At 38.1% G+C, this 72,089-nt stretch overlaps 1 protein-coding gene across 1 annotated transcript; it reads right to left on the bottom strand.

Moving 5' to 3' along the window:
* Nucleotides 1-20,535: 20,535 nt before the first annotated feature.
* Nucleotides 20,536-68,766, bottom strand: LRCH2 (leucine rich repeats and calponin homology domain containing 2). Its single transcript, XM_050902076.1, has 22 exons — nt 68,499-68,766; nt 49,970-50,114; nt 47,324-47,450; nt 45,110-45,215; nt 44,875-45,011; nt 44,524-44,657; nt 43,012-43,099; nt 41,824-41,935; nt 41,409-41,506; nt 41,256-41,323; nt 40,924-41,028; nt 38,872-38,949; nt 35,319-35,387; nt 32,797-32,845; nt 31,570-31,686; nt 28,238-28,282; nt 27,731-27,781; nt 26,678-26,735; nt 24,507-24,619; nt 23,210-23,347; nt 22,847-22,924; nt 20,536-21,690 (listed from the first exon to the last, which is right to left on the bottom strand). The coding sequence occupies exons 1-22, from the start codon at nt 68,764-68,766 to the stop codon at nt 21,571-21,573; spliced, it is 2,304 nt and encodes a 767-aa protein (XP_050758033.1). The 3' UTR covers nt 20,536-21,570.
* Nucleotides 68,767-72,089: the final 3,323 nt, after the last annotated feature.

The raw sequence follows: 72,089 nt of genomic DNA, 5'->3' as shown, positions 1-72,089 counted from the left end.
ATTCACTGAGAGATCAGACCTCATGTCCTGAGAGAAGATGCTGGCAGTTCAGCTATAAATTACAGTGCTGAAGGAGGAATTCCTGGCAGGACTGCTCTCCAGGGAGGTGTAGGTACAGCTGATTGGTCTTCCCCAGCACCGACTAGGATCTCTTGGTTATTGGCCAGTGAAATCAGGAAGAGGTTAGATTTCACTAGTATAATTTGGCTTGTGGATGCTCTTACATAGGTTTGTTCTGCAACAGGAAATTTGATTAGGGAAAAAGGGTAGACCAGCAGTCGTGGTCTAACCCCGGTCAGCAACTCAGCACCACGCAGCTGCTTCCGCCTCCCCCCTCCCAGTGGGGTGAGGAGGAGGAAAGGAAAAAAAGAAAGTAAAACTCATGGGTTGAGAGAAGAACAGTTTAATAACTAAAGTAAAATATAATACAAACAATAGTAATAATGAAATATAATAATAATAATAATGAAAAGGAATATAACAAAAAAAGGAAGGGCAGGGGGGCAGAAAAAAACCAGTGATGCACAATGCAATTGTTCACCACCCACTGACCAATGCCCAGTTAGTTCCCGAGCCGCGATCCGTGCCTCCTGGCCAACTCCCCCCGTTTACATACTGAGCATGACGTTCCATGGTATGGAATAGCCCTTTGGCTAGTTCGGGTCAGCTGCCCCGGCTCTGCTCCCTCCCAGCTTCTTGCACACCTGCTTGCTGGCAGAGCATGGGAAACTGAAAAGTCCTTAACTTAGGATAAGCGCTACTTAGCAACAACTAAACCATCGGAGTGTTATCAACATCATTCTCACACTAAATCCAAAACACAGCACTGTACCAGCTACTAAGAAGAGAGTTAACTCTGTCCCAGCCGAAACCAGGACACCAGCCTCTTTTGGCAGTGTTGAGATCCCTGTACATGCCCATGAGCATGCACATATTAGGTAACAGTGAAAAGAAAAGCAGAGGAACAGTAATCCAGGGGAGACTGATGAGCTGCTTTGCAGCTCTGCTCTCTGTGAAGCATTACTGTGCAAGATGCCTTCCTCCAGCAGCTGCTGCAGGACTGTTGTCTGTCGAGGAGGGTGACGACAGGATACACAGAGCCCCTTGAGAGGGTGGTCTGGCTAATCCAGCTCAGCTGTGCTTGGAAAGGCAGAGCACTGCTTTGAAAACTGTCCCTGTCACCCTGGTAGTGGGAGAGACTGATTCTGGCCTGAGGTGTCCCTGCGATATTGGAGACAGAAGTTTTTGCCAGATAATTTATCAACAATTTATAACACTGATGAAGAAGTGTGTCCACACGACCAGACCTGAAGGTAACACTGCTCAAAGATCTACAAAAGCACAGCACATTGCCAAAGCCAAAGCCCTGGGCGGGCCATTCCCAGGCAAGTCTCCTCATGATCCTTTTCAATAGGAGCTGTGTTGGGTTTGCCCTTTGGAGAAGCTCACAGAGCAGCATTTGCACCAACCACAGCCTTTTACCTTGGGGTAAAAAAAATCTACGGAAATACATCATCTTTGACATAAATCAACAATGTTTGATTCACCATGGATAAAGGAGTGCTAAATTGCCAGAGCCAAAAATCTGATGTCATGGAGAATGTGCAGTTAGCAGTCCAGTGAAAAGATGAATCGAGGCACTACTGAAGAGTTATAAAACAATGATTTATTGGTTCAGTCCTTGCAGAGACACTACTGCAAAGCCCTAGAAGCAAATGCCTGAGTTCCCACTCAGCAACTGCTGAACATGCAGACCTTGTAACACCCAACAAGCTACCTCTTCCAAGGACTCCTGCAACTGAAAGTCAAGTGTGTCCCAATGTCCATGGTTTGCCTGAATAAAGGCCCTACCCCTGTAATGGCTGGATGCAGATTTGGGTCCTCAAGCACACAGTTGTCAGGTATCAGTGCCTGAACTCCCTGGTGTGTAATTTCAGGTTACAGAGATGCTGCAAGCCAGGGCTTGGGAAAGCCCCCCACTTCCAGCTCTCAGCAGGAGACCAGAGCATGGCATCTCACTGTCACAAGTTGTTCTCACCCTGCCAGGCTGTGCAACAAATTCACAGTTTACTCTTGGTGAGGTAGATTATCACATTTGCTGTGATAAAGGTTATGCCCACATGCAAAGTGAGAAAAAAATAGGAGAGAGCATGGTTCTTAATCAAAACAATACAGTTCTACTGCATTTCTCACACTTGGGCACTGTTAGAGGCATTGCCACCTCCCAAAATAAACCCAGGCTGGGATAGCTTAATAGCAGATCAGTTACTGGTAGGAAGGAACTAGCATTTGCCCCAGTTTCACTTTGCACGTGGGGCTCAACTTGTTTAAAGACTGCTTGGGCATGTTGCACACAAAAATATTGGCTAACACCTAACATCTTAAGTCTAATGCTTGAGAAATACAGAACCCCTAAGGGTACAGGCGCTTTTCGGAGTATAGGATCAAGCCCAAAGATCATCATGCTATTTCCTACTTGTTCCCTTTTCTGACTTTCACTGGTGCTATGCTCTGTAGCTGGGGCTCGCCCTACATTACTAAGAGTTGACTTTGTTCATTTAAATAATACTATACAGGAAAAAATATTTCAACAGGCTTTAAGAAATATACTAATAAATCCTTCATCAACATGTTAATCAATTGCCACTTACAAGATGGATTTCAGCTGGCGGAGGAGAATTTCTCTTAATGGAAAAAAGAAAAATATTTATTTTAATGAAAGATCTCAGTAGTTGGCCTGCTTTTGTAAAAGACATTCCTTAAACCTGTTGGTGCAGCAATCTGCACTCTTCTAAAAATGAGTTACGCTCTCCTAAATTCCTCACAAGTTGACTGAGCAGTGACTTTACATTTTTAATCCAACTATAACCCTGAATCTTGAAGAGTTGCCTTCTTCTGAAACATCTCCCAGTCTTGCACCAACTGCCTCTGCAGAAAGCCCCTGGGAACACACTGCGGGAACAGAGGCACTCTGATGCTTTCTTAGTGAAGTCATACTTCCCACTAAGTCCCTCACGATATGAAGACCCTTGATCCATGCATTGGCTCAGCCCAAACCATTATATGACATGGCTTATTATAAACCAAAACTATATTTAAATAAACAGGGTTTGAAGAAAACCCATGTATTTTCAGGAAGAGGATAAGTAGGAAAGGTCTTCGCAGACATTCAACCATTGAAATGGTCATGCCTTCACTACTCCAGGACATTACCTTTAATTACACGGGCTGGGATTGCAGGTAGCAATGTGCAGAGGTTATCATCGCAGTCTCTGCTGGGCCAAGAGCTGCCTGGTGCCCACCCTGCCTGCCCTGCCTTGGGTGGAGGGGCAGTCGTGGGAAAGGGGAGAGCACTGGGGATACTGGAATGGTTGTGCGTGTGCTGGAGGAGAGGAGAAGGGGCTGGAGGGAGAAGAGAGGGGGCTGCCCAGCATAACAGGGAGGTTGCTCCAGAGGAAGCAAATGAGCCACAGCTCACAAGGGAAACTGCCTTGGCTTATCTTCCAGCTCACAGCATCTGTCCCTCATTGGCTCCCTATTTTAGAGTCTGAGAATATCAAGCATAAAACAATTTTTCCCATACTTTTACATTTTCTGTCTGTGAATGTCGGGCACAGAAAACATTCATCAGAGGTCAGAAATTGCTCCCCACAGGGAAGGACTGCTCAACAGAATACAAGTTAGCCACTGTCTTCTTCCCGCTGTGTGTGTGTGGGGGGGGGGGGGGGGGGGGGGGGGGGGGGGGGGGGGGGGGGGGGGGGGGGGGGGGGGGGGGGGGAGGCAGCAAGTAAATATGCTCCCCACCCTTAACCACTTTTGACAGCCCGATTTCAAATGCCTTATTTTGGTTTCAAATTTGTCTCCTACACTGTTTAAAAAATTTCTGCCCTGCAGCAGCACTTTTTGTGGGTGCTTTTCATGACACCACAACACATGAACTGTCCACTCAAAACTGTGAGCTTAACTAAACAGTGTGGTGTGGGCCAGGGCAAAAATGCCTTGGGATTCCTTTGGTCCATCAAAATCACAGCATGCCTGACAAATTAACCAGCAAGAGAGATACATTTTCATATCAATCCAGCTGTTGATTTTGAAAATGTCAGAGCATACTCGCTTATGAAGAAACATCCCACCCTCTGTTCTGCCAGCTGACAGGAGCGTCTGTGTGCTCCCCGTCCATTTCCCTAAAAAAACAACTGCATTTGGCACAAACCACCCTCCACAGCTGTCTAAAGTCTGCTGGCTGGCCAGCTCTTCCTGATGCACCGTCCTTGGGAGCCCATGAGCCAGCAAGCAGGGCAGCACGCTGCAAATCTTGCAGAGCAGAAGGATGCTCACAGCTGCAGCACAAGCAGATGCCTGCCAGCCTGAGCAGAGCAGAGCCGAGCCAAGGCTGGAAGGGACCTCAGGAGATCATCTAGTCCAACCTCCTGGGCAGAGATAGGTCAAACACACTAACAGTCAGGCAACTGGTTTAAAATTTAAGCAAGACACGTTTTAGCCCTAGACCAAGCCCTAGACTTTGTTGAGGCAAGGGTTATAGAGGAGGCAGGTATGGAGCTCACCTAGTTTGGAGAGGGGGTGAAGGGATGCCAAGATTGTAGTGACACTCGGCAACACTGCTGGAAGCTGATGGAGAACTGAAACCCCTTTAGGTGGCCCTGACCCCTACCCAGATGTGTATTTTTAACTGCACGTCAGTTCCACTTCCTTTGCTTGTTTTTCACATTTGTAAGCTTGCTTCGGTGACATCAAGTAAAGGCGTTTTGTATAAACAAGCTGAAAAAGTGACAAATGGCAGAATGCTCTGTACTGGAGATCAGAGTGCAGAAGCAGTCCTCTACTACTGAAATAAAGGGGGTTCAATGTCTGTAGGCAGAGCACGACCTGTCCTCAGAAGTAATCACAGGAAAATTCAAGTTGCAGTATCGTCAAATAGATGTGGTCCATCAGAAAGTTAAAAATACCTGCATGTTTTTACCAATTTTGATGTTGAGTAACCTGTCAATTTAGACATGAATGTGTTGTGGTTTTTAAAAAGACAACAATAAATTTAGGTTTAAAAAATTCTATTTAGAGAAGCTAAATTTAACCTTCTATGCATAAGGCTTAAGGTTTACATAAAAGTCCAAGTGAGAAAAAACAGATGGGGGAGAGTTTTCTTTCTCCATCTGTACCTGCGAGAACAGAAGCGATAAGATCTGCTGTGTTTTATAGATGCCTTCTAAGCACACTATGGCAACTCTGAGTTTGCTTTCAGTTAAAACAGAATTTCATGTTGTTTGTTGATATCTGAAAGGCCAAATAATCTAACCAAATGAAATGAAATCCCAATTTTGGGGCACATAAATCCTGAAAGAATCAAGTATTTTTTCCTAAATACAACAAGGCTTGTCATTTCAATTTATGCATCAAACAGAACTCTTAAATTTGCAATGAAAGAACTTCGAACAAAACATTAATGCAAGTTATCAGAGAGCACGTGTCAAACGGAGCCTGCATGATAAGGCTGTTTCTAAGCCACTAGCAAAAGTTAAAATTGGCAGAGGGAGTTCTGAAGTTCTCAAACACACAAACAAGGCTCAATGATGCCATATACAGGCAATACTGCAACAACGGATAAACAGGCAAGCATGGGACTGCTCACAGGAGAGCAAGAACATTGAGTAACAAATGATGCTTGATTCATTGGGATGGTCCAAGAGTAATAATTCTATCTACTACCTCTCTTCTTTCGCAATCCTTAATTTGCAAAGACAGGAGGAAGGAAACTGTTTGACAATTCCCCCACCATTTCACTAGAAACAATATAATCATCATTTAACTGATATTCCTGGGAAATTGAAGTTTATGTTGCTTGAGCCAAAAATCACAAAATTATCACTGTTGGCAGAAGTATCTCAATTTCATCATTGTATAACTGTCTTACTGGAGAAAGAACAGAGTGAACTTACCATTTCAGTACAGTGGAATGTGCAAGCTACTGATCAGTGGAGGAGAGCAGCTTTAACATAACTTGTGACCAAATTCAATACTACTTACCCATTTCTAAATGATATCGCTGAAAGTTTTCAGAGAAAATCCTTTCTTTTGCTCGAGTTTCTTAGGGGCTGGAGAATACATGGAGTGTGGGATCATTTGTCTTATCAAATATTTTTCGGAAGTTCATGCATGTGGAATCTTATGCTAGGAAGCACAGTGTTCACCGTTTACTTTTTTTTCCTTCTTTTTCTGATTATAGGAGAACAGGAGATTCTGGAGATCAACAGCAAGTGGCTGAAATCAACAAGGTCTCATCAGCTCCTGAATTCATACCTGTCTCTCTGGAAGGTCATATTCTTATTAACATAAATTAACATTTACGCTTAAGATGTCAGTATTTCTCACTCAAGCTGCAAAAGGATTTCAAAAGAACACTAACCTTAGAGCAGAAAAATATCTGTAAATGTGTTGGAGATATGCGAGAAACAAAAACAAAGGATGCTATTTAGTTAACGAGGCGTGACCTTGAGAAGAGAAACAAGATGACACCATAAGTCAGTGGGTAAAGACATACCAAGATAAGCACAGGGGCAATCAAAGAGCTACTTGAACTGTGAGTGAACTATCCTAATTAACATACTAGAAAACCCACCCTTGGGTAGGGAGAGCCCCCTACCAACAGAAGCCCCTTCCTCACAGAATATGCGCAGTAAAAAAGGAGGACACTGCGACTTTAAGTGGAGATGAGACTTGCGAGAACCAATAGGAACGAGAGTAACTAAGCGAAACTGTAAAAATACTGATAACTGTTGCTCGAAAGGTATAAAATGCTTTACCGTGTGTTAACCAGGCGTGCTAGCTTTGTGGAGTTACCACCTAGCACCCATCTCTGCGCAGACATGAAATAAACAAATATCTCGGCTCTGTGTGTTAATTGGCTTTTTTGCACACCGGGTGAAAGAATCCTGATTTTTTGGGACAACATTTTGGCGACCCAGATGGGACGGCCATAAGGCCTTGCCCGGATCGTCTTGCCGTCCCCGACAGCGGACCGGACCGGACTGAGCTCCAGCGCGCACCGACCTATTGATCGGGGACTCCTCCGGATTCCCTCCGAAGCCGGGGCGACAAGCGACTCAAAGGTGCAACGCCGACCAGAGATATTTGTATCAGGGTGAAAGGGGAATGAATCCTTGGATTGGTGAGTATAAAATTTAATTACAAATTCAATGACTCCCATGGAAGGTTAATGGGTAAAGTCGCACGTAGACGCTCGGCAACGGGTGCTGTAATTGACCAGGGGGGTCAGAGCCGAGTGCGCATCAAGTCGCCGGTGGGGCGCATAAAGTCGCACGTAGACATTCGGCAAGGGTTGCCTTAATTGACCAGGGGGGTCAGAACTGAGTGCGCATACTGACCAAGGGGGGTCAGAGCGGTACTGACCAAGGGGGGTCAGAGAGGAAATTACTGACCAAAGCGGTCAGAGTGGTAATTACTGACCAAAGGGGTCAGAAGGGTAATTACCGACCAAGGGAGTCAAAGCCAGCAAATAGGTAAATTCGGCTAAAATGGGAGCAAGCCAATCCGCGATTCCTCCCTCTAGCCCTTTGGGGTGTATTTTGAAAAACTGGAATAAGTTTGGGGGAGATCCGATGACTAAAGATAAAATGAAAAGATATTGTAATCAATGGTGGCCAAATTATAAATTGGGTGATGATGAAGTCTGGCCAGAAAATGGATCGGTAAACTATAATACTATATGACAATTGATGTCGTTTTGCCGTTGGATGGGGAAATGTGACGACGTACCTTATGTTGATGCCTTTATGACTTTGTATAGAAAATCTGATATGCGGGAAAAATGTAAGCTAAAGACTGACCTAGTGATGTATACAGCTTCTGAGAAAAAGGAGAGCGGTTGTTGCATAGGCCGTGATGATAGAAAGATTGCAGGGGGAGAAGAGCAGGAGGATGTGCAAATGTTAGTCCTGACAGCCCCACCTTCATACAAAAATAGTGCCGGACAATCGATAATTGATCCTAATTTACAGTCGGGCAATGAGAATTTTAGCCCCATTTCCAGCCGGACTAGGGGGCACACTCAACCAGTTGTACAGGCTCCCCTGAGACAGGCGGTGGGACCAGAAGGACTGCCGGTTTTTGTACATGTTCCATTCACTACCTCCGATCTGTTAAATTGGAAACAATCTGTTGGATCCTATAGGGGAAACCCTGAGGGAGTACATCAACTATTAGAAACCATAATGTTAACACATAATCCCAACTGGGGAGATATACAGGCTCTGCTAAATACGTTCTTTACGGCAGAGGAAAAGAGAATGGTGATTGAGAGGGCCAGGGAAGAAGGGGGAAGGAGAAACAGGCAAGAAGATTCTGAGGAGTTTCTGCCTACTAAAAGGGACCCAGAATGGGATCCTAACAGGGGGGGGATGAGGGCTCAACTGAAGCAGTATCAGCAGCTGATACTATATGGGGTTCAGCATGGAGTGCCTAAACCGAAGAATGTGTCTAAGCTTTACGAGGTAAGGCAGGGTCTGGAGGAAAATCCATCTGCCTTTTACGAAAGGCTATGTGAGGTAGCTAGAAAATCGACAGACTTGAATCCGGATGATGAGGCAAATCAGAGGATGTTCAATATGTTGTTTATTGGGCAGTCGACTCGGGATATAAGGAGAAAGTTGCAGAAAGTTGATGGAGCTGGGGGAATGTCGATCTCACAATTGATAGAGATAGCGTATAAGGTTTATAACAATCGAGATGAGAGGGAAAGAAAAGAAAAACAGAACAAAATAAAGTTGCAAGCATCTTTGCTGGCAGCGGCAATAAATGGAAATGATGTTGAAGGGAAGGGTAGAGGAAAAAGTAAAGGAAGAGGAGGATGTGGTGGCATAATGCAGGGAAGAGGATCGCAAAAACGAACCCCTTTAGGGCTAAATCAGTGTGCAGTCTGTAAACAGGAAGGACACTGGAAAAATGAGTGCCCGAAACGAAAGAGGCCAAAGGAACGGGATCATATAGAAAATTCTAATCTTATTATGTTAGAAGATTCAGACAATGAATGAAGGGGACCGGGGGAGAACATTAAAATCTTCCCAGCTGATCCCCTGGTTCCAGTTAAGCTGGGGAATGAGACCATAGATTTTTTAATTGACAGTGGGGCTACTCATTCAGTGGTCACCAGTTGTAAAGGACCTCTGAGTAAAGTAACTATACCTATTGTTGGGGCAACGGGAAAAAGAACATTAAGGCCATTTTTACAACCAATGGAATGCACAATTGGGGGAGCTAAATTAATTCATGAGTTTCTACACATGCCAGAATGCCCCCTACCTTTACTGGGACAAGATATATTATGCAAACTAAATGCACAAGTAACCTTTTCTAAGAATGCTGTACAGCTCCATATCCCACCTGAAACTGCCTGGAGAGCTCAGATCTGCTTGCTGACAGATGAAACATCAGAAGAAATTGAAGAGAATATTCCAGATGCTGTATTAAATGCAGTAATTCCCCTGGTATGGGCTTCAAAAAACCCAGGTAAAGCAAAAAATGTGAGTCCGATTAAAGTAGAACTAAAAGAGGGGGCAAAACCAGTAAGGGTGCATCAATATCCTATTAGGCTGGAAGCTCGCAAGGGCCTTGAAGCCCTGATAAATACCTTTGTTCAATATGGATTACTCAGAGAATGTCAATCTGAATACAATACACCGATTTTACCAGTGAGAAAGCCTCACTCCCAGGATTACCGATTAGTGCAGGACTTGAGGGCTATAAATCAGATAACGAAAGATATACATCCTACGGTGTCCAACCCTTATACTTTGTTAGCTTCTGTACCTGAAAACAATGCCTATTTTACAGTGTTGGACCTAAAAGATGCCTTCTTCTGCATTCCAGTGGATGAACAGAGTCAAACACTCTTCGCTTTTGAATGGGAGAATCCGACTACTGGAAGGAAAGGACAACTGTGTTGGACCGTTCTTCCCCAGGGATTTAAAAATAGTCCCACTTTGTTTGTTAAGGATCTATTGCTTACTCCCATTGGGATGGATCTCACACTGGTGAAAAAATTTTTACAACATAATGATCTACGCCAATTGCTGGAACGTGCCCGAGAAGAGGGACAAAGGACTTTAATCACCGTTCACCATGACACAGAAGAGATACATCGTGTTTTGGACCGGGTGAAGAAAGATGGAGAACATAGGTGGTGGGAAGCCTTCCTTGGATGGTCACCCAAGACAACAGGCATTCTTAATCTCATGCTACACCCTGTTGTGATCTTGTTATTGCTAACATGTTTATGTTTACTGCTTATAATCATACTGTATTTTAAGGTTTGGCACATAATGAAGCAAATTGCTCTAATGCAATCACCCAGGGTATGCACGCTCATGACTGAGGGAGATAAATCCCTCAAACTTGAAAACTTCCCTATAAAGGACAGGAAAAAATTCCAGCAAGACATATGTCAATGGGAAGGAACCTATGAGCAGTTTTGGAAAATTTTGAAATCTCCCAGAGACTGAAGTTTTAGAATGAAAATATCTAAGTGAGACTTATTTTAAATAAGAACTATTTATCTAAGTCTCAAAGGGGGGAATTGTTGGAGATATGCGAGAAACAAAAACAAAGGATGCTATTTAGTTAACGAGGCGTGACCTTGAGAAGAGAAACAAGATGACACCATAAGTCAGTGGGTAAAGACATACCAAGATAAGCACAGGGGCAATCAAAGAGCTACTTGAACTGTGAGTGAACTATCCTAATTAACATACTAGAAAACCCACCCTTGGGTAGGGAGAGCCCCCTACCAACAGAAGCCCCTTCCTCACAGAATATGCGCAGTAAAAAAGGAGGACACTGCGACTTTAAGTGGAGATGAGACTTGCGAGAACCAATAGGAACGAGAGTAACTAAGCGAAACTGTAAAAATACTGATAACTGTTGCTTGAAAGGTATAAAATGCTTTACCGTGTGTTAACCAGGCGTGCTAGCTTTGTGGAGTTACCACCTAGCACCCATCTCTGCGCAGACATGAAATAAACAAATATCTCGGCTCTGTGTGTTAATTGGCTTTTTTGCACACCGGGTGAAAGAATCCTGATTTTTTGGGACAACAAATGCACTGGGAGAAAAAGCAACAAACCTCTTTGAAATGCTGAAGAGCAGGAAATGTAATGTAGCTCTAACAGTTTTATGGAAGATAAAAATAGTAGTATGCCATTTAATGAGACAACTTACCACTGGCACTGGGGCCAGCTCCTGTGAAAAGATGAGAGTAAGGGAGATGGTCCTCTGGAAAATTCACACCTTAAACTCATCAGAGCAGTGAGCCCCAAACCTCCAACAACCACCTTCAATAGACTTTCTTATATACAGAGGAATGCAATGCCACGTGCAAGTGAGATGGAAAGCTATCAAGATGAAGATGCAAACAGTGGTGGCTTCCTGCAGTCCCCACGCTGATATGAGCTTTCATAGTTGTGTGCTAGGGTGGTGGCAACAACATATAGTCCCACAGACGCATTCTTAGATATGAACTTAGTTTTTCTTCCTCCTATGGGTATAGTAGAAGTAGTGATTCTTTATCATGGACACTGCAACAGAACCAGGTATGTAAGCAGAGGCACTACAGGATCAACTAACACAGAACACATGGTTTTCTCTGCGTAAATAGTTTATCGTTTTTCCAACTGGTGGTTATTGATCTAGAGATCTCACACACACTGTATCTATATGTATGTATGTATGAAAAGTTGTATGAATTCTGGTAATGAAATAATTATAATAAAGCCACAATTATAATACTCCAAAGATAGATGTTTATTGAGTTGCTGAAAAATACAAGTATGCCAGTAAGTTTGTCACATTTAAATGTTAGCTAAAAAAACCCCTACAGAAGTTCCACATACAGTCTAGTTGTTCCACTTCCCCACTATAATGAGAACTATGTCAAGATGATGCAAAGTCAAACCTTTAACAATCACCTGTGAATTTCAGAAAAGTTAACATGTTCTAATTCTTCTTATATTGCCCTCACTGGTAGCTATGAGCTATTGTGCTGAGTTATGCATCGTTCAGTTCCAAAGGCAATGCGTTATAGCTGTGAAAACTAGATATTCGTATTCTGATCTACTCTTTGGCTATGTAATCAGAATATTATTAGCATGAGATTTCCATTATGAGGCCTAACTAATTAAAACCACAAATAATTACATACACATTTTGCAAATAAGTTTAATCTTCTAAAGTCACTGCAACACTAAACTTCAAACTTTTAAAAAAATATTCTTGGAAGCGTTCTAACAGCCATTTGAGTGACATCTGCAGCCACTCAGAGTAACTGATTGATGTGTTTGAACACAGAACCCGAAACAGGAGAATTCTGTGAAACCATGGATGAGGAGTTGAATTTATTTATTTATTTAAAAACCCACACACAGTTTCCACAAACTAAGAGTATCAGAAGAGCGATGCTAGCCTTGGGCACTGTAGTTATATCCATCACTGGTGTAGACATATCTTAATCAGAGAGGAATGTTAAAAGGCTACAGTCATAACAATGAATCTTAACCAACGCAAACCAGCAGCTGAAGACAGCATGGTGTATGACTGGTCTGTAAGCAGGACACTGAAGACAGACTGTAAAAGCAGACACAGCATGAGAACATACATCACAGGTATCTGACAGACTATGGAGGGAGATGCAGATTTCAAGCTTGAACAGAAAACAAGAAAAGTTCTATTCAGGAGTAGTTCACCATCTTTGATTTAGGAAATAGAAGCTGAATAAGCTCAGTGTGACATGTTAAAAGTTTGCTGCAGTCAGCAAGACCTTTATGAACCTAAGAACTATTCCTGAAGAATTCTTGAGTGGAGGAAGCACTGAAATAAAGATCTACAAAATGTATTCAGTGCCATTAGTTCTCAAATCCTGCTGGAATCAATGCAGCCTGCCAGCAGCAGACACCTTACCAAGGCAGGTGTTGTAAACTATCTACATTTTGTTGATAGCTGGAGCCTGCCATTTAAAAAACTTTTATTACCTCATGGCTCAGTGAAAAAAATTCCATGTCTGAGCCATATTATCCACAGCTGATAATCTAAATATAAAGGAACATACTTGTTTGTGGCACCCTGATCAAATGTACCAAGCTCAAATAAAAAAAATTACGCTGCAAAGCTTCGCGAATTTTACATTTCTCTGAACACATCTCGTGGAAATCGCAGATTTTTTTTTTTTTTTGCTTACAACACTTTCCTTATTCAACAGTGACCTTCCCCATGAAGACGACCAAGGACAGACAGGAATCTCATGGTTCATGGAGTCCAGCCTGGAACAGAGGCCTCTGCACATGGTACCATTTCCCTTGTAGGCCCAAAAGGCCTTTTCATAAGAGGAAAGTTTTCTTTATAGCTGGAAACTGAACAACAGACTCACAGAACATTTCAACCACAAACACTTCATCGGTAACTGCAAAAAAAAAATTCCAACTGTTTAGATGCCTTTGTCAAAGGATGGCGTTCACTTTCTCTGTAATGCTGTTCCTCAACTTCTGCTTTATGGTCCCAAATTGTGCTTCATCAGGAAACAAAGAACAGCTTGGTGCGTGCAGGTGCAGAATGAAGTCTCACAGGGAAAAACATCTCTCAAAAGATAATATTTACTTTCAATATTCAGGTCTAATAATAAAATTGTCCAGATCTTTAAGTAAAACGGAAAGAAATTAAGGTAAAAATCAATTTTGTCATATAGAATTCTATTTTAACCTACATTTGAATAACCTAACTTAACTGCAGCTCCAAAAACTGGCAGTTCAGTTTCCCTAATGCTGGATCTAGCAATTAATGACTGCAAACCACACAAAAGGTGATCTGTGCTATTGCCAGATCCAACCCAGGGAACAGAAGGGAAGCAGATCACCTCTGTCAGTAGGAGTTTCCGGACTGGATTAAGCTTATTATTAGCAAGATTCAAAAAACTATGTTGTTCCAAATATATATGCTATAAGACGTTGAGTGGTTTTCATGTTGTGTAAGAAAGGAAAGTGTGTAAACGTATAAAGACCCTGCTACAAGTGAAGGCATCTTTATCTTCATATATTCTCACCGCTGATGTCCCTGTTGGTCAAAACCAAAGTCCTAACATACTTCATACGTAAAAGTGTCCTATATGTTCCTGAAATAAGAGTTAACATTTCTTTTGTTTGTCACTATAAAAGAGTATATTTCCTGATATGTAATGAGGCAGGTCACTTACCTATCAAAATGGTAACATAGACATTTGAAAGAACATACAACAAATTCTCATTATTTGCTACAAATATCTAAAAACTGAAGTGAAATCAAATTGAATAACTTGACTACATGAAAGTTATGAAACAGTTTGTATTTTGTACACAGAGTATTGTACACTGGTTTTGGAAATGTGGGTTTTATCCATGCAAATTTAATACAAAAAACTATTTACAAAAAAGTAACAGTAGGAACATTTTTCAAAAGAAACATTTATGTTGGAAGCTCCAGCAATAATGGAAGTCCTGAAAAAAGACTTAATACAGTATTGTACAAGTAGACAATCTTCAGAAGTGTGGAAGATGCACTTTACAAGAACATGAAATGCAAAATGAATTAAAATGCACTATCAAAGATGTTGCAAATATATACACAATTTAACCATCTATTTTTAAATGATGACTCTCCAACTGTGCCTCAGAACTACTTCTATCAAGTCCTGCACACATTTACATATTGATCGCCCGGTTACATTGCATTTTCTGAGTTTTATAATCAGGAATTACAAAATAAAAGAACTGAATACCAACTGAATGATAATCGTAACGCAATCACATTTTCCTTGCTCTATACATTACATAATAGTAAAAAGTATTCACATTATTCGTAACGTAATCCACCAAACAACCCTTTTGCAATGCCTGCGTATGCCCCGCATGGGAATCAAAGCCTTGCATTACCTGCTGGTGCAACAGACATGAACAGTTGCAGCTAGCAACTCCCACAGTTGCAGCAATGCTTAATGTAACACATTGATTCAGGAAACACAACTGTATCAACATTTGCATGTGAAGAGCACAATCTTGCACATGCTCCAGAAAGCATATTAATACTCAACAACTGCAGTTCCTATGCCAGAAATGGCACGACCAAATCCTAAACAAATATAGCAATTCTGGAAAGATTTCACTGGTTCACTTGTATTTAAAAATGAAACAAAACAAAAAAGTATCCTTGTGATTATTCTCTATTTCACAGTCTGCCTTCATAAAGCTATTGTGAAAACAATGTTATTTCACACAGTTTTGAAAGTGAGGAAAATCCTCGTAAGTGCCAAGAATTCATTTTAAATGACTGACTTCATGTTGTAGCTCAGTTACAAAACTGTTGAGGGAAATTCTGGTCTCACTGAAGTCATAGAATCATCGCCATCATTTAGGTTGGAAAAGACCTTTAAGATCATTGGGTCCAACTGTAAACCTAACACTGCCAAAACGGAAAGTTTCCCAAAACAATTAAATTTGTTGTCAGTTTGAGCTATTCTTCTCCTTTAATATTTGCTAAGATACTGAAGTAGTCCTGGAAAGACTTTTTGGTTTTGTTTGTTTTAAGATTAGGATTCTAAAACGTGTATGGAAAAATCACATTAAAAGTTCTTCTTTGAAAATGCAGTTGGCTATAAAACATTTGAACTAAAAATGACTGATTATGTCATTTTTGTAATAACTTGTATTCCTTCCACAGAAATTAATCAGGTAGCTTATAGCAATTTTGCCTCCCTGTGCCTCCCATGTTAAGAAAAAAAAAGGTCAAAACCAATGAGGGAACAAATACTGCACAAAACTACAGTTTTAAGATAATATGTTGTCAGAATTGTACTATGTGAAATACTTAGAGACAAATAAAGCAAAGCTGCATTTTATTAAGTAAGAAACACAGGAGCCACAACTGCTCCTGCACAGCGGCAAGCTTAAACTAAAATTCAGTTAATCACATATGTTCTCCACTTTAACAGTCAAGATCAGCAGAAGTTTTCTTCACAGGAAGAGAATAATTTTACCTTTATTTTACCAAAAAGATATGTGCCATAAAATTCCTGATTAAAAAATACAGTTCGCCTTTCCCTCCATTTGTAAATGAATTACGTATATCCCACAGTGTGTTGCGTATGGAACAAGAAACAGTATTAGTTTTGATTCATCCTCTCATGTGAGAGGACAAGTAACACACTAACCTGTTAAGAGTCATGGTGCAATTTTCAATCAGTGAACTTCTGTAGTTCCTAGAGCAAGCTTCCTCTGTCTCACTACATTCTTCTTTGCCAGTGGAAGTTAAATATTGGTAAACATCTACTTATCTATTACTCTCAAGTAAAGTTACCGCTTTCCTTAGTGTTATCAAACATCTATTTAAAAGAATTCTGCAGCCTATGCAGGAGGCAGCAGGTGAAGCATGAAGCAAGGTGGTGTCTCCTTCACAAGTTGCACCACACAGGCCAGTCTCACCATTACAAAGCCAGGGGCAGGGCAAATGGCACAGTACCCTACCCAGGGCTTGGAATGGGCAACGTTCTCTGCACAATCAACAATGCTTTCTGCAGCACTGGGATAGAGCTATCCAAAATACAGTCTTTGGGAAAACAAAGATGCCAAATTTCTTGTTAATTGTAACCCCTATGGAAAGCTCCATGTACTTAAGGATCCACCTCCCTCAGCATGAAGTAGCTACAAAACATCTACTTCTTTCTCTACTAAATCTAAAGGCTTTTCATTGTGAAGTGATTCAACAAGAAATCAACTCAGAGCACCCTCTCCTTGTAACAACTATACTTAGCCTTTCCCATTCCTGGTCTTAATGACTTTAATTCCAAAGAGTCACCTACAAACAGAAAATATTTCATCAGTTTTGTGTGTGTTTTGGAGTGGTGTTTTGTTTATTTGCTTTTGTTTTTCAAGTAGAGGTCACTGTTTAATATGATGTACCTCTTGAAAGAAACACATACACTAGCCTGACTTAGTGAGGAAAAAGAAATTTGATTTACCAACACAAAATCATCTCCTATCTGCAGAAAGTGCTAAAAACTCCCACAAGTTGCTTTCAGTTGAAATCAGTTGAATTATTAACATGCTTTATCTCTGCATTGGTATACAGACCGATTCAGAGACAAACGGGCAGACTGCAGCTGTATTAGATACAGCTACCTTTCATACAAGCATTTAAGAAATCAGCAGAAGGAAGAAGTGCCAGACCTTTGTCCTTCTCTTCAATACTGAGAAGACACATGAAAATTTGGTTTTAGTGAAAACAGATGCCTTTTCACTTTTTGTTTGAATTGGCGACAGATTTATGTCAAAATCTGAGACGACTGCCGCTAAATAATATTTGAAGTAAAGTTTAGTGCAGTAAATAACTGATTTAAATAACTAAATAACCACAATTTTATTGCGGTGACATACCTTCCCATAGTATGAAAGCTGTGCTTCAAAGTAATTTTTCCTACTGTCTTAATACTGAATATGGCATATCAGAAAATTTGTACTAAATAAATGAATCGGTGTAATATTTTACAGCTTCCTTTGACTTACCAGAGATCACTATTCTTAGTCAAGAATTTGACACTAAAGCTTTGCTAGTGTTAAACAAGTTTAAGCCATGTTTGCTATGGTCTCCAACTCAGGTGTTCCATAAATCAAAAAGGTGAAATCTTTACTGAAGTCAAGAGCAAAACTTGCATTGACTTCAGTGAAGCTAGGATTTTACCCAGAAATTCTTATGATTTGTGTCATAGTTACTTATTGTTTCAAATGTATTCCTCCATATTTTATAACAACTTTAGTTCTTGGTTATATTTTGGAAGGCCTCCAGATACACGGCTATAGATGGTTTTCTGCATCCCCAGCAGTGCCCCAGCTAGCACACTGGATTAGCAGTATTATATAATAGATGCAAAGCATTTCTGGGATACTGTGTGGGAAGTCACCACACTTTACCACAATTATTTTAATGCCACTGCTTTAAGATCTCACAATATCTGGGACATTATTGCTTAAATGAAAGATCATTCATGTGTGACACACTGCATCCAGTGACATAAAACCAGAAAAAAATATACAGGGCCAGAAGCCATGTCAGTATGTTGATTCACTCTGTAATTTACAGTTCATACCACATTATTGCAGTAACTTTGTACAGCATTCTCAATAACAAAAGCACCCTAGTTAACTCTTTAATTTATTAGGAAAACTTAATGCAGTTTCCTAAAGCTTTTAATGTTGACTTCTCTTCACATCCAAAGTAAAAACTGAGCAACTACAATAGGAACTGGGCAGGCCTCTGTTTTTAACCATCCTATCAGCTGTACCAAGTATTAAGTAATGACATTGCATCCTAAACAAAATAGGAAAAGGATATCTCAAACACACTAAATGTTGGGAGCAGGGATTCTGGAATCACAGTAGTTCACCAATGCCACTGGAGAAATTTCTTTAAAAAAAAAAGTAAAAGGAAGGAGGAAAGTGGCATGCAGTAATGAACAATGTGAAGTCACTAGATCTGTGAACAAACAAAAATAAACAAGATGATGCTGGGAATCAAATGGAAAGGGAGAAAGGGGATAGTAGGCAAATTCTTGTACAGGGAAGACAGCAACAATTTCCATGGGCTGCTTTAAAACTTAAAATTCAAAGCTTTTTTAGCATTTTTTGCAGTTGCTCCTAAAAAAATCACGATGGAAACAGCCAATTTTAGCAAGGCTTTAGATTATTATTATTTGTAAAAGCAGCTAAAGAAAGATGAGAAAAGATTCATCCAGGCACAGTGGACCTTTTCCCAGATTGCTCATAAGGATACTCGAAGGCCTTAATCTTTGCAATGCTAAAAAGGAAGCCCTGGGAGAATCATGATTATCCTTCCCCATAAGCATGAAGGTGGCCACAATAATTTCCAATGAATAGCAAAGCAAGACTGTTTCTAGCAAGTTTGTGGGGAAGAACTCCAGAGTACTAAAAAAAAAAGTTATTTTAGCAGTTTTCAACTTCAGAGATACAGTTTAAAATGGAATACATTAATTTCATATCCAGTTTTCAAGTTACTTTGAAAATAAGCGAAGCTTAAAAACACTGGTAAGCATCTGGCATGCTACATCAAGGGAATTCTTAATGTTTACACTGCGATATAACTTTATAAATTTAGTTCTAGTAGGAAAAAGTTACTTTAAGATCAGAAAACATATTTAAATATGACAATGAAACAGTAGTGTAGATCAGTTTAAGCCAGATAACTGAAAGTGACAATTTACAGTTAGCAATTCTATGGCTAACATACTGAAATAGAACTTTGTTGTTGTTGTCAATACCATAGCAAGGAATTGAAAGACAATAACTTATTTAATTTGAATGGCTGTGTTCTTCAAATGTAGCAGACAACAAGCATTTTGCTTAATGAATTATATTACTTTACCATTTTAGTCTTAGCATGACTTTTCAGATACTGCCTTTAATGAAAAATAGAGATTGAAGTTGTTAAAATGAGTATTATGTGAATGATTTAAAAACCAGTTAGAGAGATTTGAAATACCATATTTCAAAGGTCAAAGCAATCCAGTTTCCTTAAACAAGTGTTTATGTAACGTAAGACTTATATCTAGGACTTTGCAAATTAAGTTTTACACCAGCCTCTCCATGAGCTGTATTTTAAGAAAACACTATATAAACAACAGTGGTTTTTAACTATTACACATGAATCAGTTTGTTTCACTGGATTTAAAAATAATGTATCTTTTAAAAAAAAAAAATCTTGTCAGCAGAAAAAGGTTATTTTTCCTCTCAGCTATTGATTTTAAGGACTATAGTAAATAAAGTAAGGAGTAAACGATACCCCTCCCTCATTCTTTTATGAATTATATTACATGGGGTCTTGATCAATTGGAAAGAACAGAATCAAATCTTGTTACACATTTGGCAAACATATCCCTCAATCGAAATTAACGTAGTCTGAAATAGAAAATCTGTGACAGTCAGAACTTTTTTTTTAATTGAGCTACCTATTCATGAAGAACAAACTAATGCAAACAGATTTATAACTAAAATTATGAAATTATTTGCAACTTGTTTGGAGAAGAACTCATCTGTGTATGGTTTCAGAATGTTCTCAAAACACCGAGAATTTGTGCAGTAGCAAACAAATACATAAACTCAGAAGTCTGAAAAAACCACCACAGTGGAAATTTTTCTTTTTCACATTTATCCAGAAAAGTCTAATGTCCCAGCACAGTGACATTTGTACAAACTGATTTGTGTGCTATGCCACACTTGTGTAAATTACACAATAAATCCCGTAAACGCTAAAAAGATAAACACTGATATTTCCCAACTAAATTACGGATATATCTGTTGTAAAAATGTAATGTGAGATCAGGAGCAGTATTACACAAAATCCTGAAAGTCACAGCGTAAACCTGAGATTTTGGCAGTTTTATCAAAATGTCCTAAATTACTCTGTATGCATCACTAGTCCTCATGTCTTACTCACGTGTATATTTGTTTGTCCCAAACAAAGAAAAGTAGACAACTTTTTTTTGTCCAACAGTACATTAAACCAAAAGTGATTAGGTATTATCAAATTAAATATCATAAATAAAAAGTATTTACAGTATTTTCTAATTATTAGACAACAAAATAACCAATTAAATTGTGCAACAAACTTAAAACACCCAACATCAAAAATATGAAGTATTACTTAAATCTTCACGTACTGATTTTACAAAAAACTATTAAAATATTTAAAAATTTCCATTTTATCTATTTTAAACAAAGAAATTCAAAAATGTTTAAGACTATTAAGAGTTATCAATTACACAGGCACTTCACATGTAAACAATCTACAGTACAACTGAAAAAATATTTGGCACCAACCTAGAAGACTGGAAAAAACTCAATAAAATGTGTCCTTTTCCCATTGTATACTGTTTTGTGTAATCACCATACACTCAGACTAAATACTGGCAATGTTAGAAGTGTGTAAATTACAATCAGGAGTGCAAAAAATAAAGAACACAAATATTAAGCTTTGAGAGAGTGAAAGTGGATTACAAGTGATCAGTCGCTCGCATTTTTACCATCATATCATCGCTACATTTTTGTCTTACCTTTAAATCAAATGATTGACTTGAAAGATTAAAGTGTGGGGGGTGTGCTTTGTACTTCTAAAATAATTCAAACAACATTTTCAATGTAGGAAAAGAAATCCAGCATTTAACTGCAACACTGAGAGATGTTAAATGGCAGCTTTTAACTTAACTGGAAAGAGAACCTGATGCTACCACAACCTCTTTGTGCATCCAATTACAAAAGAAAAAAAGAATTATGTTCTTCTAACTGTCAGCTGACTCCATGATTTTCATGTACAACTCCAAAGTAAGGCTCTCTACAGCATCTGGACAGATATTAGTTTTTGATGGCTTGGATGCTCCCATGTAGGAAGCTGAATTGTCTCAGAGCAATCCAAATCAACAGATCGAATGGTAAGTTGTCTAGCTTCCAAGAAGTCATGTCACATGGAGGAAAGCTGAGATACTTTCAATGTAGGCAATTCAAGCAGCGCTTGAACTGTGAGGCCAACCTTCACCAGACCCCTTTCCTCCAGAATGTGATGAGGCAAGCAAAGTCTCTCCTGCAAAACAAAGTAGTACATGTATCAAGCTCCATTCATTTTTTCCCCCAAAGCTGAAAACAAATGCATTCTCTTTGAAGTGATACACACATCACTAAGACACTTGCATAGAAAATTTCTTTGGCCTTAAATTGCGCATGTGGTTCTCTACAGTAACAGAATAGTCAGAAACTAACGATATCTAAGATCTGTTTAAAGTGTTAAACTATGACAACATCACAAGATACATAAAAGACTGCTAATTTCATAAAGCCAAAGACTCTGTTTCTTTTCATAACCAGAGCAAGAAAAACAGGCTGATGGGCACTGTTGGCTCAGTGGCCTACTTTCCCCTTCCCTTGTTTTGTAGGCTTATTACCAATTTTTCCCTTGGGAAAACTTGGAAGTGCTGAAAGACTGGGTCCTCAGTAATGAGCCATTCCCCAAGAAAGTCATCTTTCAGTTTCAAAATTCAGCACAAGCTGGACAATTTTCCCAACTGCTAGCTGGTGTTACATGTAATTCAGGAGGTAAATCTTAGCATCTCTAACTTCTGAACAGCCTGTGGCTCCACACTAGATAGAAGCTGTGGCAGAGCAGTAACCCAGGCCTCTAAATCCATGAACTAATTTTCTTGTTCCACTAGAAAGGGTCGAGGGAGTTTTTTGTCTCTTGCAATATGCAGGAAATGATTTGATCTTTAGTTTTTTTTCCCCTCATACAGGGAATTAAGAGGATGAACTTGGGCAACAGAAGCATGAATAATGGGCTGCAACTACAGCCATGCTAAAAAAAGATAGTAATCAGTTAGGCTACATATTTCTGTCATTTCAGGATTTTTCCTAGGCAGACACTGAAATTCATGCCAAAGCGAGTTGCTAAACTTGAGACTTTCAAATATTACATCATCCTCTTGCATCAGTTCCTTTGTTTAGATGATAATTTCTTTTACAAGGAGATCAGTATTATTTTTACTATAAGGAATTGATTAGAAACCCATAAAGTAGCTTCCTCAAGTTCATGCCACAGGCTGGACATGGGACTTCTTTTCATACCTTCAAGTGCCCTGGTCAGTGTTATAATCACTATTGCTCCCTGAATTAAGCCCCCCAAAAAACCCAACTTGCTGACATTTTCTGTGGTTATTAATAAGAAGTCAATAAAGCAATTAGTATACCTGTGGAACGCCCAATTTTTTACAAGCATCAAGAAAGTTTTCAACATTTCTTCGGCACTTTGCCATACTGAGTTTAGGCTGTAAAGACAGGATGTTAGATCTTCATCATACATTCATGAAGGATTGTATATTTCTGATGCAAATTCAGTTACAGTTGCTAAAACACAAAACAAATTCTATGAAGACTCAGTATATGAAAATAGCTCTTTAAACTTCTGAGCCTTGTTTAATGCTTCTTGCAGAAAAATTGAAGTGAGGAATGCAGCCAATTAATACGGTAAACATGATTCATGATGTTTTAGTATTGAACTTCAAAAGTTTTTTTTCATGTAAGATGCAACAAAAGTGAGATAAATGACTTACCACTGCTGGCGATGGTACGTGAATGCTGGCAACGGAACGTGGCCTTATGTGATTGGCTAAATGGCAAAGAACTACTCCATCCATCAATGCTGCTCCAATGTCGTCTGGCAAAATTACTTTTAACCTTGATTCAAGATTCTATTAAAAAGTCCATAAGTAAGTTACTTTCAACAGTAGCTAATTTTTAATTTTAAATCCAGGCTATCCAAAAGCATTCAGTTTAAAAGGGACATTTTAATACTAAAGTGAAATAAATCGAGTCAACTCACACTTTACTGAGTACAAATATCCCTTTCTCTTTATCATTAACCTTACATTCCCTTTGCTTGTTTGATTTTTTTTTTTTTTAATGACACAACTACATACACCAAGAAAGACATTCAGCCAACAACTACCATGATACATAGCTCTCAAAGCCATATGATGAACTCGCTTCTCACAATAGGAAAGCACAGAATTTAAGGACAGAAATGTTAGGCTGAATACCTCATTAGCTGTTAGCGTGCAGAATTTGTGGGTTGAAATCATACACAATTTTACTAGGAGAAAAAAAAAAAAAGAGGGGAACACAACCACTTTGGGCATGGCTATTTCACTCATGCAGATGACAGTTAAATAGCTGAGGAAAGAGTGGCCAAGAAGTGCCCACACTTGTGTTGCAAAACAGAAAAGGGAAGTGGGGAATGTTTTTTCCCACCCCAGCAACAAGCCTGCACTGCTCAGGACGTGAACCAGACAAGACAGAAACAGCCTTCATAGAAGTCACACCCCAAATCAGTACCGCCCTGGAAAGCAGAGCTGCTACAATTTACAGTTATAGTTAACTGTTAAATATCTTGAGAACAGAAACATACAGAAAACAACTTAGTGGAAGTCTGAAATTTAGATCCCATTCAGTATTGTATAACTTGTAGCAACTTTCTACACTCAAAAAGCATTTGGCTATTCAGAAGACTATGACCATCTTTCTTCAAATCTCAGATTAAATAGCAGCAAACACAAGCAGACTTATTGTCTCCCTAGAAAAACCTAAAACCTCAGAAACCTAAGAAAATTTCATTTTTCATTTCACTTCATTTTTCAGCTAAAAAAACCATTCAGTTCCTGGTTGGTATTTTGATTGGACCAAAAATAGTACCAGTGTAGCCTGTTACATGAAATTCCTTAGGAAGAAATATCACTACAGAGATGCCCTTGTACAACTGTAATGATTTGAAGGCCTTTATTACAAAGGTTTAAATTGTGGTACAGAGCAAACTAAATGCACTGCACCCATATAATAAATAATAGTACATACATTGCGAAGCTGTCTTATTTGTTCCCTTTCTTCCCTTAAATGCTCCATTTTCCTCCTCATTGTAAATCCAGGATCCACTGCACCATAGTCCTGGCGTGATGCACGGCTGAAAGCTATTAAACATCAGTGAAGTTAGTTTTCAGAATTCAGATTTAAAAAATGCAATGACGAAAAATCTACCCACCAAGGATAAAAATGGAAAAAAGCTGCAAATTTTTCAGAACAAATATATTTAAGTATCCTGATGTAAAAGATGCTGTCTATGAAACTTATCTTTCAAATAAAATACACAGATCATCTTACTTAAGTGCAAATGGATAACTAGAATATGGAGATGGAATCAACTTCAATATTCAAATATCCGTTTGAGATATACATCTCCATTTGCACTTTTCCAAGCATACCTTGCAATCTAGCTCTGAAAGTGTTTTCATTGTGGTTACTTTTAATCAAGTATAAAGTCTTTATGGAAACTAAAAAGAGGGACCGAACTCCCCAATATAACTTACAATGAAAGAGCTAAAATATATATATACACACACACACGCACATGCGTTAGGTGTGCATACGCACACATGCAGTGATTGCTTATTAAAGAACTAATTGAAAAATATGAAATGTCTTATCTAAAAGTTCAGAGTTCCTTAAAAAGGAGGTCTGTTAAATAATTACATTCACTTTACTATTCTTCAGGGTCAGAAAGCCTTCAAATGACAATTCTATTATTTTATAGAACACTGGCAAATAAAAACTCTTCTGTAGCAATATCACTGTATCCTTAAGTATTTTACCCCATGCTTTTGAGCAAAAAATCAATACTTACACCTTTAGAACCTTCTATATTGTTTCTAACAGTTTGTATTTTAGCAAGAGATCTAACAATCAAAAATAACAGAAATTTTATAGATACTCTTGAAATCACTGCTCTGATTTTATACATTATGAGTGTATGTAGTTTGTATACAGAAAAATACAACTGCATGTTACCGACAGTATCTATGGAAGCATCTAAAACCACAAATATTTTGGCTTGCAACTAAACCAAAATGCCATTCACTCTTCTAGAACTGAGTGGAAGGGGTGCTGCTGTTTTACAGACATTAGCCGGCAGTGGCTCCCAGGAAGCCTATTACTGCACTGAGAAAAGATGTGCTGAAAAGTCCTAACAAGCCTGCTTCCTCCTATCAAATCTGCACCTTCCTGCAGCCAAGGATGTAGATAACTCAGAAGCCTCTAAATGATCACAGCCAGGCACGTCCTGGTACATGCAACTAACCTAACTATCTCTGGCACAGAAGTTTCACACAACTGCTTACAAATCTCAAGCGACTTAAGGGCCCTGAAGAAGCCACTTGCATGACCTCAGCCAGACAGACATACCCTACTACTGAGGGCTCACAGGCTACTATTAAGGACGTCAAGCTTTGCTACCATAAACACTGAATGAAGTTAAACTGAAGAGTTGAGATGAATTCGCATGAAGACTGCTCCCTTAAAAACAGAGGGGAGTGGTATTAACTGGAAAAAGGATTGCATAGTGGCTTTTCCAAACTATATTTTACACTGTTGACATCCAATATTCGCATAGACACTTGCAAACAAAAGAATACTGTAACTGCAAAAAACCCTGTATTATTTCTACCTAGATTTCAGAGGACTGAAAGTCTGCTTTAGACAATACAACTTTCTTATGAGGGTATGGTAGAGTCTTGGAAGAGTCAGGGTGCAACAAAGCACTAAGCCATAAAACTCCTGGCAAAGCTCTGCTCAAAGCATCCTTTCATAGGACAAATTACAAAAATCTACTTCTCTTGAAACCCTCCTGCCTCAGCCATCAGGTCTCAAGAACAATTGCATGCTGTTCCCTGTTCTTTGACAGTGACTAAATATGCACAAAATAAATCAGTGGGGGAAAAAATTAAAAAATTAATTAAAAAAATCACCGTGCAACTTGGGGAACTTTCAATTATACAGTTACCAAAGCAGCTGTCTATGTCTTTCCCAGTACTATGCTTGTGATAAGTACATTGAGTGGATTGCTGTACTGTGGCATCTCTTCATATTCATTCCAATTCATACATCTGCTATCCTTACCATATACCATACTTGCTATTCCAGCCCGGGAAATAAATATCTGTTCTATCACGCTATGTTAGAGAACAGCAGCTTACCTGACCTTGGTTTGAGACCAAATGGACCATGAATGTTACTATCCGTCCTTTCATAATCCTGTTAAAAGAGATAAAGTCAATTTTCTTCCATTCATTAAAAGAATTAACTTTTGTTCCCATCAGGATAGTGTTTAAAATTATTCTTGCCTAAGAAAAGTGAGTCCTTCTGCTTAACTGTAAAGCACTCTTTTGAGTGGGACAGTATAAAAACAAATGGAATGAAAGTAACCTCACTGCATACAGATAAAATTACCTTACTGAGGAAGAAAAGCAGCACCAGATGCTTAGCATCAAAATATTTCTTAAGAAATGTTTAATTTCAATTATGAAAATCAGTTTTTTCTCATTTCACCATCTAAAAAGAGATATGCACTCAGTAATTTGGTATGTACATGAGATATCCTTATTTCAACTCATTTCACTGTATTTGGGAGATGTTCTAATTCTGCTCCCTCACGTTCCTTATTGACATGAGGTGGAAATATTAATAATCTTTGATATGCTTTATTCTAGAGCTCAGCAGTGTAGTGCAGCCACAGTGAAACTACATGGACATTCCTTAAAAAGAGAAGCAACCAGTGAATGAAGCTGCAAGGCTGCACCACAAAGGCGACAGCCAGAATCATAAAGGATGAAAGTCTCTAAGAAGTGTCAGTACCTTTGGGTTCCCTGTGATATATAAAATAATAAACCACAAGTTTTAATTAAAATCCTCTGGATGGCTAGTGCATAGGGGATACCTACAAAATATGGCAAATCTGATTTTCGTTTTGTTAGCTATTTTCATTAGGAAAGATAATAGCGACAAAGCAATGCACCTTTCTACACACCAGTCAAAAAGAAGAAATCTAGAAGAGATCAGGTAGTTGCAAAGGTAAAACAAGTTGTAACATCTGTCTCTAGTTTCCATCTATTTTTGAATTATGATGATGAAATATTTCTAATTGCAGTTTCAAAGGCAACTAACAGCGTCATCTGCATGGAAAACCTGGTGACAAGTAATGCGCACAAAGAAATGTTTGTTGAATGAAAAACAAAACCACAAACTTGTACCTCAGACGATACAGGAGACTGTGGAGACACATTAGTATTATCACTGTCTTGCTAAAAAGAAATCAAAGAGATGAAATTATAAAAATGAAAATTATGATTTAACAAGAAATATGAAATTATGAAATACACAGTATATGACACATGCAACATTTGTCAAGTATGTGACAAACTGGCAGCAACTATACTTAAAACCACATAAGTCAAGGAAAGACTGTTCACTGTTTATGTCAAGTATTACTTTTACATTACCTCTGCTTGACAGGTGAAATAACTTTCCTAGTACCGAAGCAAGTAAATGTCCTACCTTTCCCCACTACAATATCTTGATGACTTTTTTCAAATAAAGGAGTATAATACTTATTTTTGCTATGGCTTTGGAATGCTAAGTTTGTTTGCGTGGACTCTAGCCAATATTCTCCTGTTGTGTGACTGTGGCTTGTAGGTGTTCATAAAAGACACATGAATAAAGTGTTTTCTTAAATATTTTACACAATTACTATTTCTCACCTCATCATTTTCATTTCCACTTGAACTCTTTCTGGAAGACTTATACTGCAAAACACATACAATTATTACTTTAAAATGGAAGTATGGTTTTTATTTGAACTAAATGACTTCATATCACTCAGATATTACTTATTACTGGTGAAGCTGCTGAGAAACAAAACATGTTACAGAATCAAAGGAGCAAAAAAGAAACAAAACAGGAAAGGAACATCTAGTTCCTAGGCTAATCAAGATCCTCAGTATGTTGATGAGATAAGAGCATTTTAAAACTAAATACTTTTATAATGTGAACTCTGACTGCATATGACAGTTGATCCAAGTGAAAAGATCTTAACAACTGCTACTCTGAAGCATTGTTAGAAAAAATTATGCAACTTGTGAAAGTTACTTTTACAATGTTTTGTTATGTAACTTTAAGATTGCTTACACTTTGAGAGATGGACTTGACATTGTAAAAAATTAAATTAAAAAAAATATCAAGATTTCCTTTACAACTTCAAAGCCTGATCACGTTCTTTTATCTATTTAAGACCAGCACTTTTTCCACAGGTTGGTCTGATTTGCTGCGCAGTGCCTTCATCGCTATCCCACTTCCTGATTATCCTAAAAGTGTAGGAAGTGAAGGAGGGATTGAAGGAAGAAATTTACAAAAGCAGTGTTTAAGAAAATAAGCGTATTTCATTGTCTGCAGAGCAAGTGTACAAAAAATAGAAAAAAACATACAGCTAGAATTAAAAAGATCCATCACTAGAAAACTCTGGTAAGTGCATTGTGTGTATATGACCGGCCTACCCATCTTTATGATATAACAGGTAACACAGCCTAAATTAAGGGACTAACTTTGGAACTGGAAGGATGGTTCTCCTTCAAAGATCTGACTTCTAGGGGTACATATAGGTTTTAGTTAGAAGAATTTCTTAAAAAGGAAGAAAAACCTGACTTGCAACTATGTTCTTTAATATTAATAAACACGCAAACTTACATAGCTCTGTTACAGAATGTTGTATTAGTTATGCATAGATGATGCTTGTCTTCTTCAAAGCTGTAACTAAGCACCGTTGGACTGTAAAATTGAACAGCTTTATAGAGTTGAATTTTCAACAGCTTTTGAACTACATGCTGAACGATGCTCACAATGGTCAACAGCATCTCTCTTGAAAATCAAAGTCTGGGACAAACAGCCTTTGTTAGCTATCCTACTGCTGTTCATCTTCTGTGCAAATTAAAGACGTCTTTTGAAGAGTGATTGAATAAGTGTCAGTTGTTGGTTTGTGGGATTCTTTCGTTGTTTTGGGTTTTTTTGGTGGTTTTGGTTGTTTTGTTTGTTTTGAGAGGTTTTGGTTGGGGTTCTGTGGATTTTTTGTTTTGTTTTGATTTGGTTGTTTTGTTTTTTTTAAACTATGCACAGAGTACAGGTAGTTCTGGGGTCAGATAGAAACCTATTACATACATCCATGACTGGATATTTCTCTTCTTGGGTTTATTTCCTGTATGTTTGCAGTACAAAGGAATATATTACTTTAGCAGCTGATAAGGCAAAGCCTAATTTTCTATGCCCTGTGACCTCCACTGCTGACTTTGTTTACACAGGCCTTTGGCCAGTTCTGTGTTCATGTTTTCCCACCATAATTAACCATATCAAAAGCTAGCACGTAGTAATTCTCTTCCATTGTGGATATGCTAACAAGAATTTCAGCTTGGATGTAGCTAGGATCCAAAACAACTACAAACTATTCCGGTGGTGGGGGGGAATGCATTTTAGTTGATAAAATTGTCTTCAATGGTAAGATTCTTTTTATGTATTTAATGCAACAAAGATTTCGGTTTCCAGCAAGACTTCAGTGCAATGCCACAGGAAGAGGAGTTCTGATTCTCACAGGCATTTTCCTACTCTTCTGCTGCACAGTACAATTGCAAAATAAAAATATGTAATATGTATAATAAACATGCTCTATAAATACTTCTGGATGCTGATCCAAGTAAATTTTCCCTGTTCTAATGATGCCCATTGCAGTAACTTGGCACGTACTCTCAAAATATTCATGTTTGGCAGTACAGATATGATTATTCAATGAGCTTTTTTTGCCAAGAAAACATGGACACAATATGAATCATATTTTCACTGGTTTCTCAGAACAGCAGTGGTACCTATTTTTTTTCCCCAGTTGGCCATGGAAGACAGACTTCGTTTTACTTGCTTATTGCCTTGTTTTTGCAAATTAAACTATCAGTGATACAGTATTTTTTTGTTATTGGTACAGCCTGCTTGCTTAATTTTTGAGACATGTCTATAGCTGTATACGATGTGATTTCAGGTATCTGCTTCCATCACAGAGATCAAAACTGAAATCTGTATTAGCATTTAAAGACATCCTTTAAAGTTATGAGGAATCACTAATGCAGGTCTTCTGTATTGATAGCACAGCTGTTTAATGAGTCAAATGACTGAATTCTGTTTTACTTAGAAGTTTCTCCCCTTCCCCTCAAAGGCTGCAGGGCAAAACTAATTTAGGGATGAAAACCCTGGAAAGAGGATACAACTCCATAAACTCTTCAGGAAAAAAATAAATAGCTTCTATAATCACAAGAATGTACATGAGCTGCATGGCATGCTCTGTTTTTCCTAGAATTTAATTTCTTTGAAGTTCCCTAGCATTTCATAAAGATGTTTGATGGCAAAGACCCAAGAAACTAATTTCATAAGTGACAAATTTAAGTTTAACTCAACCTAGCACTGGTCACAATTCTCCTATTTCTCTACCATACCCCAAACCAAATTTTATCTAATGCTGCTACAACTTTCTATTTGGTTTGCAATAAGCTGACACTGACATCTGGCGACCAATGGTACACACTACAGCACCAAAGTAATACAGAGAAAATTTCCTCTCTAAAATGCAAACTAATGCAGCGAGAACCAAAATGCATAAATCATTCTTATAACCATGCTGCACAAAAAGGTAATGTATATTTTTTTTTTTTGGTAGTGCAAGGAAAAGAATCCCTCAAAACGGATGGGGAAGGCCCATTGACTGAAGATTAGTTTCCGGCTTTACCGGAAAACAACTGTAAATTATTTTCTTTTATTTAAAGGATAAACAAAGTCTTCGGTCAATTTTTTCCTCCTGATTTTCCTTCACTCCCATATTACCCTAAATACATACATATGTATTATTTAACTCAAAAGAGCCAAATAAAAAATTACAGGTTACATGCAAAATTAAAAGCATGACAACCTTTGAGGTTTTCTTACCTTTACTTAGTTACATAGTTTCTTCTACTCTCATTTAAAAAAAAAAAAAGTGTCTCCCACCCACACTGCTCCCCATTACCTTGAAATACTCTTTTCTAATTTGTTTACTTCTCCGTCTTTCTTCATTCTGCCAAATCACTGGCTGTGTTTCTGGCCAATGCTGCTCATCCATTGAATCCTTCTGGTTTTCCAGTGGCTATAAGGTTCAGAATTATTTTTACATAAAAGGTAAATACACCTCATGTGCATTAACACAAATTATTATGAACTACAATTATGAATTGTTTGCCTCTTGCAATCTAGCTTTACGACGTGAAAGTGTTATCAGTCTTAATGGTGATTCTGGTAGAAATCACTTATTTCCTTTCAAATCCTAAAACATATTTCATAGAAGAAAAAGAATCTATGAAATAATTCTTAAGAAAATAACACTTTTCTGCATTGAACCTAATTTTTGCAGGCATGTTAGGAAGCCACCTAAATGGTTGCTGCCATAAATAGCTTCAAAAAACCAGTTAGCCACTAGCACACCCGATTTCTCAATCTGAATACTCATTGCACAGGAAAAGGATGACTACAGTAAGACAATTTAAGTATTTGTCTGCTGTTCCTATCTAAGAGATTATACACATCAATTAGCTGTAAAAGAAAACTCTCTTTCAAAGTACTGTATTATGCAACATATTCTGAAGAGACAGTGAAAATAGATTTATTCTTAAAATAACAATGAATATGTATAAATATCTCTATTTTATGAAAACTGAAAGCAGACAATCTGAGGGGACCGTTTCATAAGGTTAAAACTACATTTCCAACTATTTCTTCATATTAGAATATCAGGCTATTTAAAGCAATTGTAAATACTTGATGGATTAAAATCCAAAGTAATAAAAAAGTACTCTCTGCAGTTTCGCTGCAAATTTATTGTATCATGCAAGCTTCTCAGTGAGGTATGGGGAATGAAAGGCCTACATAATTCAAACCATTTAGAAGTTTTTAAAAAAAAAGAACATTATGGTGAGGCAATAAAATATGTAAAGAAATACTAAAACCAATAAAGTAAAAACTTATGTCTCAGTTTCAAGATCTTAAAGCTAGTATCATATGCTCTGAAAACAAAAGGCCTCCATTACATACAAGTCAAATTATCTTGAAGCATATTTTCCACCACAATTACATACATACAATAACTATGTGTGTAAGCAATCATATGAATGTATAAGAGTTTTCTGCCAGAAATACAAAACCAAAAACCAAAACAAATCACTCAAATATGAAGCCACCACATTTACATTTGAATATTTACCTGCCAGCTGTATGGGGACACTGGGGAATTCACTTCATCTGTTGAGACACTAAAAATTAAGATGAGAGGCATTATGAAATTTACTACTTTTTGTGTACTTTAAAACCAAGTCACTTTAAAATATCAAAAAAATGAACACTTAAAAAGCAGCTTCTCTGCAGCACTACAGTATTGTTTGGCTACCTGTATAAGGATGTCACAATGTAGCTAAAAAGTATGACCATGTGACTAAAATCTCAAATCATATTTCACTTTCCTTTACCATATGCTGACAAGAGGTCTTCCACACTACAGTACTTTATTCAGATAAAGCTTTTTCTTAAGCATGTTGATCTTTAGAGATATTAATGCACCTTCATTTTTTTGTTTCTCAAAGCAACCAATGAAACATTTTGTTCAAAGCTGACGAGAGATTTATTCTTAAACTTTTGGAAGACTCACATGCTTCATTTCACTGTTAGCTCTATACAGTAAAGTAGGAGCTTATACTAATAGGGAACGGAAAAACATTTTAAGATGGGACAGTGAAACTGCAAAATCTCAAAAAATACACTCTGGATCATGGACTGCCTGAGATTATTGAAAGTTCTCAGGAAAATAAAAATGTTTACATTTAGTGTCACTTCAAATTTTTCTTTCTAAATCTTTCTGTGACATTCACTTCTATCATCTTACCAGCAACCACTTCATTCACATTTTGACAGCTGATTTAGAAGCTGTGCAGTATACCAAAAGGCTAACAGCTTGGGATTGAATGCAAGAAGGACATAACACCATGAGCAATTACAATAAATCCTAAAGGGAAAGCAACTAGGCACTCAGCTTCTGCTACTTTGTATTCCTTTCCTTCCTTTTTCTTTCTGTTTGCCTCAAACCAATAATGCTACTTTTCAAAGCTGTTAGGCATAGGAAATCTGTCTGAATCATGTCCAGTAACTTGATAAGCAATCCAGTTGAGAATTGCTGCAATAAATAACTGAGGTTTGCTGTTGGTACATATGTATCTATTAACTATGACATCTTCTATAAGTGTTAATTCTTTAGGGATATGACAGTCTTTGTACTCTCTTTGTACGTTCCTTACGCAGTGTGTGATTTGGGTTCCTATATTCCGTGCAATAAAACAACAAGTAGCCTGCAACATCTACCTTATCTTGTGTGCACACCTCAAAATTAAGGGGGTGGTTGGGGGTTTTTGAGGTTTTTTTTGTTTTGTTTTTAAGTCTCAGAACTGTTTCTGTTTCATTAGCAAAACATGGAAAGGTAAATTTAACCTTTCCTGGATTACCCTATAATATGAAGGCCTAATACAGCTGTACACTACAATAGGTGACAGCATCCCAAAGAACAGAAACTGTTAAGTAACCAAGGACTAGAAAGTTCCAAATGCAAATGAGTAATAGTTGCAGCATGGTTCATATAACCACAGGCTCTTTAAAACCGCAGATACCAATGAGAGAGAAGATAGCCAAAACAGGATGTATCACATTGAAATATCTACTCTGTGTCCCTTTTCTGTTCAAGTAAATGCTTTGCTGATGTGTACCTGAACTGTAGAGAGCTGTTACCACCCCCAGTGCTCTCTACCAACACCAACAGCAGTTACAGCTTTTGTCTCCAAGATTCACAGCCAAACTAGGGTCTGGACACCAGCAGATACAGATTCTTTTAAAGGTACAGATTTTAGAATACCATGGGGCTGGCAAAAATCACAAAAGCCACCATTCGAATGGGGTTCTCATTATGAGGCTGCCAGTAAGCTCTCCCTCTTTAACTTAAAAATTAAAATAGATTATTTCTTGACCAAATTGATTAAAGGAACTGATCCAGGATTCCTTAAGGGAGGGAGGGCTGAAAACTTGCTAAATTCTCTCTTATCCATGTAGTCAGAAATGGGAAGCTGTGACTTCCCAACTTCCTAAAGACAAGACTCTGAGTATTTTTGTTTGTTGTTGGTTCGTGGTGGTTTTTTTTAATTCAAAGAAAGAGCATAAGAGTACAGCTCCTGTGGACAATGGTTTCCTCATTGACACATCCTCCACAAACAGTAAAGGTTTTGCAGGCTGAACTCCCAGCAACACTTTTCCAACAGCTCTTAAGAGCACAAAAGGACTGCCAGGGAGGAAAATTTAGATGCCTAAGCACAGCTACAGTGCCATTTGATGTAACACAAGATCTAACACATCTGCACAGGACTGTTACCTATGGGAGACATGACCTTCTGGACTGGAACTGGATGTCTAAAACATCACTGAATGCCTGTCTTCAGGCACCTGAATTGCTGCCATAATCAGACTCACAAATTAGTTTCTGGATGACAACTTTCCTAAAGGCTCAAAAGAACAGATTTTTTTTTTTTTTTAATCTGAAAGAAAGAAGCTCAAGAACAGATTATTTGTGTAGCTTCTATTTTATCTTGAGCTAAAAACATTATGACAGAAGATGGCAGTAGTGACACAGAATAAATATAAAAAATAAATTAATAAAATATTGAAAGCTGTGATACATTTAAGTATCAATACCATTTTTCAGATTCCATTGGCTGCTTTGGCCTGTTCCTTGTGCTTACTGAAACTGAATGATTAAGAAGCCTAGAAAGAAAAAAATAAATATTTAGTCAACAGCTTTGTAGTTCAACCTTTTTCTTAGAATGTGTTACTTTCACTGCGTAACTTTTCCTACAAATAAAAAAGTTTTGAACATTAAGGTGACATTTTCCATAAAATTAGAACATGTATGTGTGTACTCGTATGAAATCCAAGCCCAATCCTGCTTCCATTTAAATCAACAATATTGTTTCCAGCTCTTGAAATATTTCAAGTTCTGAATTTTAAGGAAGTAAAACCTGACGATAATTCAAACCAAAATGAAGTCTCCTCTTATTTTTCTCCCTAAATACGTACTATTTCAACTGATCTCACACCTGTATAAAGTTATGCTGCCCTCAACACAAGGCCCCACTGTTCACTAAAATTAGAAGACAGAAGATAGTCAACCTAAAGCAGACAAGAAATTATACAGAAGTCGTCAGTCAGTAGGAGCAGGTAAGAAGGTAGCTGAGTAAGAAACACTGCAAGTGCAAAGGAAATGTAGGGAAAAGGAGAGGTGGAAAATGGAGAAACAGGCTAAGAACTAAATGAAAAGTCTAACACAGAAATGAACCAATGGAAATTCCATTTTTCTAAATGGTAAACAGTCAAAACAGCCTAAACTTACATAGAGATTCAGAAATGTTTTCTCATCTGTAACAAACGCATACCACAGATGTGCACACACAGGAAGATATGAGCTATTATGATGTTTGAAGTGTTAAAAATAACAAAAGAATCAGTAACACTTAAATGTTTTCAAATAAGTGTCATGTTGAACAGTAACTAGAATGAATAATTCTGAATTCTTGGAGGTAGTAATATTACACTTTGACACTAACTTCAGGTGCAGAACTGTGATCAAAGTATATTTACACTAAATTATATGGAGAACTAGAACGTATTAAGAATCAGAAAGAATTAGAACACCAACTATTCAATGGAAGTAAAACAGTAGGCACCTTTTTATATTTCATTATCATTACATAGGGCAGTACAACCATTAACTTTAAATGACTGATGATTTTTCAGTCAGACTTCTGATTATTGGAATAACTTTGAGCTCAGTAATCTCATTTGCAGTTTAAATCTCTCACTGTGTGAACCTCAGTTTAATGGGATTATGAGAAGTTAAGCCTGTAAACCAACACAGCCTGCAGCATCTGCTCCCTATATTTTGTATTCAGAAACTTAATTTTGAGGGTGCATTCCAGAATTTAATTATACTGTAGCCTGAAAAAAGTGTTACCAAAAATTAATATTCAGAGCATAGGTTATCAAACCATAATATAAACATACTATTTTAAACTAATTAATTTTTAGAGAGAATTCCCATTAGCCTTATGCCTTCAGCTGAAAGCAATGAGAAATTCACAGAGACTTTGTAGCAAGATGTGACCATTACAATAGAATAAGCTTTTAAAAAAATAGACATTTGAGTCACCTAAACAGTTTGATGCAACACTTGCATCAAAACTGACACTATCAGTGTAATTTCAATGATTCTATGTAACACAGGCCATTTCTTTTTTAAACTCATTATATGAAATGTAAGAAAAAACTATTCAAGCTAATTCAAGCATATACACAAACGCACTTTTCAGCTATGCTGTTTCTATAAAACGTGTCTATAATTAATGTTTGAGTTTATTATAAACTAATTTATTATAACCAAAGTATATTTTTATACTTTGTAAAACAAAAACAAACACGAACAATCATTTTTGAAACTTTGTGTTTAAAAACTGAAGAGTATTGACGGGGAAGTAACAGCAAGTTCAGTATCTGTCAGGTTAGCAGTTACTAGTCCAGTCAGAGAAATATGAATTTCCTGTGGAATAAGGAACTTGAAAGTTTTAGTTAAAGAAAATGGTGAAGAAAATTAATCTGAATTTACTAAATTGCAGACTAAGGAATTCATGGCAAAATAATTCATTCAGCTGGAAGAGGGAAAAAAAAAACCCCACTGTAATTGCGTTAAGAACTGTCTTCCAGGAAATACAATGCAAAACTGAGTATGCAAAATGAAAGTACAAGGAGCTCATATTCAAAAGTTATGTTCTTTTAAGTGTAGTGTTAATGGTGCAAAGATTCCAGCAACTGTTTCCAGTCATACTACAACTCATTAAATCCAAAACTTTTTTTATTATATCAATTACCATGCCAATTACTTACTGATGGTCATTAGTACCGCAATTGATTTCCTACTTATGGTTCCTACTAACCACACAAATTCTGTTGTTACAGTGGTAGCATACAAACAATTACTTTGAAAGGGTTCTGAAACACATACAAACTTTGAAATGTAAATTACTCAACAGTGCATACACAATGACACTTATTTATATACATTAAACTCAAAAAACATTGTGACTCATTTTTCTAGTTTTATATCATGCAAGCATGACATCTACTCCAAACTGCTGATTAGATGGGAGAGAAAGGCAATGGTAAGACCAGTTATGATATTAGAAAATATTTTCCAAAGTTTGAGAATTTAAGAAGTGGAATCTCTTCTCAGTCACTTATACTTTCATATTTTGAGCAAACATAACATCATGATTAAGGGACACAAATGAAGTGAATGACGGTAATGCTATTTTAAGGTTAGCTATCTTCAAGTTTAAACAAGCAAGCACTACCTAGGATCTATAAAGTGTATAAAGACACTAGAAATCTTTTACAGTGAGACAAAAAAAATGATCGATTTTAAACTCATTCAGGAGCGGTCTACTGTCTTCACATGTGGCTCTGCTTTCTGATTGTAAGCTGTGCTCTTAGGGATTTAGACAATTTTAGTAAGTCACTGCTGTGAGGTAAGAACTCATACTTAACTTTGACACAAACTGAAACAGGCTCATTTGGTACTAATGAAGATTATTTAATCTCAGCTATCCTACTTTCTTTTGAAAAAGACCAGGAGTATCCAGAGTAAGCTACAGAGTTTCAACTGATAAGGTAACAAAGTCTGAAATCACTTGATTCATCACCTACATGTCTGAGCATAGTCTACACAGCCCATTCCAGATTTCTTGTTGCCTGTGAGGTTTGCGTATCTGCAAATGCTTCCCTCATGGCTGTCAAATGCAAAACAAATTGTCACTGGTCATGCTAATTTGAAAATGATCACTTTAAAACCAAGATATCTTAAATAAAAAGAAAACTTTTGCCTGAGGTTCTATGCTTAAGGTACTATATATTAAAAAACAAAAAAATGAAGAGAGCATGCCAAGGGTACAGGAAATTATGCTTCTAGGTTTGGACTCATTTACATGTTCTTTGGAGAGTTGCCTAATTAAATATTTTCCTTAAATAGTATTTCATCTTAAACAACAATAAATGCATTGCAATCTATTTTTGATAACAAAACAACTTAGGCTAACTTAGCCAATCCCTTTTTTCTGTTTTTGTTCAAGAAATGGCCAAAACTGTTTCTTTTGTCCACATTTTAACTTTGGAAATCTGAAGCTCTACAAACACTTTATACCTTGATGCACGTCCTGCCGCCCTTGTCCTCTGGAAGAGTTTTTCACTGAATGAAGTTCTATAGCTTAATGGCCTTCGTCTGTGTTCATATTTCATGTACACCAAAGCCAAAGACGGAAGAAGGAAGCGGGACAGGTTGATGGGAGAGGACAGGGAAGTCATTAGCATAGCAAGCAAAAAGAAAGGAGACTGCATAATATTTAAAAAAAAAACACCACACTGAACGAACAGAAATATGATTAGTAAGAAATTATTTTGTGATGCTCACTTTTCTGAGGATTCTGTTTACTCAGATTGAACATATTTTCCACAACTAAACACAGAAATATCTTCACTAAACTTCTAAATACTATTCTTATTGCTGTTTATGGCAAGAAATTATAAATTCACAAAACTACCGATTCAAAATCAGGGCTAAATTTTGTATCAGAGGTGATTTTGCCCTTGTGTACTTGAAGATACATAAGCAACCTTTAAAATATAAATGCTAAACTAAGAAGTAAAACTTAACAACTAATAAGATTGCATATGTCTGAACAATTCAAGAGCATAGCAGAACCATTAGCAAGATCACTGCATTAAGATACAACAACATACGACAAGTAAAATTTAAGTTGCAGTACTTCAGAAGAGGAGTGGCTTGGTATTTCAAATGATTAGACAACCAGGAAGTATTAAAACTAATCAAACAAGACCCACGTACAATATAAATAACCATCATATAAAAACCTAATATAAGAAAAACACACTTATTCTCTCTTTATTAATAAATATGAGAAAATTTATCACTTAGTCTTTTTTGCAATACTTTTGGTAATGAGAATGTATTCGCATTAAGATTTCATTCTTATTTTTCCCTTCCCAATGTGAACAACCAATTCTTAAATACACTGCATGGAGTTATAAGTAAAACCTGTTTTATCTTTCCCCCCCCACACACACTACTGCTATTATATTTAACTAATATAAAATGCTGGTAAATTTTTAAAGCTCTGCAATTCATAGTATCAGGATATCAATTTCTCTAAGGGCTTCCCATGTATTTCAACTATCTTAAAAGAAAAACAGCAGTGCAGAATCTCATCATTACGCAGAAATTCAAAAGAAACAAAAATAGTATTTAAGCTGGTATGAAGTTAAATCCATTACTGTGGGATAATGAACGACTGTAATGAACTATTTTAGCTAATGAACTACTATTAACTACAACTTTTACCTTTCAGGAAACAGCTTACTCTCGCCGAAGTACCTCACTGGTTATTTGCCACATATAGAGAGAACACGGTTCCTACCCTAGCCCGTCTACATCCTATGCAACTCCAGGTATTCCCTCCTGCTCTTCATTTCACACAGTTGTTAACTTGTTCTGTTACATTCCTTTAACCTGTTGCTTGTTCTACAGCTCCTTTGCAAGAATCATTCTGTTGTGATGCCCAACATGAAGTGGAGAAAGGCAGTTCATCTGGATGAACTTACACTGTTCAAATTACTTCTTTTTATATATATTTACAATATACATACGCTCTGTCATTTGACAGAGTAACTTTTGAACAAATCTCCCCTTCAGTCCATAGGAAATGTATATCTTGCATCAGATTGACTGGAGGAAGTACCACCTAAACTACCTCATATTTGAATAAAAATAAGCAGTCACAAACAAACTGTATGCAGGTTCCGTAACTCATACAAACTAAGACAAAGTCATTTTAACGTGTTACCAATAATCTACTTATATGAGCATTAACCATGCCTACCTAAGTATGCTGCTTTGAAAAAAAAAAAGTTTAAAAAGTTAACATACATCAAACCAGGAAATCAAGAGACTTTCACATTCATCTCTTCCTCTCCGTAGGAGGTGTATCACTGCTTCTCTAGACAGCAATTTTATGAAAAGAAACACAGGACAGGTATAGTGAAAGAGTCTGTCACTAACTGTTTAACAGCTGGACAAAACTGTTCTCAAAATGATACGGCGTCAAGAACTTTTGGGTATAAGGCAGGTTAAAGAATAAATTAATTTTAACAGAAGTTATCTTAACTAATATTGTAATACCTGTGTTTTTGTTCTTGCTGTAGTAACTGAGCTGCTATTTTTCTCAAGTCAGTCACTTCTTTGAGTTCATCATCATCTTCAGCCAGCAGCTGTTCTTTCTGAAGTCTGAAAAATTAAACATTAGTGACTTGCCTGACTTCAGTAAAGCAAGACACAGAAATGGCTACGTTATTGGACAATACCTAAGAAGCGCTTCCTATAAGCTTATTTTCTGTCCAAGAAGGAGCACTCTGTGTTCAATATGAGATCTTTCCTCCATATGCAAGGAACTTAAAACAAAACCACTGTCATCCCCCACTGTCAGTAAAACCTTCCCCAAAAAGATGATTTACCTTTTTTCACCTCCCCAGTCCTCATTCTGTTCTATTTTCTGGGATTTCTCGGGATGTTTCCCCCGTTCCTTACACAGAATGAAAAATAAACTTAGACTTGAATTCAAAAAAGCAAGCCTGCTGAACAGTTTTTCTTTTGTCAAGCTATGCTACCTTGATACAAGACAGCAATGGTCCAATCTGTATATCTCCTTGCTCAGGAACAGCTCCCTCTTCTGCATTCGGATCAATGTAATCATACACCTCCTGGTCTAGTGAGGATTGATGAAGAATGGAAAAGATGATATTAAACAGTTCTCTCAACCAAATGTTATTCCTGAGAGAGATAAGTACTTATGAAAAATGTCAGCTAAAGATAAAACAATGAAATCATGTCTCCTTGAGCTAGAAATAATCTTTTTTCTTTCTTTCTGGCCTTGTCTATTTGTGATTATTACATTGTTTTCTGAAATGATGAAAATACAATGCCAACATGTGATCATATCATTTTGTGCAATTTTCTTGTATTAGATTACCTAAGCAACAGTATTTCTGTTACCTAAAATAACAGACGCACAACAGATATTACCTTTCTGTGGATCAAGTTTACTTCCTATTACATGATTGTCATTCCTTAATGTCTGTTCCCTTGTTGATTCTGATACCTGGGAGTGAAGGCTGATTGTATCATCATCAGATGGCTGCAAAGACAGTCACATTTTATACAGAACTTACGTATAAATTACATTATTATATGATTTGCTAAGAACTCACAAATTATAGTGCAACTGACCCTATCATGAGGGATGGCTCCCAGGGCAGAGAAAATAACATCGTCAGGTGCGGGTTTTTTGTGGGTGGGGTTTTTTTTGGAGAGGTGGGAAGGGGGTTTAAGAGAATCATGGTTTAGGGAGTGACAGACAGCTGTTCAGTAAATAACACTGAAATACAGTATTTTGTTCAAAGACTTGAAGCTGTTCAGTCCAGCCCTGGTCAGTGGACTAAGAAAACTGTACTTAGGTACTTTCTTATCTAAAGCCTCCAACTACTTTGACCCTTGTTAGACCACTGGGAAAAAAAAAAAAACCAAACCCCACAGCTTTACTTCAAATCATTTGGAATTTTCTTCAAAAACCTCAACTAGTAATATTCCTTGTTCTACAGTTTTCCCACTAACAATTACTCTGCATTTGCAATAATTCTCTTTCAAAAATCTTTTGTTCTACACTATTCAGCTTTGACATCACTGTTATTAATTGCAGCTTCTTAATCTAGATTTCTACAAATACACAGGTAACTTGTAGGGATTTTTGTTCATCGCTTTAAACCTAGCAGATCATCCAAAAGTTTATTAAAATTTAAACAACAATGAGGATTAACATATACAACACTCAAGTTTAGTCCAAATAAACTTTCATTTTCTTAAGTACATTCATTTCATTAATAACAAAAGAAAGTTTCAAATAGATGTTGTCCTTTGTGTAGAAAGTTATTACACACTTCACACATTAAAAGATCCAAACAATTCCTTAGGTCAGAATTCAGTTTTAAAATGTATGAAATTTGGACTGGAATGAACCTTAACCAGAAAGGTCAGAGCAATATGTAAATAATTTGTGTCTGATACTGGCAGTCTAATGGTTTAAACTCAACTGTACAGATATTCAAAGAATGTTAAATGCAACTTAGTTAAGTATTTCTCAAATGATACACAATACAAAGGAAAAATATTCTAAAAAACAGAAATTACACAAATTCAACAGTGACAAATACTCACTTCTGTTGTGGACAACCTTTTATCCCCATTATCACTTCCGATGCCAGAGTCTGGTCCATGATTTTTATTGGGATAAAAGTCCTCCATGCTACATTAAGAAAAACAACACACAAAAAACCACACAGGAATGAAAGAAACAGTAGTTACACTTTTCTAAAAGAAAATAAACATCCTTTTAAAAATATGTTCTCTATACTCATCTACAGTCGCTGATACAGAATTTTTGTGCAAAGCCCCATGTGCAGAGAACAAATTCTTAATCACCTACAAGAGTTGTTTAAGAAGTATCAAAGCAAAGTTAAAGTGGAAACCATCAGTTACGGTACTCTCTCTGTATCTATGCAATTTTAGAATTGTTCTATTTCATTCAAAAATACTGTCTTCAGAAAAGAAGGCTTCCTCTGAGAAACCGCAATTCCTTGAATTCTATTGGCAGACATCGTTTTCTACTAGTAGCAAACATACATTCCCTAATAGACTGTCATATCATAATGGTTTAACTCTGCCTGAATATCTATGAAATGTTTCCTCCAAGTTTATGCCTTTCGAAGACATAAAATTGGCAGCATCAGCAGGATGCGTTTTCCAACTGTGCACTGGAGCTTGGTTTAAATTGTAAGATTATCTTGAAAGTTTAATTAAACAAGTTCTTACTACTACAAGTATGATCTACAGTGATAATACCCATGACCTTGTTCCTTTGCAATACATTTTAGTTGTAGGCCCTAAGTTCCGTGGAGGCTTTTGGGGAGCAGTTGTGGACCGCAGTTTTTAGGAGCATTCAGAAGCTATCTACAGACACTGTGGCCTAATTCCCTATGGCACAGATGCCTGAGACCAAGATCATGTACTGAATCTGATGGTTCAGATGGTTCTGTGTAAGCTTTATTCATAACTTTCATCTTTCCTTCAGCCTTGAACATAGAGAGGTACAAGTTGCACGTGACATTTTAAGAAAATAGGCAAAAAGAGAGTATTGTTTCATATGGTTTCCAATGGCAAGACAACTGACTACAGAAAATACAAAAGCATTCCCATTTAAGTACTCAAGAGGTACTCGGTACAGAAGTCCAATAAAATATTCTGCACTTTTTGACCTCGACCAATTGAATAAAAAAATCCATTTCACTGATGTTTGTTTCCCTTAATACATATGTGGGAGGCAGACTTTCCATCCAAGAGACTAACTCTATATTCAAGACATTTATGGGAACTTCTCATCTACTGTTTTGACATATCTGTTTGGGAAATAAATAGCTGAGTTTTCCAATAAATACATTTAAAAATACATCTTTGTTCTGATTTCCAAATCTTTAGCGAGTACAATGAAATTTTTTCATAGCAACTCAGATGACCCAAATAAGCTTCCAGTAACAGGACCTTAGAAAATAAATACTATGACTCCTAAATAAAGAACAATTAAAGTATTGAAATTACAGCTATTATCTGTAATAAACAGATCACTTCACAGCAACTGCTAAAGTAAAATAAAACAAAAAACCCACTACTCACCTGTCTGTAAGTGGCTGGGAGGGGATTCGTTTACCTAATGACGGAAGATCCAAAGAATCTGGTTTTTTATCTATTCTGAGGCACGCCTGAATGCTGAGAAATTTAAATATATGTACTTTACCCTTTAAACATATCTGTTGGGAAACAAACAAACAAAAGTCTTAATTACATAGCATGTCTTTTGAAAATGCACCCCAACAAATACTTTCTATACTGAGTTTGTACCCACAACTTCCCACTAGAAGAAATACAGCTTAAAAAAATGTAAATCTGATTGGTATAACTTAGAACAGCTTCCTCTTTCTTAAGATCCTAATGCAAATTTCTGAACTAGAATGCTTTAATACTAACCTGTGCTGGTGGTATCTGCATTGGATTGTTATCCAAAACTATAACTTGTAAGTGACGTAACTTTCTGTAACAAATTGGAATTTCTGTAATTTTATTACAAGAAAAATCCAGCTTTACCAAGGGAAGGTCTCCTAATTCTGCATTGGGGGAAACAGAACAAAACAAAAAAATCAGATCTCTTCTTAACACTTTACCTAATTTACCTACATCAAAGAAATGAAGACTAGTAGCTTACCATCTGGCAACATATGGAGATTATTTCTTCTTATGTTTAATTCTCTAAGTGACTGCAATTTTCCTATCTGCTGGGGAAGAACTTGAAGTTCATTGCAGCTAATATCCTAAGAAAGATATAATTAAAGTAACTGAACATCTTAAATTAAATTAAACAAAGGAAAACTGCTATCAAAACTACTATAAAAAAAGAAATCCTATCTTTCTTGTTTTTTCCACAAAGGAAAGAAGTACCATAACAGATCTCATTGTTTCTTCAGTATTTAGTGATTCACGTTTCAGAATCTCAATTCAAAAAGTCAAACCAATGAATGATGAAAGACTGGTTTTGAGATTAAAACTGTAGCCTCGGAATCAGGAGTTCCTGGTGTAGTTCCCATATCAGTTAAACACTTCTTGTGCTACTGCTGGCAAATGATTTGCATTCTGCTCCTTTTATAAAAATTCTTCTTCCTTAAAAAACCTTGAACCAATCCATGCAACTAAAAATTTACAAAGAGCAATAGCAGGCTCACCAGCTTTTTGGATACAAGCACTAGAGGGTGACAAAGCTGCACCCAGTGAACACAGACTACAGCTATTTCTGCCACTAATTTAATATTTATGTAGTCCAGACTGAGTCAACAATCACACTGATATAAGACCATTTCTAACCTTTTTTATTTCTGATTCCATAAAATTGACTTCAGAGACTAGTCTCCTAGACTAGGTAACAATGATATTTACCTATCTGATGAAAAACTGGAAGCTGATTTTAAAGGCAAGCCGAGTCAGTAACTATAAGCCAGGCCTTAACCAGACGAATCCAGCCTCCTTCTCACTGCACGCTTCCAGAGCTTCAGCTTAGGCACTGCACTGCTCATCTGCTTTTGGCAACCATGATGTCTGCACATAGCTGGATGTCCCAGAAAGTACAGGCTGCTTGGGATCAACTGTTGTGTATCTATTCCAAGTTCTTCTCTGTCCATGTCACCAAATTTAAGATGGAATTCCCTTCCTAAAAGCATCTTTCTAGCGCGTAGCTTAGTTGTCAACTTTTTTTTAATGTATATATATTACTTATGTTTTAAACAGGTATAACACAGGTACTGGAATGAAACTCTCTAGTAATGTCCTTAATCTGTGTCATCAAGCACGCATTCTAGGTTTGACAATTTTGAAAGATAAGCCAAAAATACCACAACCGCAATTCTAAAAACATTCACTTCCTGTAAACAATAGCAGTGATCCCACCTTGAAATCCTGTGACAATGAAGTGAGCACAAAGAATTTCTCACCAAAGAGTAGAGGACACTAGAAAAGCCTCACAAACATTCGGAATATCTCATATTACTTGTAAATTAAAAAAGAATGTTGATTTATAGCTCAGAAATTAGGTCATGTTAAAAGAAATCTCAAGGGCATACACAGCTACTCTGGAAACAGGATAAGGATTGCTTGCAATGACCAAAGAAATCATACATACTGGGAAAAGGGGGGGGGGGGGGGAAAAAAAAAAAAAAAAAATCAGACCTAGTCCAAGTGCCAGGTCGGTGAGTAATTGTGCGTAGTTCTCCAAAACACGAGCTTAACACGGAGTAATGATCAGAAAAGCCCAGAATATTAAGAAATATAGAGAAAGTAATGGATGACAAAGCACAAAACTTTAGTATGTCATAGGATAAAATCATGTCACACAGACACCTAAACTGTGACTATTACACATCATTCTATTCACCCCAACCAAAATAAAGGAATAGCAGAAATGGGAGGAAAAAAACCAAAAACCACACAGAACAAGACAACTATGATTGAATGGTATAACTTGTACAAGAGTGCAGAGTAGAGAGATAAACTCTTCAGCTGGAAAGAAGATTCCTGATAACATATAAGAAAAATAAATAGAATTATGATTACTGGAAAGAAGATAAACAGAAAAAGTCACCATTTTTAACAACATACAAGCGAGGGACTCAATCTGAAGAGTGACTTCGTTTATGAACCCCTTAAGCTTTAGTTAACCCAAAATACTGATTTGTGTTTAACCCTATTTTTGAAACTCTACAGTATATTATACATGTAATTTGAGCTTAAACACTAAGAAAAAGCAGTAACTGAATTTACATTTTGTAGTTCTATATTTAAAAAAAATCATTAATTTATATTTTTATTATACTGTAAATAAACTGCTTATAGTTCAAATTTACTTAGTACAACGGTTCACAATTGTACTTACCAACTCCATTAGATCTCTCAACTTTCCAATTTCTTCTGGAATGGAGACCAGCTTATTATTACTGACAACCAGAACTTTAAGTGGAAGATCAAACAGGTATTTTGGCAATGTTGATAAAAGATTTCGACTTGAAAGAAAGAAAAATGAACAAGCAAGGCTTGATTATAATCATCTTTTTAAGCCTGACGAGGAGTCTGAGATGCACATTGTACAACTTTTCTCCTATTCCAGAAGATATTCTCCACCTATTACAATTTCATCTAAATTTAAGCTACAATCTCTATCATGAATTCCTTACCAGATAAAACCTCTCTCAGATATGTGAATTTTAGGTCCCCATCTCGCTTGATGAAATGAATATGTACTATAACTGAATCTAACACTAAAATGTACAGAGAAATCCGTTAAAAGAAATAATATATTTAATGTTTGCTTTTATCCCGCTTTCTGATACCTTCAGAAGGACCACCTGATATAACAGTCTATCAATATAAAGTTCATGTTCTCAGCAAACCAGAACTTCATACAAGGCCATTGCTTCTCATGTCATGTGGTCACGTCACTCCTGAGCCATCACAAAAAGCCCTCAACATCTATTTACTACTTTGCTGAGCAATAGTCTGGAATGCAAGTTTTAATTCAAATTTATTTCTTTTGTGTATATCATTTTCCAACTGCATACACGTATGTCTGCTTTGTACACAAGAAATATACTGTTATGACAATCTGATTTAAATCCATATTGGAAAAACTACCGACTGTAGACTGCCACTGCCAGAAATACACAGGATTTTTCTAATAAGGTACTTGTACATTCAAAAAAACCATTGGAAAACCAGCTTGTTCAGATGTGGTATGAAAGCAACTCCTTTCATACATAAAAGTAAAAAAAAAAATTCAGTAATTGCTGTTGCTTTAAGTAGAACTGTGTAGAGGTCAGTTCTATTTTGAAGAAGAAAAAAAATCCAAAAAAACTTTTAAGTGTTGACATTTGTGTTCACACTATATTAAGAAAAACCAGAAGTTTTACTGTTTAATTGATATGTATCAGAGCACTGTTTTCATATTTAAAAAAACCCAAAGCTTTTTACGTTCTTTTTCTCCATGACTACAGTTTATAGGGCTGCAAAACCAACAAAAATAAATTTCCATCCTCACAACATTTCAGCTTCAAAGAAGTACTGCAATTTTAACACCATAAAATGAAAGTAAACTTCCATCAGTATCTTTATAAAAGTAATGTATTTATTCTGTTAATTCTAAGTGAACAATACAAATAAGTTTTGGATGTAGGTCTGCAGTCAGTCTCTTTTTTTATGTTGTATTTCAGGCAGATATGACAGGCTTTTTTGGTTGGAGAGCATGAGAAGCAAAAATATAATGTGCAAGTAAACTTCTTTTAATAATATAAATTTTTAATATAAAAATGTGGCAATGAAACAGTCACTCTGCATCACTTAAATTTCCTCTTTTTTTTTAAAAAGAGCTGCCTACTTTACTATGAATTGCACAATATATTTCTTCAGTCATCTGAATCCAAAATTAGAATTTGAGATCATGCGGTTTTCTTCTGTAACAAAGTATTGAAACTAGTAAGCCAGGATTTTAGCTTGTTCTCCAACTACTATAGTCCGCATGTTCATTGCAAAAACAGTCCTCAGACATTAGCACAAAAATGAAGACAAAGCATAGTAAGGCAAATGATGATTAGAGGAGTTGACTCTTGAAATAACATGCAATGTCCAGTTAGAGCTACACGCTACTTTATTTCTGTGTAAAGAATTGTATTCAGCATCTCAATTACCATCAAAAGAGAAATGGGCTGTTGCCGCTCTGTGAAGAAAGTTAAGTCAAATTTTCTGTCAGAAAACACTGCAGTTTTATCATATCATTAATCCTCTTTAGAATTGCCACAGAACACACTACTCTTATCACTATAAGTACTGATATTTGCAGATTTCGAGACAGTTTTGTGTTTTGTTTTTTACTTTCTTCTTTTCCAAGGATCAATGTTTTTTCAAAATAAATTCTGGAAATAAATCTCATATGTTAAATAGCTCCTGGCTGAGAATACTTTTCTGGACTTGATATAGTCAATGTAAGAAACAAGGAATATTGTGGAAAACAGGGTCTCGGCTCTTTTGGGGAGGGTTCTTCTAGATTCCTTCTCCTTCCAGAGCTCATATTCATCTTCTGTTCTTCTGAGAAGATCCAACCATATGTTTTCCAAGTTTAAGAACAGCATGCTAACATACAGAAATGGATGTAAATAATGGGCAAAATGAGTAGGGCCTTCTGGCCAGAGTAATCTACCCTCTTGAGAGCAGCAAATTTTTGCATACGTAGTTTCTAAACATTGCCTGCCTGCATAACATTAAAAACAAAGAAAACTTTGTAAACTCTCCTTATCCTCAGTTACCATAGTTTACTGACTGAAATTTCATAATGCAGCCAATTCCTTCCCACAAAGGAAGCAACAACTGCTGGCCCTAAAACACCAAGGATAATGCAAAAAAACAGCAGAATGATTTTATCTATCTGGGCAAAAATGAGGGCACAAGGGCACTCAATGACCTGATGAAGTAGAATGCCACCTCTCCAATGAGATATGTTATATAAAGACCAAAAATAACAAGCATTACTCACCTAATGTTAAGGTAGGTAAGCATTTGCAGGTTTTTAATAGATTCTGGAATGGATTTGATGCAGTTGTGATACAAATTTAAAGTTTCCAGTGGTGCAAACAGCCAGACATCAGGAGGAATTTCAGTAAACCTGTTCTTTGAAAGATCTAGAAGGAAAAAAAAAAAAAATCCTTTTTAGTCAAAAATTTTCCTGCAGTAAGAGGAGATAAAAGTACCCACTGTTATTCTTGTCATGCTCCTAAAAAAATTAAGGTGTTGCAAGAAGTGTAAAATAATTCAGTTCTACCAGATGCTACTGCATATAATTAATACACAAAAAAAAGACTTAAAATACTAAAAGATTATTGTTTGATATGCAATTATAACAAAAAAATAGAAAAATGACAGGAATTCAAAAATATATTACCCACTGCATAATTAAGAACATTTAAAATGCAACTGAATATCAATTATTATTGTCCCTCCTCTATCAGTCTTTGTTCTGTGCAACTGTTGGGTTTTTTCCTCCAATTCTAGGCACAACAGTAAGTCAAGGTACAAACCCAGTAAACATTACTTTTCCTGTTTGACAGCTACATTAGAATTTAATCTCATTGTACAAAATACCTGCAATGCTAAAGCCAAGTTTGCAAAAAAACTTACGTATTTATTTTGCTTAAGAACTACAATTCTCATCTAAAAAATATTCTTCATTGCAAGCACAGTAACCGAGACATTCTCCAGTTACACATTTAGAACTTAGCTACAAAGAGAATAAAGTTGCAAAAACCAATGCCAAATGCATTTAGCTACAAAAATAAGGATGCAATTTAGCCTAGCCTAAGAGCAGAAAGAGGAGATATCTTTGACAATGGAAACATAATACTTGAACTAGAGTTATTTTGACAATGCATGACTGCATTATGCAAATCTGCATGCAGAAGATATGAAAAACCAGTGCACTCCAAAAACACATACCATCTCTGACTATATGAAATTTTTAAAAAGACCAGGAAATTCAAGTGGGATGTGACCCCAAAATCCTGGAAATTATCAGTTAACTACTACAACCTATGTCATAAAAAGTCCATGAAACTATCTTGGAAGAAAGAGATATTTACTTGAGAACGACTGTCTACTTTTTTGAAAGTAACTCTGGTTCCCAACCCAAGATATTTCAAAAGGATGTGGTCTCTCAGAAATGCTGAACAAACTCTTTTAACAAAGCAGAAATACAGATCCCTTGCTATTTCAAGCTTTAGTTCTCAGTTTTTAACACTTGCATGAAGTAACTGTGTTTCTGCTTAGCTCCTATCACATTATCATTGGAACAAACATATAGTTTGTTCTACACCAGACTGAAAAAACAGACCAGAAAGTGGCTGGAAAAGTGGCTCAAAGTCACCGTCAGGCTCAAAGAAGAGAGTTCAACAGCCTGAAGTATAACTGGTAAACCAGCTATGAGCGGCATTTCTCGGGGCCAACACTGGCATCAGTATCATTTAGTATCTTCATCAACACCCTGGAAAACAGGATAGAATGTGCCCTCAGGAAGTGCATGGACAACACCAAGTTGGAGGGAGTGAAGAGGCAACTCGCATGCTGAAGGGATGGGATGCCAGCCAGAGTGACCTCGACTGGCAGACGCCCCATCCAGTTTAATAAAGGCAAATGCAAAGACTTGCACCTGTGGCAGAATAACTCCTCGCACTAGTGTGCGCTGGAGGACAAAAGGGTAGAAGATAGCTCTGCAGAGAAGAACACGTGATGCTGATATACAACATGCTGAATGCCAATCAGCGTGCCTAGCAGCAAGGAAGGCCATCCACACAGTGTGCTGCAGATGCCCATCAAATAAAATGGGCTGGTACAATGAAACATCACCTTCCAGTGGCATTATTTTTGGAAGTAGCCTCAATTTTGCTTCTTGAAGTCTAGAATATGTGAAATTTGTGAGCTAACTAGCTGTCACTCCATCATTTCGAAGAAACATTCTCAAGCTAAAGTATCACAAAGCCTTCCTTTAGATCAGGGCATCTACTGCTGACGCTGAATTCTGCAAACTCTAGCTGCAAGAGACAAAAAGAGAAAGATCTAGGTTGCAGGACTGGCATTCTTAATGAAGTGAATGAAAAATGGAATAAAGTTAACTAAAACTAAACATCCCAGCTAACATTAAAAAGCTTATTAAAAAATTTAGCATAGCTTGAGAAAGTTTTCACAATAGTGAGGTTTGTTTTCTGTTTTCCACCACATCAATTTTCGAAACATTATAGAAAAATGGCAGCTTTCACATGAAATCATTTTCTGCAAAACCCTTTTTAGGTTAAACAAACGCTCTCTTATTCTAATATTCAGCAGAGTGGGATAACTGTGTGCAGAAAAGATGCACACAGTTCTACAACCTCCACCACATGATGAACAGTCTTTCATACAATCCCATTCTGAAGAAAACAGCTCTAAGGTTCTTCCTGATTTTTATCAGCAGCTGGAAAGATAAAACTGAAGGCTAGTACAAAGATCTAGTCCACAAAATACAAATGACAGAATCCCACTCTACTGCCACTGATCCAAAGAACAGTACTGTAGGTTATATCTGAACTGGAAGATTCAAGAGCACCACGAAAATTCTGCCACTGTATGTACATCCAGCCATACCCCAACCACAGGTCGTGGAAAGACATAGGTTAAAAAACAGCTTTGCTATTTTCTTCTGCAGAAACCCAGAAGTGGGCCAGACAACAACTACAGTGTGCACCAGCTCTCTGCTCTGGACAATGAGTGGACCACGACTATAGTACTCAACAGGCAATATAAAACCAGCTGTGGTTTCTAGCCTGGCCTGACGAAAATCACATTAGCACATTCTGGTTGAAGTCCCTTAGTGTACCCTTGTACAAAAACCATACAATTTCACATTAGAAGAAAATACACAAATATTGTGAAATTGGTATATATTACTGTTGAAAACATTTCCCTGAAAGCAATGCCTTAAGACACCGTGGGGCAAGGATTCTACTTTTTCATTATGAAACCCAGAAGTCCTATTAAAATAGGAAATGATACCCTTTATCTGTCAATAATAAAATAAAAAAGGTAAATAAAGAGTTGGAAGATAGTATGACGTCTCTCCCAAGCAATTTTTCATTCATTCATTGCAAAACAGTATTAGAATAGTCCCAGGGGTTCAGATCTTTCTAAAGAGAAAGACCCAAGTGTATATAGTTTTCCACAACGTTCATATACCAAATGTACTTACAGCTTTTCAAAAAAAAAAAAAAAAAAAGTAACGCTATTCTTTATTCAAACCGAAAAATTATTTCTACTCCAGAAATGTTTTCACAACGAGCAAAAAATTTACGAGTTCATCTACTATGCTAAATAAAATCTAGATGTGAAGCTTATGCAATTCAGGTACCTTTTGAAGACTAATAACCCAACGTATGACTGAGAAAATACTGTAAGAAAAAAAGGAGGAATAGAGTGTTCCTCTATAAACAAGACAGATTTCATCTCAATCAAAATGGAAGCACGTTGTTAGCACTTAAAATGAGAATGGTTTTGTAAGAGTTAATAGACTGAAGAAGCAAGGAAAGCTGCTAAATGCAGAACTGCAGATGATTTAAGATGACAACTCCTCTAGAAGTGAGATTATAGGAATTCTTTGCTTAACCAGTTTAGACTGGAAAACTCTAAATTGGGGGTGTTATGTGAAGACTAAATAGAAGACACTATCCATGACTGCTTATGAATCACAGGGAATTTCAATTCACTATCTCTGCAGAAACAATAAAAGTGAGAAGTACACGATTACTAAGGTTAAATTTAAAAGAGGAACTACAAAAATATGAAGTTGGTTGTAGCTTAGTTTCTTTTCAACAGAAAGAGTAAAGTCTTTTACTGAGTGTAAGACAATGATTAAAAGACAATATATTGAAAGTTCAAAAGGAAAGAGTTTTAGGAAATTAGTCAGAGTTTGGAGGGGAAGCTATTAGAAGTAAGAAGGTATCTTGTATAAATTTAAGCCATGATCAAAAGGAAAAACAAAAAGCTCAAGCTGTCAGGTTACAGCAGCGTGCAGTAAGGTAGTCAAATAGTAGTAACATCATGTTTGCCTTGTTTTTGCACTTTCCCCTAAGCATTCATTACTGCTTACTATCAGAGGCATGCTGCTAGAACAGACTGGCCATTTATTTGATCCAGTACAATCATTTTTATATTCACACTTTGCATGCATTACATGTTGGATTTGAAATACAAGGCTTAGTTGGGAAATTTACACTTGAACCTCATCCTGATGTTACAACATTTTTCATAAAAATATGCTGATCCATAATATTGGTGTTGGGTTTGTTTGCTCAAAGTGTTCCAAAATTTTATTTGGAAACTAGATCGAAAGAAAACAACCACCCGTCCCCCCTGCAAAACCCAGATCTGCTCTCCTAACTCGCAATATGCACAGATTTTCCTAGCCAGTTTTTCTAGTAATGCTTTAGCTGAGACTAAGCCAAAAAAACATCTAAGCACAACAGTAACTATATAATTAGTCCTACAGAAGTCAATGAATGTATAAAATTAAAAGTGTTCAGACCTGATCCTAAAGATACACTTTTAGCCGATCTAAACACAAATCTGAGATCAACACACAGAACATGGGTAAAATTTATTAGTCTGTCAGATGCAAGATGATTCTAGAGAAGAAGAAGAAAAAAAGTAGTAGTCTCAAACACTGCAGAAACACCTGCATATGGTAATGTCAGGAGGCAGAAGTTTTCCACGTCCGCAAAACACTCAGTCACCTTATAATTCAAATCCTGTGATGGTTAAAATTTATATTGAACAACAACAGCATAATTAAACTGAGGGTTTTTTTAATGTTTCACACAGTGATTATTCATTCACTTGACAGGCCAATGGTACTGAAGAAATACACGCAGGCAAATGTTCTTACTTAGTGTAACGCTCCAAAACCACCTTATGACCATGTGTCCTACCAACTAGTCTTCTGTTACACAAATATCCCGTCTTTCTTTTTCTCCCATCTCAAACAGAAAGCCAAGTCTCCTTCCTTGAGGAGGGTCTTATAAAGGGAAAATTATCAGATTTGCCTTCTATCTGATGGAGTTCCAAGAGTGATATCAGCAACGCACACAAGACTAAGGCTTTACTAATGTGTCACCTTCACTCACAAGTAAGGACACTAGACTTCAAACACCTTTAACTTCACAGTCAACCATGGTAAATGATGGGCATTATTTGTACCACAGCATTCAAGGAACAGGAGACAGAATATAAAATTTAAGAAATTAAGTTCTGTTGCACAGATATTCCAGATGCTGAAGTGTCAAAATAATTGAAAGGAATCAGCCAGTAATGTATGCATTTCCTTATCTCCCCAAGGAGGACAAAGGAAAGTTAAATCCAAGCTGGCAAGCATTTAAGACTAACCATAAAGCAGAGATGCATGCAAGAAATATAGTGATATTTGTCTCAAAAAAAACAAACAAAAAACCCCTGTAAGTCAGACTATAAAAGTCTAATACCTTAAGCTCCTATGAGCATGAGTTGCCCACTTTCTACCAGGAATGGAGATTCCAGCATAGCATAGAAAGAAAAGTATGAATCCAAAGCTAAGAATAGGCCAGCTTGCCAAAGCAGTCCAACACTTCATCTACACTACGCCCACCATGGACTCCTGGCACGCCGGGGTCAACTTCCAAAGGCCTGCAATGTTACTATATAGCTTTAATATATGTAGCGAAGGGAATCTCTCACCTACTGCAGATGAACAATGAGGGCTGCACAATTAGAGTCACAGAAACTCAAAGCTAAGTAGAAAAAGACCCTCCAAATCTCTCAGTTGGTGGTGTTATTGTTCGTGACTGTGGCTCAACAAGTAATTCCTCAGCAGTTGCATAAGTTCTTTAGCTCATATCCTATTTTATGTTATACTAGCACAGTTTGCATGGCCATACCATGAAAAGGTGCTAGTTTCGTCCTTAGGAGAATGTCCCAAGCCTGCACATCTCCCATTCAGGTATGTTTGTAATGCTACAAAAACTGTATTTTCGCATTATCATTAGTCTTTCCATCTTCTTTACTGTGAATAATTAAATGCAGATGCTCAGAAATTTTATTAAAAAGAAACATTGATGAGCTAACGCTAACCTCGATTTATCCACATCTGAAAACGTCATCCTTCATTTTACTACTCTGTCAGTATCAAGCTTCCAAAGACCTTGAAGAGCTGCTAACAACTTACAAGTGTTTGAACAGAACAGTTTAGAAAATAAACCCACTTGTATTACATTTTCCTCCTTCCTAGTTTTAGCAATCCTGCTTTGAGAAGTAAAAAGGTAACAAAACCCACAGAAATAGTATATAGTAGTAGTTTATTAGCAAACTGAAGCTGCCAGTTTCTGTTGTGATATTTCAGTAGTGAATATCTACATAATCTAAGAATATGATTGGTCTTTAGTGTAATCACTAAGAATATTCTTGTTTTCTATCTTGTTTTAATCTCCAAAAGAGTCATGTAAATACTATATAAATGACATGATCATTTTAAGACCGGGGAAAATGGATTTATGAGTCAGCAGGTATTCAAAGGTACTATTTGAATTTACTGATCGTAAGCTGAAGTCTATAAGCCCAATATTAAAGTGACAAATGATGTATGTAAAAAAAAAAAGAAAAAGAAAAATTAAGAAAATAGTATGTTTCAAAGTCTACTAAAGCTTGAGGCTCCTTGCCTAGTTTGTTGAGAACTTCAGAAAGGAAGTAAGAGATCTGGCTTTCATTACTAACCACAGAAATGGCACTTAGCAGGAACAAACCAATTTCACTGTTTATGTAACAACACTTTCTTCAGTCAGAAAGATGAAATTAACTGAGGCTTCTAGGAGAATCCAGAAAACACATTTCACACAGACCGAAGTATCACTGGAGATGCTCAAAACTCAACTGGACAAGGTGCCAAGCCACCTGCTCTAACTGGACCTGTTCTGAGCAGGAGACTGTCCTAGATGACCTAGGAAGATCTCTTTCAGCCTATGTAATTACAGGATATAAAATTGTAGTTTGTTTGTATTACAGGAGTTTAATCATCTTAGCACTGTTTGGATATTTCAAATATCAGTTCCTCATGATGGTAAAGAGGAGAACTAAAGATGCATCAAAAGAGCCAAGTGTGCCTAAATACGTATCTGCTTCCTGTAAAGGGTCTTAATTCTGCTAGCCATAAATTTTTGATGGCAGCATTAATGAAACGCAAATCTTCATTTGGAGATTTCAAATGCAGAGTTATGGAAGAAAAGAAAAAAAACCCACAACACAACAAAGCCCCCCAAACCAACAGTTACATTCACCTAAACCCCCCCCCCCCAAATGTGTATCCTGTGTCCAGTTTGCCAAAAGAAAATGAACACACTACAGTGTGTTTTAAGCGTCTTGCTCCTATGCTGTTATCTACTATCGGGAAAAAAAAGAACCAAGACTAAACCAGAAACTGAAAGCTAGATTTGGTGGGAAGAAGAGAGACTATTCAAGAGGTTTTTTTCTTATAGATTCTGATCACAAGTCCTTTGCATAAGCTACCTAGCACTTTCCATTACAATTGAAATGGAATCAGGTTTCTGATACTACTGATTCACCCTGATTTTCAGGAACCTCAGGAGAAAGGAATTCTTAAGCTTGCCAAGCTTACGTCAAAAGGGATGTCCTCTAGCTTCTCTAGCATTCCCCTCAAACTCTACACATCCTACTTGCAGGTTCAGAGTTCAAATCTTAATGTTAATGCATGACTAGTGTTGTTAAACATAGAAATGTTTTAAAATTTTCCTTTGAAAAAAGGAAAAAAGAAGCCTGGTTAATTAAATAATATCAGAATTCTTAACATTTACTTAGGTTGCAAAATCAAGCACTAAACAATTAAAATATGTCCAAATGTAGAATGATTGTGCATACTGATATAAACAGCAATCACTTCAGCTGCAAGACACACACAAAAAAATTTATAATTTACTGGCAAAGAATGTTCAAGAGTTACAGCAAAATAGTTTTTGCATGTAACTATGTATTTCACATACAAATATATGTTTGCTCTCCAACATTAAGAGCTATGGTGAAGGACTACACAGAACAAACTGTGCACTCATCAGCTCTTATGCACAATAAGGAAACTCTGATATACCTGCCAGACACCTATAGCTCTCGGGAAACTAAACTGACCAATGTACTTTCCTTGTCACAAGGAAAGTTAAATACATTTAAAGTCTATTGTTAAAAGTTTCTGCAGCAATATTGAAATTGATTATCATCTGTTGTGTATACTCTTAAGTAAAATAGAAGCATATTCTGTCTTCATCTAACCCTTGTGGTTGCTATATATTTTAATTGACATATCAAAATGACATAGATTAGACAAAAACTCAGAAATGGCTCATAAGCCCCATAAGCATTTATTACAGAATCACGAACAGCAGGATTCACACTCTGCAGCACAGTCTTCCCACAAATAGGAAGTAACTTTTTTAACAGAAGACATAGACACAACTTGTTATGAAGTTACGCTTGAGCATTTAACACTGATGTTGTTTTACTTTCAAAAAATATTAGGCACTTGTAGAAAATAAGATTTCATATATAAGTATTTAAAGCCATTTAAAAGGTCATCCTCCAAATATTTTTTAATACAACATTGTCATAGTTGACATTTAATTCCAAATCACCTAGAATATTAACTGTAAAACCTGTATCTAGAAAAGCTCCCTCAAATCAATCAAACTTTTAGAAGAGTATAAGCCTTTTTAATCTGAGCATGGAGTCAACGTGCAGAAAGAGCAAATCCCTTAAAGCTTCTACAGAAGCAAAAGATCATTTTAAGAAATAAGCTTTTTGGTGTCCCTGCTTAGAAGGACGTACTTTAGAAACTGTACAGTTAGAATTTTCACATTTAAATAAACTTAAATGATGTTCCCAGAACTTCATCTTCACTTCACAATTAATATTGCAGTAGCTTATGTTTAAAAAAAAAATTGAAGGAAGTCTTACACACGCTTTGCATTTTCAGCCATGTTACAAGTGCAGCTAGTTCTACTTCTGTGTTTCCAGTGTTGCTTCCTATTTCTTAGGCACAATTTTGTGAGTATTTCACCTTCACATACTTCTCTAGCTTTAATGTATTGTATTTAATTAGTAATTCATAAGTGAATATGCTGACATTTCAAAACTGAGATTCATCCAGCCGTATTACTCAATTCTTGATTTTTTGAAAATGGCAACTCAAGTCAAAGGCACAAAACAGTGCTAGGAACAGAGAATAAGAAGTTATTTCATTGCATACCCGTATCTTGATACTGCATGCAGTTTCTGGCTTATCTCAAAAAAGATACAGTACAAATACACAAAGAGTATATGCACATGCATGCGAATTTTCCAGTATAAGAGGAGATTAGACAGAATAGGTTTCATCAGCCTGGAATAGACAACTAAGGACACAATCTATTTTCATTGTTTTCAGTAAAAATATGGGGCTGCAAAGGAAGTTGTCAAGTAACAGGTTAAAAAGATTATGATTAGCTTTTAATAGAGAATCCTGGGCTACATACACCTTTTGTATCAATACAGTTATGTCCAATTTATATATTAGAAAAATATTTTTCTAATATATAGTGTATATATATTAATTTTATATATTTTTTCTAATTATATAGCATATAATCCTACATATAACCATGATCAGAGAGACTGCACTAAATAAGGACCAGTAGCTCTTCCCAAGCACCTACTATGCCAGGGAATATAGTGGGAGACAGTAGCAAAGACAAAAAGAACCCTTTGCAAGCGACATGACAGTAGTTTGACAGTAAGGGAAACAACAGTGAGAAGTTTCTGAAACTGAAAGGACAAAGAGCACTGATACAGAGTTGCAGCTTTTATGCAATCACAAAATTGCAACATGCATGGATGAGAAACTCAGGACTTCTAGACAAGTTCTGAAAAAGTATAAAGGAGGTGTTTCCTTGCCACCAATGTGACCACTGTTTAATAGCTAGAGAGAAATGAAAACACCTTCCAGGAAAATTAATTACTTTGGCCAGCTTAACAGCTTCCAGTGCACATTCAATCATTCATTCAGTCTTCTAACACACGTCTGCTTCTATGCTACTAAAGTGAAACACAGGGTATGGACTGTGCTAACGTGAGTGATCATGTTTCTCACAGCCATACGCCATCAAATATTTTAGCACAGGGCTGCCCCGTATTAGAGAGAAGTTAACCATCTTTTCACGTTGCTTCTCAGTTTCATACTCCTCTGCTTCTGTTTCTTCTTCGAGCTGTTTAAAAGAAAGAAAAACACTTCCAAGACTATAGGTGGCTACAAGCAGCTTTTACTTTTTTTAACTAGGTGTTTGACAGAGCACAGAATAGCTTCTATTTTTGTGAAAGAGATACAACAATGAGATATTACAAAGTGATATTTGGGTTCTAAATCCAACAATTGAAGAGCTAGGAAATACTTGCTTTACGGTTATGTACGTAACTAATTTTAGTTACATACTCAGTCTGTGCTGTTAAAGTGACAAACAAAGAAACTGTACACGACCACGTAATTAAAGTTTCTCATCAAGCACAGAGGGAAGGTTGTACAGACAACTAGAAACTGTATTTTACAGATTCTGAGTTATTGGCTTATCAAGCTAAACAGCACTACTAAAGAAAAAAACCTTTTTAAAACAATATACTCTTACTACTTTAGGGACTTAAACAAAAAAAGCATCCCGTCAGATCGAACCACAGTTCTTCCATGTGAAATACATGTTTCTGTAACTGGAACAGACCAACAGTTGTGTCTCAGACTTCTACTACCTGAGAGGAAGGATTGAGATCCAGCACACTGGCTCTGAAATCAAGGTAACCTTGAGGAACCCACTATTCCAGCCCATCCTCATTGAACCTAGTCTCCTAGTCTACATTGGACACATCTACATTGAACATGTCTAAATTGGCAGTTCAGTTCAAGCAATTCTGGTTTTTCGTGTAAGTCATCTCCACTCGCCACGTGTTGGTTCAGGTACATGAGGTTTTTCCTGAAATCTGCACTCATCAAAAGCTAAACCAGAAGCTCTGATCTAAAGGTTGGAACAACTGGGGGGCATGTCGGTGCTGACCTGCTGCACACCAATGATCTGAAACCAACAGATGAATTCAGGGAATTCCTCACCATGTTACCATATGAGAAGGATCCAGGCACTTCCAACACAAGATAGCACACTGCTCCCAACTCTTGAGTATGTGCTCAGTTATTTTAGCATAGCATGATTAAAACAAAAAATAAAGAACACATCACCAAGAGGAGGGAATCATTTACTCCTCAAATTGGCATATGACGGGGTAAATTGGCACACCAATTGGCTATACAGTCAAAAGGACATTACTACTTGTCAAGGATTATCTTCCTCTCCACTTTTGAAGACATCTTGTCACCACAAATCTTTTGTAGTTTGAAATGGTAAGCAACAAATCCCACAGGAAGCTTATTTGTTTCCCTAAACAACATGGCACTTCAATATTTAGTCTAGACTATAATTCTTAAAACAGCTTATTACCAGAAAGAGTGAAATGTGTTTTCCTGACAAGTCAGCAAGACTTACTAAGCTTGTGTATTATAGCACAGGGCATCTTTGTCCCGCTTAAATTGGCCATTACTTATTGGTTTAATTCTGTCAATTTCTTTTTTGGTTTTGAAATTTTTAAATTCCAAGTTTCAGTTTCAAATTATTTTAACTCTTTCACAGGAAAGTAATATAAGGGAAAGTAATCATCATTCATAAGTGAAGTAAAGTCTGGGTTTGTTAAGGACTACCTAAAATGCACACAAAACTCCCAAGTAAAGCTTCTTTTGTTAGTCTCTGTATGCTCAGTTATATATATATATCCAAGGCCTTTGCCCTGAAGAGCTTACAATCTAAACAGACATGAGGCAGAGACAAAAGGCTACAACCAATCAACTGTAACCAGTGTTTACTATACGACTTATCTTTTGTGCAGATAAAATTGCTTGACACTGGATAAACTAAGCAGAAACATTTTTAAAGTAAGCTAGACTGCTGGAAGACAAAGAACACTGGAAAACAATGCAAGTGAAGTAAGACTGAAGCAGAAAAAACCCTGAAGAAAATGGATAAACTAACAGTCCATGAGCACAGAGTGAACAGGGTCTAGCAACAACTACAGAATGTTCTCTTCAGACACAAAGGCCACTGCTGTAGCAACTACAGCATCTGTTCTTATTTGCTGGTGCCTTCCGCTGACTCTGTCCTACTCACGCCAGACCTCATGGCAGCATTTAAGAACGGCTGTAGCCACTTCTGTTAGTTTAAAAATCAGTATGTAATATCACTCATAACTGCATGCAATGATTTGAAGTGAACACTTCCATAAACGTTTTAGTTCTAGGTCAGTCTAATATCTCAAGTTCTTGTCCACTACATAGTGGTTCCACCTATTGAAACAGTGGTAAAGTGACAAATTGAAGTAGATGTTTGTTTTAATACACAGATGGTCAGGGATTTGCTCATTGTGCAGTTACATCTGCTGGCCAGCAGCCTATGAACAGGCCTGAGATGCAGGGTTCCTTCAAGCCTTGTAACTACAAAAACCTTCTTTGAGAAATCGAACGCTGGCACTTGGGAACACATTAGTGATAATCATGTCTGTCAAGCAAAAAAATATTTTAGTTCTTTAACAGAGAATAAGACTTTTTTTTTTTCCCCCCTCTCACCTAAAGTGCCATACCTTCTCTAGATCTGTCAGACCTGGCAGCGGATTCTCCAAGCAAGCAGCAAACAATCCCAGGTTAGCTGGAAGAATGATGACCATCAGACTGTTGGACAGCCACAGAAACGCAGAGAATTCAGAATTCTCTCCACACTGTCATGTAGAACTTTTACCACAAAAAAGATCTAGCAAGTATCTTTGCATTTTCTGTGGAATTCTAGCCTTCAGTTACCTTTTTGCTAATGACACGTTTCAGTATTAAATGCTAGCCTTGCCAGTAAAATGAATATACTTTTGAATCAGCTCCAAAGCTTCACAAGTCAAATGAGAAGATACTTTTCACAAACAAAAAAATCTGAAAAAGCAAAGGCTAGTCCATTTTTCTTATAGCACAAGGTTTTTGCAATACAATTTGTGATCTAAATACATACTTCTCAAATAAGTAACAAAGCAGAAATATGTATCGCAAAAAGTTCTTCGGATGGATCAAAAGCAGAAATATTTCAGAGGTTAAATTTTTGATATTCCAAGGCACAACAAAAGTCAACGCGATGGCAAATTTAGTTTTGATGGATGGAGAATACAAAAAGTCAAAAAATTACACATTGCTCATTTCTTGTAGGTCAGTATTTCAGATAAGGCTATAACATGGAATTTATTTTTTTTTAAAGATTAGATTAAGATATTAGTGGTATTCTTCATCATACAATCCTTTTACGCAGGCAAACTAATAATCAGTTGTTTCAACTCATTGAACTGAGACCTTTTCCTAACTTGTCTATAATACCAAGTATCCTTAACAAGCATCCTTATTACTGGCCTTCAGCAAGAGAGCCTCAGACAACATACACAACTCATTTTCCCTTAGCCCAAATACCGGACAGGCTAAGAAACCACTGTGGTGAATTTCCACAATTACTTGCTTATAAACTCTGTCACTTGCAGATTTTGCATCAGATGCATTTCTGAGCATAAACACTACCCCTTCCGCCCTGCCCCCAACATATAATCCGAGTTTCTTTTTGTTCAAATCTGAAGTCATTACTGAAGAACCACGTGTTTTTCAACATGTTTGATTTCTAGAATGTAATCTAGATTTAGGATATACATCACATACGAATGTTATTTTCTTAAGCTGAAAATTGGATTTGGTGTTGCTATTCAGTTACCTGCCATCACCTTAATCAACATTAGTACCACCAACAAAAATAACTTTATTCAGACAGGAAAATATAATTGGTTTAGAAGTGTATATTGTAAAGGCAGAAGAAGAGTTATAAATTAACATTCTTATGCAATTCACACTCAATATTAAGCTGTAGGTTTTGTTGGTTTTAATCCATAATCACATGAATGACTATATACCTTAGAAGGGCCAGAAATATGATGTAAAAATCAACAAGTCATGGAAGTAATGCTAGGCAATGGTATCTTAAATGACAAGTGTGTCTCATCCCATCCCCTCAGCAGACACATGCAGGAATCACAACATGGGAACTCTGCCTGTGGTGCCGAGATTGTTATTGGCCATGACAGGAGGGCTCGTTCTGAAGTCATATTGGGAATACACTAGTGTTACTTCTCAGCTATATAAGAAGGTAGCAGGTGGTGAGAAAGGAGAAATTTCAAAGTTAATATATTTACAGGCAATCATTCACCTACTTATAATTGCTTGGAGGTTCCCTCAGAATTAAAAATTGGGAATCAAGTTTGTTGTGACGAAGTCAGAAACAAGTAAGCCTGATGACATCACTATATTTATCTAGAGCAAATAAATTGTTTCTTGAGCTGTCAGTCTAGTACCTTTCATATTTACTAAATTCATGTTTTAATAAGTGCTCACAAAAAAGTGGGGAAATTACTAAAGGCATAGGTTGACTTCGTTCAGCGTGGCAATATAGCACACGAATCTATCTTTAAAAAAAACAAATCAGAAAACACACAACTCTTCAGCTAAGCAGACAGTGATTACATTGATGTGATACGCAATTACTTAACTGCCAGGGGGCCTAATGTTGCTCACGCAGCGAGAAGCAAAGTTACACACGTTAATAAAATGATTGGAATATTCAATATACCTCTTGATATCTCATGACCTACAATTTTTTTTTTTCAGAAGTTCGTTTAACAGCAGCACAAGATCTGTTTGAACAGCCAGAAGACAAATTCAAGGAAATAATAAAATAAGAGTTTTTTGGCCAAAGAGCTGCAATGACAATTCATGGTTAAAAAGAGATATGACAAACATAAGGTCAGAGCTAAACATCCAGATATCATCATTACGCTTTTAGCTCAGCAATAATTTTTGCCACATAATTTAAGATGCCAAAAACATGCTACAGTATTTGCAAATTATGTACTGGCAAGATATTACATAAGTTAGATGTAAAATATGGCTAGACCTTAAATAAAAAAATCCCAGGGTATTTTTAAAAATCAACAGCAGTTGTGCTTTAATGTATATATATCTGAACCTTACTGAGAACTACAGTGGTTTTCTTTCTGTTGCTGATTTTCTTGACATTAAGGCAGAATATTCTGGATTTACAGTGACACTGTAGATCCTGCTGCATAAGGGTTTGTGATATGGAAAAGAAATTGTTTATATCCAGATTTGTTAGAGGTTGTTTTTTAAAATGTTTGTTTCAAGTACCACAGAACCGAATTTCAGAGAGTCACTGACTTAGAACAGAAAGTGAAACACAAAGATTTTTGACCCAACCCCCTATCTCCCATGCCTCAGCCGAAATCTATAACTTATTCATGGGTATATTTTAATGTGAAACAGTGATAACTGCTACATAAATGCCAATAAGTAAATGACCATTGCCTTTCAGGCAGTTGCTGATCCTACATCAAGCTCTATGCCATACTGATACTCTTTAAAGGATGTTCGTGATTCACCAGCAGAACACCATTTACCCGCTTATCAAAACATTCTATAGATTAAGTCAAAATAAAGACCACAAATCTTTTATTTACAAGCATATTTTGAAAGACATCTAAAATCTGTATTTCACAGGATTAATTCGTAAATCAGTGCTACATTAAATCAAGATTGTTACGAGATGGTACTTGCATAGACCCACATCAACTACTCAAGTAAGTTTTTTTTAGAGCAGCAAGCAATATGGCTATTTTTGTCAGAAATTGCCCTTAAACATTTTCAAACAATCTTTCATGATGAAATTTCAATCCTGATGGTAGTGACTGGTAGTGACTAAAAGATAAAGACGAGATCACTGCAAACAGCTTTTACTCATATATGTGGAGGTTCAAAATAAAACAACAACAACAAAAAAACCAAAATGCAATTAGTAATAATTAGAAGCAAACACAAAATATGGATTCTTGATGCACTTGCTTCAGGATACAGAAAAAGTCTTTTTAATAATAGATTGCCTATATACAATGCTTCTTTTGTAATGCTTTAGTTATTGAATATTTATACACAGAAGTGACCTACTATGTTGCTGAATACATTTTTATGCTACTACAAGGAAAAAGAGCTATTATTTCATGGAATCTGTTTTTATTTTAATCTTGTGCTTCCATGAAATAACTAACATACTTTACCTATTGCTACTCTGCATTGCACATAGGGATGCATCACGTGTCTGGAAAAAAGGTAATAACCCACAAATCATTAGCAGGCTTGGTACTGGATACAGAAATTGGATTGTTAAATCAGTCCTTCACAAATTCTACACCCTACACAACCTAATATATCACAGAAGAATGAGTACATCATTATTTAACCCTCTGCACAAATGCAGCCCACAACAAAGAGCAACAGAATGAGTATTTGATAGACCAGGAATACGGGATTGTCAGAGATGGATAAGGTACCACAATGTGCAGTCTCATATTCAAAACAATAAGCCAACTATTCATAACCCATGGGGAAAGAAAAGCCCCAAAACAAAACAAAAAACCCATGGAATTAATTCACCCAAACAACAGTTTGGAAAGCCACTACTACTTGCGAACAAAAGATGCTAGACCTCTCATTAATATTTTGTTCTAGCACATTACTCAAAATGATCCATTTTCAGCAACTACTCCAGCAGCAAATAAATTCAGAAGTACATCAGAGATGAGCCAAAACATAACAGAACCCCCATGGAAAATGTAGTTTTGTTTCCTAGGAACTGTATAGAAAAATGTCTCCAAGTTTACCTCACCTTAAAGCCTGGGTAAATCCAGGCTCACACTCACGATATCTAAGCATTTACCAATGCGGTGAATACATTAAGCTCTGACATGCACACTGCTACATGCACACACATCCCTCGCACTCGCACTTGTAATCATCTTCCTGCTGAGCTGGGAAGAAGGACCGACCGGAATACCCCAGGTAATAAAGCTTCACTGCAAGGGATTTGACACCCTTGAAGGTACAAACCAACCACAGCATGGAGCTCTTACTCCCCAGAGCGCGAACTAAATAGCTCCCCTCATCTTGCACACCCTCTTCCAGGCACCGCGTGCACGCATACGATTTGCAAGTCCTCATCCTTATGACACGTATAGACAGACACACAGAACACAACGCCTAATTCCCTGTGAATGCCCTCCCCCCCCTTGCACGCACACAGAAAGCACAACCTTCCCTCACTGCACAAGCACACACAGACGGGAACCTCTCTCCTCAGACAGGCAGCCCCGCTCCTCCGGCAGCACAGGCGCAGGCACACAGAGAGCGCCGGCGCTCCTCCCCATCGCAGACACACACACGGAGCACAATAACCCTCCAACTGCACACACACACTCAGCACAACACCCCGCGTGTGCACGCACATGCACACACGGACGGGGTTTAGCGGGAGCCCCTCTCCCGCAGAGCCCTGCCTTTCAACACACACACACACACAGCGGCAGCACTCCGCGCAGGCGCACGCTGCTGGGGTACCCTCACCCCTTGCACCCCACCTCCTCAGGGACACCCCAGCAGCACCCCTGCCTTTGCACGCACCCTGTAGAAACAAGGTCCCCCCTGGTGCACAGCCCGCCGCCACATACCCACAGAGCGGGAACGCTCCTCCCGTAAGCACACACAGCAGAAGCAACTCCCCAATGCACGCAGAGGGGGAGTACCCCACCGCTGCACATCCCAGATCCTCCAGCACCCCCCCGCCCCACTGCATGCAGGGAGAGCCCCCTCATTGTCCGCCCCCCCCCCCGCCCAAACGTGGAGCCTCCCCACTATCCCCCACTGCTCTCACACAGCGAGGGCCCCTACTCCTCCCCACTGCCACCACAGCAGCGCACACACACACTCCAAGACCCCACTGCCACCACAGCGGGGGCTCCTCAGTGCTTCTCCCCATTGCCACTACACCAGCCCTCCCACTACATCTTCCCCATTGCCACCACAGCGTGTGCCCCCCACTGCTCCCCCCAATTGCCATCACAGCGGATCCTCCCGCTGCACCCTCCCCACTGCGCCCACTGGGCACCCCCAGGCCCCCCAATGCCACCAGAGCAGGCCGCTCCCATACAATCCCCCAACTGCCACCACAGCCCCCACCTCCCGCAGCCCTCCTCTGGCACCAGAGGAGACATCCCCCCCCGCCACCGCAGCTGGGCCCCTGCACCCCCCCATTGCGACCACAGGGCCCCCCTTCCCACTGCTCGCCCCCAACTGCCACCACAGCGGAGACGCCCCCTCCGCCCTCACAGCCGGGCCCCCCATCCGCCCCACATTACCCCCGCAGCCGGGCCACCCCGGCAGGAGGCCCTGTATCCCCTCACAGCCGGAGCCCCCCCACCTGCTTGCGTGGTGTCGCTGAGGTCGTAGCCGCTGCCGGGGAAGTCGCGCAGCTTCCTCCCGCTGAGGCATAGGATGCCCGAGCTGCCCGCCTCCTCCAGGGCCCGGTCCAGGCTGCGCACCGTGTGCGGCTGCGGCAGAGTCGCCGCGCCCCAGTGCGGCCCGGCCGAGAAGGAGAGAGTGAGGTGAGCGGGGATCCCCAGCCCCCCCGCTCCGTTGCCGTTGTTGCCGCCGCCGTTGCCGCCGCCGCCCCCCTGCCCGGCCGCCATCTTCGCGCGCCGCAGACCAGCCCCACAATAACAACAGCCGGGGCCGCCCCGCCGCCCCGCCGCCACTGCGCAGGCGCCGTCGAGCCCGCAGGAGGCAGGGGGGGCCGCGGGAGTGAGACGGAGGGGCCGCTGGCGGAGGGGGCGTGGCTCCGCCGCTCCCCTGCGGCCTCCCTCACCAATCCGCGGCGGCAGGGTCAATGGGGTGTGGTTCCCCGAGGCGGTGCTCGCCAATGAGGGGCCGCGCGCGCGCCAGGGGGCGGGGCGGTTTGTGACACGCGGGCCGCGCGCGGGGGCTGCGCGCGGGCGCTCCGGGGAGCTGCGTGCCGCCGCCCGCGGGGCGGGAGCGGTCCCGGGACGTCCCGCCGCCATGGCCAGCATGGGAGGGTGTGCTTCCTGCAGCCGGGCCGGGAGCGGGCGCGGGTCAGTGTCTTTCGGGAGAACGCAGCTGCGGGGGGGCTTCAGGGCAGGGGCCGCCCCGCAAAACAGGCGACGTTTATGTGACATGGAAAACAACTGCTCGGCAACCACAGCGCCGGTGAAACGGCATCCCTTCTTGGTCGCGGAGCAGCCTCGCCTGTCGGCGGCGTGGCAAATAGGCTATTTTCACTCCAGTGAGCCGTTTGGCACCGTTCAGGTTTACTGTCGTATCTGTGGAAACACAGATTATCGATTGCTCCTCAGGTTAAAAAGTCACCTAAACCAGATGCATCAGAGCGTCACCTCTGTGTTGAAAGCTAATAACGAGTAGTGCCTGTCAATAACTGCAGATCCTCGTTAGTGGCATGAAGAAAAAATCGGTGAGGAATCTCCCACAGCAGAACAAAGGGGAATAGGAGTAAGGTTGTCACCTTAAAATGGGTTAAGAAACAGTCACAAAAGCCTCAAAGATACTAATGCTCTTGACTCAGAATGTGAAAGGGGAGTCGTGAAACATAAATCAGGAGCTGGTTGCAATGTCCGAGGCCCCGTTATATTTATAAAATGCTACACAATTGCTGGAATACTGTATGGATGAATAATTATTGCCATGTAATCTGTACTTGTTAGGTGCTGCATATTTATCTGTCAAAAATTACTCTGGAGCCGTAATGAAGAAATGCTAAAGAAAGGCTCATAGACCCACATTTTAATGCAATTGCTGTGGATTTGATAAGCAGAATCTGCTTTTATGCTTTGATCCTCCTGAAGGTCCTTAAATGGATATTTTTCTTGCATGCATGCATCATGACTAATTTGAGGATCTAAGGGAAATTCCTTCTATAATCAGGATGGAAGAGACTAGCCTTCAGTCAGCAATATGTCAGTGAGAGACAGCTGAGCCATTATTAGTCAAAAGAGGAACAGCCCTGTAATATTCTGTGGGTGATAGCTGGCTGAAATTCAATAGAACCAAATTAGCCAGGATCAGTAAGGTACTGAAGAGTGAAGGGTTTAATCCTTTGGTGCAGTATTGTATGGACTTCAGGATCACTGTGTCATTGCAAATAGATTGGCTTTCCAGCAAAAGAGGCCTGTGTGCAAAATGCATGTGTGGTGGGGGAAGGGCTCCCATTGTCACCTGCAAATATTGTGTCTGCTTCATTTAACCTTAGCTGTGGATACTTTTGTGGGCTGCGGGATTAAAGCTTACAGATGAATATCTACCGATCTGTCTGCCTGGGCCAGAACCTCTGCTCTTGCCCTGAAAAAGCTAATTGTTCCCTGGATTCACAGCAGGAAAATCAGACAAACTTGCATAAAAGCTGCTGACTGCTGCCCTCGGTCGAGTTTCCAGCCAGAGAGGGTGGAGGCTGAATAAACTCACAGACTGATGTTGGGCCAAGTGTGTATGATGATTTTGCCTGCAGACGTGGAGCTGGAGGTACAGTGGCTCTGCAGCTGGCAGGAGTGAAGCAGAGCAGCAGCCAGGACCAGGTCCGGTAACTAAATGTTACTAAATGTTAGAAATAGTTGCTCTGAGTTTACAAAGCGGGTGGCTTGGCACAGGGCCAGCTCAGAGATGCAGCTTTGCTATCCTCCCTCTAAGCCACATCACACAGCCGCTTGCTATTTAGAGCCTAACTGATCTCTGCGACGTTAGACAGAGAAAGGGGTTCAGCTTGCTTTGTAAGAAATACGTCTGACAAATTGTCAGAGGACTCAAAACACCATTTAGTCATGCTGGAGTTCTCACGTATGAGGGGCCTTTTTATCTTTAACAAAATACTTACTGTGTCTGCAGGTGTTCCTACTGAGAAGCAAACCAAGCACACTCAGTCTGCTCAGGCACACGCTCACATCTTCAAATGCATTAAAGTGTCCAATACAATAGGCTAGAAGCAATGTCTGAGACTTTTTCTAACAGCTAACCAAAAATCCTCAGTTTGCAAACTGTCTTGAGCAAATTGCTACTTACTCAGGCAAAAGCTTGGGAATTGATTGCACGTTCCTATGGTATAGCTACATGCGGATCTACCTGTGGGGGTCATTTATCACCTCAAATAGCTGCACAATCAGAACAGATGTCTGAAATGCTAAAGTCTAATTCATTTTATTTATACTGTATTTCACAGCCTTTCAACAGTTCTTTCTCCACACGCCCCCCACTGACCTTTCTTTTTAATTTCACAGGCAAAACCGGAGTCACTAGTCTAGTGGCAGAAGGCTCCCAAAACCAACCTTTTTGTCATAATAAGCAGTAAGTCATAGCTATGCCATCCCTCAGTTTCTTCTATAAAACAGAGATGATAGCATTTTCTTATTTATTAAGGCAGTTGAGTACAGGAAGAGGTGGAAACACTCAGATGATGTAATGAGACGGCACAAGACAAACGTATTTTCTTGCTGCCACACCACAGACAGAGTCTATGTTTCATAGTCTGAAAACCACTGAAAATCCCCCACTTCCATGAAGAGCTTCCACTTTGAAAGTCTTTGTGGTTACCCACATCCGCTCTAGATGAGATAAAAACTCATAAAGATATGACATCAACAAACTTTAAGAGGTAGTGTTAATGCCTAGAGGAATGAGATCTAGATAAGGCTTTGACCTATCTAACTTTCAACATGGATTGCAAGATGTGGTTACTCACAAGTCTTGCAATGACATAGTCCTTGGCACGGTTAGCCCAAGCCATGCCCAGAGCAAGTGCGAGAGCTGCGTGCCCGTCCTGCTGCTCTGCCTGTGCTGCTCCCACACCTCTTCTGACCCCTGCTCAGCATCATCACTCACGGCTTCAAATTTCCCCGGAGCACTGCCTTCTGGAGAGAGCCAGACAGGTTCATCTGTACTGGAAATGTCGGTATAAAGTTGATTATGAGAGTAGGGAAAGCAAGAGTGGCGT

This window comes from Gymnogyps californianus, chromosome 9 (assembly GCF_018139145.2).
Source record: "Gymnogyps californianus isolate 813 chromosome 9, ASM1813914v2, whole genome shotgun sequence".
Taxonomy (NCBI): domain Eukaryota; kingdom Metazoa; phylum Chordata; class Aves; order Accipitriformes; family Cathartidae; genus Gymnogyps; species Gymnogyps californianus.
Note: the sequence above shows the minus strand (reverse complement) of the source record. Positions and strands in the feature narration are given on the sequence as shown.

Bases quoted from the DNA above. Each gene is read 5' to 3' on its own strand.
- LRCH2 (XM_050902076.1), bottom strand. From the start codon at position 68,766: ATGGCGGCCGGGCAGGGGGGCGGCGGCGGCAACGGCGGCGGCAACAAC. The intron at 47,451-49,969 runs GTGAGTAATGCT...CTTTCTTTCAAG, and splicing joins CTTACCTACCTTAACATTAG to TCGAAATCTTTTATCAACAT. The intron at 41,507-41,823 runs GTAATATCTGTT...AATCCTCACTAG, and splicing joins TAAACTTGATCCACAGAAAG to ACCAGGAGGTGTATGATTAC.